Source organism: Palaemon carinicauda, unplaced genomic scaffold, assembly GCF_036898095.1.
Source record: "Palaemon carinicauda isolate YSFRI2023 unplaced genomic scaffold, ASM3689809v2 scaffold574, whole genome shotgun sequence".
NCBI classification, from domain to species: domain Eukaryota; kingdom Metazoa; phylum Arthropoda; class Malacostraca; order Decapoda; family Palaemonidae; genus Palaemon; species Palaemon carinicauda.
The window spans coordinates 36,120-108,208 of record NW_027171843.1 but is presented as its reverse complement, the minus strand read 5'-3'; the positions used below and the strand labels follow the sequence as shown (position 1 = coordinate 108,208).

The following is a 72,089-nucleotide window of genomic DNA, read 5'->3' as shown; positions in this document are numbered from 1 at the left end:
GGTCTTTCTGTCACTAGTCCTGATAGCCTTAACAGAGGTTCTTGGTTTTCTTCTGATGAATATACTGAGAACACTTTCATCCTATTCCTCCTTGAGGCTTTTTGCATATTACGTGCTCATTAGAATATTGTTTCTCAAAGGTAACAGAAATGTGTTATCTCAAAGACTTGAACCCTCTCTAACATACGTAGGCTTCTGATACATTTCCGTCAATGAAGATGTCATATTTTTTTGAACTTTGACATCGCTTCTGACCCTATCTGTTAAACAGTATACTATACATAGTTCAGAGTTCATCCATACTGCTTTCCCACAGTAGACATATATAGTCAATTTCCACACTGTACTTGTCTTTACTTCCTCTCCTAGGCACTAACAGGTTTTAATTAGTTGCTAGTTTTCAGTCTTCTCTCTAATATAGGGTTCCAGTTTTAAAACCTTTTCTATAAGATGCTGCTGCCAACCTGGCAACACTAAGTAGTTTATACAGTATATAGTAGCTCCAAGGTATCCTTATTTTTTGTACTCTTATGTAGCTTAGTTTATCTCATTGATTAGCAGCTCAGGGGTGAACTTATACAGACTTGAACACTTATTCCAAATTCTTCTGATACTTATTTTTTTCACTACCTCTTGTGTTTTGATGCAGTAACTTCACTAGCTCAAAACAAATGTTTCACAGTTCTTACAAGTTATTGTAGTTTTGCGGTAGAGTACTGTAGTTACTTCATCAAGACTGTTTTTGATATCTCTGGGAAGCAGTGAAATAGATAGATGGCAGTTTTTCAAAATATCCTCGACCATTTCTCAAACTGCTGCTGCTGCTAATATAATCACAGTTAACTCGAGAATTCTTATTTCCTTAATTCTTTCATAATTTACTGTATATCCCCTTCTTTTATGCCATCTACAAATTGCTTGTTCTGGTTTTAATCCGCTTTTTATTACCTACTTTTAATAAATAATTTTTTTTTCGGCAGCCCCTATAGCCTCCTGAAATGTAGTTTTATTTTCTGCCAGTTTCTTTATCATACAGTATCAAGGTAGTTTCCTTATTCAGATGGTTTAAAAACAACTCCCCTTATTGTTCCAATGTCTTTCTTTTTCTTCATCCTTTATATACTTTTTTATCTTCAACTTTTAGATCTCTTTAACCGCATTGCTTTTTTGAATACTGTAATTACACTTTTCTTTTTTGTGTTGAGATTCCTCCTAAATTGTCTTCTTTTCTTTTCTAAGTTCTTGATTTAGTAAACTATTTCACAAAATGAGGCATTTTGTGAAATAGTTTACTAAAAAAAAATTTTCAGTCAGTAAATAGCAAAGAGAAAGTGTCTTATAAGTGCATGCACAGGTCAAAAGTATTTCAGACCGTCAAGCTGTATCATATAAGATGAGTGTTGCATCTCTATTCCAATTATGAAAATGAGCAATATCTTGGGCTTAAACATTCCTCATGCATGAAATTCTTGGGGAGTTTGGCACCCCTTTGCAGCAGTGCCACCCAACAGACACCCTTTGCTACAGATGTTAGATGACCCCACATATATTTCCATTTCCAGACAGTACTTGTTCATGTAACCAAACTGATCTGGGCTGCCAGCCTATTACTCTTTTGTTACTGGTTTCACTTTTCTCTACTCAAATGTCTCACTTGGTTATCTTTTTTTTTTTTTTTTTTTTTTTTTCTTTTTCCTTAGAATAGATACTCCTGACTTCTTTGAAATTATGGCAAAGGTGAACTCTCATTTGTCTCCGTTTTATCCAACATGATGACCTCATTACAAGATCAAAGCTGTAGGAAATAACAGCTAATCCTTATTGTAGACAAACTCTTTCCTTAAACTTTTTTATGTTTCTGCTTGCGATTGTTATTTGTTTTGGCTGTTTCTGTATACATATCATGTACTAGTCTTTAGCATGATTTTCAGAAACGCCCTTCTCTCTTATATTTCATTATAGTTCTTGCCTTGGTACCAAGTTATATATGTCTTTCTGTTTTTCTCTATAATTTTTCATTTTTAAATCACGAATAGTCCATAGTCATTTCTGCTTTTCTCTGTATTCCATTTCTGTCTTAATGCATACAGGTCTCTCCCCAGAAATAGATTTTTCCTTCGTCAAAATCCCTTAAATCTTCATTGCGTAGGATATCAATTCTACCTCACTAATTAGAGCACTCATGTGAATCGCATTTTTGGGGGGATCAGTCTTCTATTCCTCCAGTGGTACTCTCTCTTGGTGATAGATGCTACACATCAATCCCTTCACTCTCCAAATATTCCCCACACCTCAATTGCTGTACGTTCAGTTCGTGCTCCCTTTTTCTCCTTTATACTTTATCCTACTCTCTCTAAATCTCATCTCTATTTATATCTGTAACCCGTCCTACTTGTATGTCAATTTTTAAGTTTCTTTATGCGAGTGTTTACTCTTGTGTATAATCTTTTTATCTTTCTAGCTTTAAACTCGATCATTCTTATTTCTATTATTCTTTTATAATTTACCGTATCTCCCCTTCTTTTATGCCATCTACAAATTTCTTGTTCTGGTTTTAATCAGCTTTTTTATGACCTATTTTTAATAAATATCTTTTTTTTGGCAGCCCTTTTAGCCTGCTGAAATGTAGTTTTATTTTCTGCCAGTTTTTTTATCATACAGAATCAAGTCATTTTCTTTATTCAGATGGTTTAAAAACAACTCCATTTATTGTTCCAATGTCTTTTATTTTATTCATCCTTTATATACTTTTTATTCCTCTTTAACCACATTGTTTCCATAAATAATTACACTTTTCTTTGTTGTGTTGAGATCCCTCCTAAATTGTCGTCATCTCTTTTCTAAGTTCTAGATTTCTTGATGGTCCCTCCATAGCAATAGTTCCAGGATTAACTGAATTACTAAGTGCGAAGTGTTGGAACTCTACTTTATTTTAGTTTCTACGGCAGAATATTTTTAATGTTTCCACTCAGTCATCGTATTCAAATACTGTACTCTATAGTACTGTACAAGCTTTCTCTTTCCACTATTTATTGTCATATAAAGCACACCTCATAGCTTCCTGTTTTTATTTCATATATGCCTTTTAATTTCAGTATATTTATTCCAACCTTCATCATTGTTATTATCCCAAATATTGAATTTAGTTAAATCAAGAAATCTCCCTCTCATCCCCTCCAGGGAATCATGGCATAGTCATTTTTATAATACACACATAAACCAACAGCCTCAAGAAGTTTACAGGAATGAGGTTTCAAACTCTAAAAGTATCAGATAAGATTAGCCTTACTTCAACCTTCCTTATGCATGAAATTCTTAAGGGCGTTTGACATCCCTTTACAGCAATGCCACCCTGGCAGACTCCCTTTATTAGACATTAGATAACCCCACATTTATTTCCATTTTTAGATAGTACCTAGTTCATATAACCAAACAAATCTGAGCTGCTAGTCTATTACTCTGTTACTACTTGTTTCACTTTTTTCCTACTCAAATGTCAGACTTGTATTTTCTTGTTTCTTAGAATAGATACTCCTGACTTCTTTGGAATTGTGGCAAAGGTGGACTCTCCTTTGTCTCCCTTTTATCTATCATGACAACCTTACAAGATCAAAGCTTTAGGGAATAACAGCTAATCCCTAGTAATCCCTAGTGTAGACACACTTTCCTTGAAATTTTTTATCCTTTTGCCAGAGGTTCTTATTCGAGTGGCTGCGTCTGCATACATATCCTTACCAATCTTTAGCATCATTTTCAGAAACTTCCCTCCTCTCGCATATATCATCATAGTTCTTTCCTTGGTACCAAGTTATATAGCCCTTTCTGTTTTTCTCTATATTTTTCCATTTTTAAATCACGAATAGTCCTTAGTCATTTCTGCTTTCATCTTTATTCCATTTACTGTCTTAATGCATAAATTGTATCTTCTCTACCCTTATAGCAGTTTCCTTATTCTGTCTTTGATAATTTTTTCATAAATCTTTGTTGTGTATGATATCCATTTTACCTCGCTAATTAGAGCAGACATGTGAATCTCACTTTTTTGGGAACCAGTCGTCGTTTCTTCCTGTGGTATTCGCTCTTGGTAATAAAGGTTACACATCAATCCCTTCACTCTCTAAATATTCTCACACCTCAACTGCTGTACCATCAGTTCGTGCTACCTTTCTCTCCTTTACATTTGATCTTATTAATCTCCAAATCTCATTTTTGTTTATATATCTAACTTGTCCTACTTATCTGTTATTCTTTTAGGGTTCTCTTCATTGAATAACTTCCAACAATTATCCCTTTCATGTCATTCTTATATTCTGTTCATTTTGACAAGCTCTTCTGTTCTTTATCTGTTTGGTGTTCGTCCAATTTTAAGTTTCTTTATGATTGTGTTTATACTATTGTGTATAATCTATTGATCTTTTCATCTTTTTATACAACTCGTATACCAATTACCTTTGCTCTTACCACAACCTTTTTTTTTCCTTTTGCACTTTTCTAAGCCAATAAATTTTTCTTTTGATTTATTATTATCATAATAATCACTCCTACTTTTTTCCTATCTATCTTTTCCTGTATATTATGCTCTACTTATCATTTGGTGGTCCTCTACCAAATGACTCGCCCAAAAATTACTTTTTGGTTCTAAGGATCGTCATCATATTTTCTATAGCGTGCATCTATGTCGTCTGCTAATTTAATGTTATAACAAACCCATTCTTTCAATCTCTTATCTCTTGATCTCATAACCTCTCCCTCTTTATCTTTGGCTGTCCTATCTTTTCTACTTTATCAACTAGTCTTAACAAAACATTTGACACCATTAAGCTGTGTTACATAACTCTTACGCCTGTTTTGTTTTGCAATCTTTCACTAGTTGATTCTCTTTCACCACAGAAATTACTATTGTTTGTTTTATCAAAGGCCACTGCAAATATACCAAGAATTCTCCTCCTTCATTCATTTCTGTCTTGTCTCCTTGGTGAAGCATGGAAATGTTGGAGGTTCAGGAAACATGAATGGAGTTGGGTTGATTCAGGTAAACGAGAGTACAAATTCTCTTGCTTGAGGGTACACTCGGGTACACTATTCTATCTATTTTCTCTTTTTCTTGTTTTGTTAAAGTTTTTATAGTTTATACAGGAAATATTTATTTTAATTTAGTTACTGTTCTTAAAATATTGTTTCCTTGTTTCCTTTCCTCACTGGGCTATTTTCTGTTGGGGATCCTGGGCTTATAGCATCCTCATTTTCCAACTAGGGTTGTAGGTTAGCAAGTAATGATAATAATAATAATTGGTTAAACCCACAAGATTGGGAGAAAAACGTGTAATGAATAAATGAAAATTATTTCTGAGAAGAAATGGGTGTTCAGGTAGATATGATGATGTACTTGAGTCAAAAGTAAAATTAAATAAGGTAAAAATACATTTATGGATAATGGATGCAGTGTAGATATAACATACAATAATTCTCATAATTCTACATCTCATCTGTATTCTTAAATTTCATTATTTTGTTTCCTTGTATTTGTCAGGTTGGATGTTTTGCATTTGAAATATTCCCAAGTGTTCCTTTTAAGCTTTTTGGGATAAATATAGTATTGTTTAGTAGTCTCTTGGTCCCTCTGATTTCCAATTAGAGTATTTTACTTGTTCAGGTCGTTGTCAAATGTTAGGTTTTCTTAGATTAGAGGGGTTAGGTTAGGTTAGGTTAGGCTAGCATTTCTTTAGTTTTTTCAATGTCTTATTCTGTTAATATTTCTTTTTCATTTTCTTCTTTCAAATACTTGGCCATTTCATAAGCCTTTTATCCTATTTCTGATTTGGTTAGGTTAGGTTAGGTTAGGGTAGCATTTCTTTAGTTTTTTTCAATGTCTTATTCTGTTAATATTTCTTTTTCATTTTTTTCTTTCAAATACTTGGCCATTTCATAGGCCTTTTATGCTATTTCAGGCAGTGAAATCCTGAATATTCTGATTCCATTTTTCTCGGATCATCCTTTTCCTCTTCCTGATTTTGTAAGTCGACTTCCATTTATATTAATCAAACTTAGGTTCAACATTTGAATAGGTACAAAGCATTGGTACCCAGTGACAACTTGTCTTAGTTAGCTATTATGTAGTCTATTCCTACACCTGGTTGGTTGCAATGTTGCTGTGTAAGCTTATATTAACTTTCCTGGTAGTTTTAGAAAACTGTTCAACTTTTGTCACCGGCGGCAAGTTAGGATTCCGTAGTAATAGGCATACTCTTTTGTTTAAAAAAATGTCTCACTTAAGGGTTTATTTTCAAGCATTATTAGTCTTATTAACTAAACTTTGCTATATGGTATAGGCCTATATACTCTATAGGCAAACTGTTTTTCTTCATTTCTGATTATACTTTGTTTTCATTTTCTCTCCAAAAAAATTTTGGTTGACATTCCTCTTCCTTAGCAGGTGATGGGTGATGTTTAGTAATGGCTATTATTTCTATTTTTTTCCTAAAATTTCTCCTGTCTGTTCTCTGGCCCCCTTCCAGAAGTGCCTCCCACTTACCTCTTACTTCTTCTAATAACCCCTTTTTACTCTTATCTATTCTTTCTTGTGGGTTTTCTGTTAAGTTTATTTACACTAAAACAAATTTGGTCTTCAATATTTTATCTTCAATTCATTTCTTTTTCTGTATGTCTACTCTCTCTAGGGACTTCATATTCTTGTTTTTGTATCCTCATAATCCACAGTTGTTGCATAGCATTTTTGCTTGTGTAGACTTCTTTACTTCCAGTTGGCCAAAGTTCGCTTTACCTCTCTATAACACTTGTACTTGCACCTTCATACTCTTCTTCTAAAAGGTCATCTATTTCTTTCTTAATAGTACCAGTATATATGAACATATCTACCATTTGCATATCACTCCTCGAGATATACTTTTAACGTTCAATTTCATATCTTATGGGTTTGTTTAAACCATCAAAAATCAACTACACTTATTATAAAAGCTTAGGTTTGGCATCCAGAATACAGTTTTTTCTCATGTGCAAGATTACCCTTTGTCCCTCCTTTGTAATTACCTGTGCAATGTAAGCTATTCTTACACAATTGTGGTTTTATTTGTTCTTCCTTTAAAATAATTTCCCACCCGTTTTCATTCATTTTGGCCTTTGCAAACTAACGTCCTTATGTTTCCCTCTCTCGTTGTTTTCCATATTTTTTCATCTGCTGCTATTGCGGTTATCTTTTCAACAGTTAATTCTCCCCCATTCTTGTGCCTGATGAATTTCTTTTTTCTGCCTTCTGGCTAAACATGAATGTTTAGAAGTTATTCAGGTCCTCAGTTGGGCAGTCTTGGTTTCCTGTTGTTTTATCAGTTTTAATTCCTTCCAATTATGTTTTCAGCATTTGCAATAATTTAAATCTTTCAACCCACTTTTTTCAATATCCCAGTAGCTGACTGCTTATGTTTCAGGTCTCTCTCCTAGTCTGCTCTAGCTTCAACACCTATTCCTATAATTTTGCCCATTTTTCCACATTCATCTTTCAAATCTTAAAATCTCTATAGCATAGCATCACTCAATTCCAAATACCCTTGTGTAGAATTGATATGGTCTGAAAATGTCAACTGTTTAGTGATTTACTAATCCTCAGTCCTTTTTGGCAGAAAAATTAATATAAACTTTACTACTCTTCTGTTCTAGTTTCCAGCAGCCTCCTTTTTTTGTGGGTTTGTTTTTTCCTTCTCCATTATCATGCTAAATACTCCGTTGCCATTATTGGTAGTGCAAAATTTTTCTCATGTTTCTTCTACACCTGCTATTGTGTTCAGTCTTTGTGATGTCCAGCCATCACTTCCTGTGGTACCTGTAACTTACCTTCTGAAATTCTACAAATATGTTGTATAATCTCTTTGTCTTAACTAGATAAGTTTCCTTTGATTTGTTCCTTACAAAGTTGCTTGTCAGTTGTAAGGATCAGAATCAACCATATATATACACTATGGTCCCTAGCCGTTAATTGAGCCACGCACGTCCACACGTGCTCATTTTCCATGCCAGTACAAATTAGCATAATACAGACATTGGAAAACAAACCACATTTCATATATAGTCCCTATAAGGTATTGCAGAAGACCTTCCATTCAGTTTAATTTCACCTTTCTAAACTTTACATGACATTTATCCAGAATTTTTTGTTCACACACTTCCGTCTTCTCACTTGAATTTCTGATTCAATAGTATTTCATTTCCTATATTTCTTTGATCATCGCTCACGCATTTTGCTTATTTCTTCTGCATGCATATCCTGTTACACTTAAAACATATTTTTCAGAAAGAACCCTTTCTCTCATACATCTCCATACTTTTTACCTTGATACACAGTCATATGCTTTTTCCTAGTCATTGAATATTCTCTTTGTTGGAGGATATTGATGACTCTAGACATTATTTTAGTGTCTTTTCAACCTCCCTTTCTCCTCTAACTGCATCTAAAGTTCTCTCTAATACTCTATTTTTTTTCTCAAATACACTCTTCATTCTAAATATTATGTTAGATTAAAGTAACGGTTATATCTAAACAAGACTTTGTGGTAACTTCTGCCTTCTTAATTTCCATCTGTTTCTTGCTTTGGTACTTTGTGTATTTCCTTCTCAATTCTACAAATATGTTGTATCATCTTCTCCTCTTATTTATGTACTTTTTCTTCTTAGTTCATTTTAAAGAAAGCTTTTTTGTTGCTTTTTGTATGAAGTACAGGGACCAAAATCAAACAAACATGTAGACTACAGTACTATTTTTATCAATTGAAGTGTGCATATGCACTTGCCTAGTAGTCTTTTTTTAAATCAGTATTCAACAGACACTACACTAAATCACATATTTAGCAAGTGTAGCCCCTATTTGATACAATATAAAGCCATTTTATCCAGTCTTGTTTCTTCTTTTATTCTGAACTGTACATGACATTCTTTCAGAATTTATTTTCCCACTTCTGTAGTTTCGCCCAATTATGTTCAGTTTACGGTTTGCTACCATTCCCTACTCTCTTAAGTACCTCCTGTAATATTCTAAGTTAATGATGACATTCACTTCGTGATTATACTGTTGGAGTCATCCGTACATCCTTATAGGCCTTGAAAATTGAGACTTGTTCTTTCTACTTACTCCCTTCATTCTTTGCATTCACATTCACTTGAAATTCATAATCCTACACAATCTCTGACACATTGTCCTTTTTGAGGCAATAATTTGCAAATCTTGATTTCCTGGAATGGCTGCTAGAAACTTCTTAAGTAGGTTTCATATATATCTTCATCCAGTAAAGGCTTCCTGTCTAATCTCCATTCCATAAGCATTTGTTTTTACAGTTACATTATCTTTCTTTCTTGCTTTTTCAAATCCATTCGTTCTTGTGCTATCTATCACTTTACTTTGCTCAGTCGCTCACAATAATTCATCTGTGTCTTTATGATGCAATAATACACAACTTCCTCTTCTTGATGCACCATCTCATGATTTTTCATCTTCCATGCACATTTCTTCATAGCTTCTTCAGATTGTAGTCCATTTAATAGCAATATCTAATAATTCACCCTCAAGTCAATCCATTATTAGTTTGGGAAATACTTTTTCCCCATTGATCATATGCAATCAGGATTTTTAAAGTCTTAACACGCAAGAACTTATATCCTTAACAGAGAGAAAGGAAACAATTTTTATTCTATACAGTATTTCTTTTTGCAAGACTGTACTATTAGCTTTTTTTTAAACCATTCTCTATTTACATTTCTTGACATCCTCTCTACAATACTGTATATGCATAATCAGCATACCCCAATGTCTTTGCTTTTTTTTCATTCTATCATTTTCTATCTTTCTTTTCCTTCTTTGCCAGTGGCAATTTATCTAAACCAATAATACGTTTTATTCACTCACCCTTTCTGTTTCTCCATTTTTGTTTTTCTTAGTTTTTGTCATACATTATTTCACCCTTTTTCTATACATGTATTCCTATGATCTTCCATTATTTTGACCACATTCTCACCTAGTGTTATGTTAATTCCAAACAGAGCAATGTCGTCAGCAAACAGCACACTCAGAGAGACCACCTTCCTTATATCTGATGTGACGACGGTAATCACGAGGTCAAAGATTTAGGGACTTGAAGATAATCCATAGTGTAGACCAACTCTCACCTTAAACTTTCCTGCACTTCTGCCAGAGTTGCTTGTTTGTTTGGCTGCCTCTGCATACATATTCTGTACCAGTTTTTAACAATATTCAGAAACTCCAATGTGTCCCAGATTTCTTCATACTTCTTGCCTTGGTACTCATACGCTTTATAGCAGGTGTAGTCCTTTCTGTTTTTCTCTATATTCTGTTTTCTCTCTTAATGCATAAATTACATGCAGTATATCTACCAGGCATAAGCCTAATTGAATCCATTCTTATTGCAGTTTTCTGTCTTAGACATCTGGCCTCACTTCACAAATATTTCTCTACCCAAACTGGTATACCATCAGTTCCTGCTGCCTTTCTCTCCTTTGCATTGTATCTCATGCTCTTTTCATCTCATCTCTACCTATATCTGAAACTTGTCTTGCTTGCGGGTTGCCATATTCTGTTATTCTTTTAGGGTTCTCTTCATTCAGTAATTTCTCGACAGGTATTCTTAGCCTTTTGTTCTTTTACATTACTCGCCCTTGGTATGTTTGAAGTATGGATCTTGTGTTAAAATCTTAGATGTTTCTCATTTTTCTTGACAAATAGGTAATAGATTGGCCAAGGCACCATCCACCCATTAAGATAATACCACTTGAGAGTTATTGGGTCCTTTGACTAGCCAGACAGTACAACATTGGATCTCTCGCTCTGGTTACGGCTCATTTCTCCTTTGCCTATACATACACAGAATAGACTGGCCTAATCTTTACACATTCTTCTCTTTCCTTATACACTTGACAACCCTGAAATTACCAAACAATTATTCTTCACTGAAGAGGCTAACTACTGCATTGTAATTGTTCAGTGGCTACATCCCTCTTGGTAATGGTAGAAGAGACACTCTAACTATGGTAAGCAGTTTTTTAGGAGAAAGACACTCTAAAATAAAAGCTTTGTTATCTAGTCTTGGGTAGTGCCATAGACTCTGTACCATGGTTTTCCACTGTCTTGGGTTAGAGTTCTCTTGTTTGAGGGTACATTTGGGCACACTATTCTATTTTATTTTCCCTCCCTATTGTTATTTTGAATTTTGAAGTTTTTACAGTTAATATGTGAACATTTGTTTTACTGTTATTGTTCCTAAACTTCTCTTGTGGTTCATTTTCTTATTTCCTTTCCTCAATAGGCTATTTTTACCTGTTGGAGCCCTTGGGTTTATAGCATCCTGCTTTTCCAACTTGGGTTGTAGCTTAGCAAGTAATAGTAATTATGGTAAAATATTTTCCTCACTTTTGTGCTGGTATGGTACTTTCCAAGTAAAGTACTGTAGTTACTCCATTATTTAGACTTACCATGCAAGCTCTTGCAAGTAGCTGATTTGATACATTCTAGTTTTTCAAGGTGTCCTCAGCCATTTCTACAGCTGTTTCTAATACTTTATATAACTCGGGTAGTCTTATATCTCTTATTTTTTTACGCTACCGTATCTCTTTCTCTTTTATATTGTTGTTACAGTATCGTTTTCCCGCTGTGCTGGAATCAACACATTTCTTCTTCTTTTGTCAGCTTTGTGATGACCTACTTTAAGTAAAGCGCTTGTTTTGGAAGCTCAACCAGACCCTTTATCTTACAATATCATGTTATTTTCTTCATTCAGATAATTTAAAAACAACTTTAATTGTTCCGATGTCTCATTTTTTCTACTTTAATTCTTCATATACTTTATATCCCTCACAGCTGTTAGGTCTCCCTAGCCACATTGCATTTCCTGAATATCTATGCTTCTCCTCCCCTTGTTGAGATCCCTCCCAAATTGATTTCTTTTCTTTTCTAAGTTCTTGATTTTCCTATGGCCCTCAATAGCGGTAGACCCTGGGGTAACTCCTGGAGTAAGAGTTAGTTCAGTACAGTACTTTACTGTAATCTTGTTCCTACACCAAGATATTTTTTTGTGTTTACCCCTTGACATTGTCGTCTTTTCCACCCATTACCCCTACATTAAGGGTTCAGTTTTCTGATGCGCCTTCATCAATTCCTTCTATTGTCTACCCTTTGTAATACATATACTCTTTCATTTTATTATTTCCTTCATTTCCTTGATTTGACACCTCTGACAACTGTGTTTGCAGCGAATGTGAACTTTCCTTTCAGCTTCCCTTATAGCTGACGTGATGACGTTAATCACAGGGTCAAAGGTGTAGGGACTAGATGCTAATCCTTAAAGTGCTGTCACACTAGCTAATTGTCCGTGAACTTTTTCAGAGTATTTTTATCAAATTATAAAATAAGGTAATGTTCCTACCTTATATGTTGTTGTCATAACTTATAAACAAACTGCCTCATTGTTGAAACAAGTATATATACCTTTTAACAGTTAATATTAAAGGTTTCCTTCTAAGTTAGCATGTCCTGTTTTAATTCAGGGGTTGAAGACGTGCTCACACATTTGAAATTTTGTATACAAAGTCTATAACAGTTCAAACTAGGGTTGGAATAGCTTACTTCTAGTCTATTCATAATCTTATTTACACAACCACAGTCTCCTTTATTTCTTCAACCAAAAACTGTTCCAATCTCTCTCTATTCCTTTTGATTATTTGAAATGCATAAACAATAAAGTCTGCTAGTGGTGGGTGGAATTTGATCACTGTCATTTTCAGAGTATGAGACGAAGACACCAGAAAGTGATCGTCAAAGAAATTAGATGAAAGTTTTGCTAGTGTGACTGCCTTTAGTGTAGACCAACTCTCACCTTAGACACTTTTCTACTTCTATCAAAGATTCTTATTTATGTTGCTGCCTCTGCATACATATCCTGTACCACTCTTTAGTATAGTTTTCAGAAACTCCCTTCTCACGTATACCTCTCATATCTTCATACTTCTTGCCTTGGTACCCAATCATACATTTTATAGCAAGTGTATTCATTTCTCTTTATATTTATTTTTCAATTTTATACCATGCATATTCCGTAGTTCTTTTTGTTTTTTCTGTATTCCATTTTCTGTTTTAATATAAAAATTTCATCATCTGTACTCTTAAAGGTTTAAAGGCTACTCCTTGTTAACTTTCTTCACTGGGCTATTCTCCTTGTTGGGGCCCCTGGGCTTATAGCATCTTGCTTTTTTAACTAAGGTTGTAGCTTAGGAAGTAGTAGTAGTAATAATAATAATTTCTTCAATAATGTTATACAGTATACAGTACTGTTGTCTATGATTGTATATTATTTGTTTATTGGAAAATATGATACATTTACTTTAGATTTGTGTTTTATTATGCATACCAATGTTTTTTTATTAAACATGTTAGAAGAAAACTTGTGGAAAGAAAAAGAATCATATCCTTGGAAATGACTTCCGTGAAACTTAATGCAAGTACTTTTACTCAATCTGTTAAGCAAGAAATAATAGATATGTTAAATGAAAGGCATGAGAAATACTCATTGGGGTGAAAAATTTAAAGTTTGAAAATATGTTTTCTAAATGGAAGAAAAATCAGATTTTGTCGATATAAGATGACTTTTGATGGAATTAGTTAACCCTTTTACCCCCAGGCTCTTTGGAAATTTCCAACCCTTAACCCCCAAGGGGTTATTTTTTTCCCAGCACATTTTGCAGTATATTTTTTTTCAAATTGCTCTAAAAGCCTTAATTTTTGTCCTAGAGAGGTCAGGTTGGTCTCATTCTCCTGGAAAATGCCCAAATTTTCCCCAAAAATTATCAAAAATATGAAAATAAAAAATTTTATAGCATTTTTTTGCAAGGACGTACCGGTATGTCCATGGGGGTAAAGGGATGAGTTTTGTGAAACGTACCAGTACGTCCTTTGGGGGTAAAAGGGTTAATACAGTACTTGGACGTAATGGTACACATAATCTTATCCAGAATATAAAATATTACATCAAAGTCAAGAAAATAATTCTATTGGGGTCCTTTTTTTTATCTAAAGCAAATGCTTCTTCAAGATTGCCATATGTGAATTGATATTTCTATTCATGCTATTCACCGATAAGAATGCAATAAGAATTTGGCTTCCCTTTCATGAAGAAATGTTCAAAACGCCTTGTCATATAATAGAAAATTTACAAATGAAATCGTAATGATTACAGGACACTAAATCTAAGACTTGTTGCAACCTTTGTCATTATCCAACTAGAAAGTTACCATCAATTTGTTTTTCCTTATAACAATTTTAATAAAGTTTTATCATTGGAAAAGCAGCTGAACTCTTATTCAAATTAAGAGTATGATTGTAAAGAAAAAATCTTATGTTTTGTTTTCAGTTTTGCTAAAAACTACTGTATAGGGTAAAAGAAGGATAAATTTTTGGTGCTACTATAGCGTGATTCCTACCATCAGGATTCTACTATAATGTGATTCCTACCCTATTTTTTGGGTGTGAGGCGATTCCTACCAAAGGAGGCTAGATAAAACATGCTTCTTGACACTATTCTAATATATTCTATTCTATAAAAGAGATTTTGACGTAGGAAAAATCTATTTTTGGGCTCAAGCCATGTCGTCCTGATGGAAGCTCCTTCTGGCAACTTTCTACAGTATAATATTTCTGCGATTGATATTACAAGAGAATTACCGTCAGGTATCATGGGGTTCCAACCCCCGGAAACGACTATCAGAAGATATCGTGTTTAATCAGGGACGTATCCTAAGGTAACCATAGGTATCTTCACCCCAAACAGGTCTGACCCAGTCTAATCCACTAAGGGGAAGGATAAATAGGGACCCGTTACACATCCTATCACCTTCCGGTGCTCCTATACAATCCCGCTTCACTATCCCTTTGTACGCAGCTGGTGGCTACAGTGCGGTTGATTTTTGTGGGCGCTTTTTTCACTGTTTTTGAAGAATTGTTTTGTGTTATGGTTTCTTCTTCTTCGTCAAAGTTGAGTATCTACCTCTCTCTGTCTTTTGTTTTAGCTTCCTTCGGGGACTTATATTTTAGCATTTGGTTAGAGAAAGCTGGAAAATCCAAAAAAAAATGCACTTTAGGTTTGGTAAAATGGTCATTTTCTTTATACTATTTACTCGTTTAGTTGGTTTGGTTATGCTTAATTGAGGTGTTACTCTTGTAATAACACCTTGGAAGGGGAATATTTCATTATTTCGTTGTTTGCTTAGTAGGAATCGCCCTATAGTAGAGGGGGCCAGCTGGTGGGGGACCCCTACCTGTGCCAGCAATGGTTGCATTCGGATGATCTGCCTCGGGTGTCTCGCTGCCGGCCGCGCAAACAGTTTCCCTCCAATTGCATTAGCACGCAGTGGCGTCGACGCGGGCCACCTCCTAAGCACAGCAACCGGCCCTAAGGGGACTAACACTATTGATGTCGTTGCTACATTGGTACACATGGCAACGCATAGCCTCATCACTTAGGCCCACCATTAACTTAGGTAATAACATATATTCGTCTAGATTACACTGACACTGAGGGCACTGGAAATTGCAATCGGTAGCCTTTTGAGAACACTTTAGAAAATAATCACTAACACTTTCTCCTGGGCCTTGTATCGCATTGAAAAACTCTGACCATAACACAGCACGGTTTGTAGAGCGTAACACAATATCACGAATAAAATCCATGGCTTCCTTAGCGGTGAGGTTAGTTCATTCCTGTGAAGTGAATCTGGCGTCCAGCGCTCGTTGCAGAGGGGGCGTGCAGTATAGTCTGATGTGGTGGACGACCTCGTGGGGTGGTAATCTGCACAATTCGATCCAGCATTCCATCGACCTCCTCCAGTACCTGAATGCGGCGGGCTTCAGCTCAATTTCACACTTCTCCTGGGCTGCGGACGCAGGGACACGAGGTGCAGGGGTAGCATGTGTCGTAAGCCGGTCGCGGAGGACGTGGATCATTTGTTGCTGTGCCGCCATGGCCTGCCTGGCTTCTTGCAGGGCAGGGACGAGCCCACGGGGAATGACGAGGCATGCGGCCTTTGGGGTGGACTGCGCTGAGCGGTGCTGGAAGGGCATGGTGAGGGTCACGGAGGTCCTTGAAAATTACTACGCCATATTGGATGTCGAGGTGGGACAAGAGATACACGGTGGTGGAGGCATGTGATTTATTGCGTCCTGAGGTACAGACTAATCACAGTTGCTCTCTGCAACTGGCATACTCACTTGGCGCCTGCCCGCCATGGGAAAATATATCGTACTTGCAGGTACTCCATCACTCTTGGTTCAAGTTAATGAGTTTTGTGAAGAGGAAAAGATATATTTAAATATAGAATCCAAGATAGCAGAATCTTTGATACATGTAGACATTGAAAACAGATTTTCATTTTATTGCAAAACTATTACTAGTTCCTTCTCTTAGTCCTGATATCTTAGGAATGTATCATATTCCAGAATGCAGAAAGAAAAACACCTACATTCTTCCACTTTTAACGTCAATTGAGACATTCGTTGGATGCAGTATGGGAATAAAACAATTTGTTTTGAATGCCTTTTATTTATCTAGGGAGGAAATTAGAGTATGAATTATACTTATAAACATTATCAAGACTTGACTCTCTGGAACAGATAAGGCTGAAAAATCCTCACAAAATCATTTAGTGAGTTGGTAAATCGGATAATAACTACAGTATTGAACATAGTGATTAATCTTGGAGTTTCTACAGCCTCTTGAGGAAAGGGAAAATCACATATGATTAATGTAGAATTTCTTGATCACTTTCATAACACAGATGGAGATCTCATTTGGTTAAGAATGTTCAATGAGATATGATAACAGAAGATGCACAGACCTGTGACCAAACAAAATTGACTATTTTTAAAGGAAAGAAGTGTAACCAAAATAAAATATTTGATAATGGTTGCAATTATTGGCCAAAAATTAAGTTTATCTAAGTTTATTATATTCAGGAAGTAAATGATAAGGACAATTATTTGTTGAAAGATACTGAGAAATTTTGCATTCAATTGTTTTCATGATTAAGGTATTATGGTGGTAAGAGAATCTCTCTCTCTCTCTCTCTCTCTCTCTCTCTCTCTCTCTCTCGTGATTCTCAAAATATTTGATGTATGCTGAGGTATAGGACTCTCTCTCTCTCTCTCTCTCTCTCTCTCTCTCTCTCTCTCTCTCTCTCTCTCTCTCGTGATTCTCAAAATATTTGATGTATGCTGAGATATAGGAATCTCTCTCTCTCTCTCTCTCTCTCTCTCTCTCTCTCTCTCTCTCTCTCTCTCTTGATTCTCAAAATATTTGATGTATGCTGAGGTATAGGACACTCTCTCTCTCTCTCTCTCTCTCTCTCTCTCTCTCTCTCTCTCTCTCTCTCTCTCTCGTGATTCTTAAAATATGGGGTATACTATGGTGTAGGAATTCTCTCTCTCTCTCTCTCTCTCTCTCTCTCTCTCTCTCTCTCTCTCTCTCTCTCTCTCTCTGTTATTCTAAGGAAGTGAACGTGTTGGGTTGCTTCTCATCATACCATAAAGGCCACCAGTTCTTAGACTTGCACATATCACATTGTGTCTAATGTGGCTTAAGGCTAGGCTCCACTTTGTAGAGCTGATTTTTGCCAATTTTTTATTTTTTTTTCTTTGCTAAAAGTCTTCGGAGCCTTTGTACATCAGTGGCCAGTTCCTCACATTTTCATTAAAAATGGACATCAACTAACCTAAACTTTCCCCCTAACCTAACCTACAAGCCCTGTCCTTACCTAACGGGGCAATGCCCCCTGCGACCCTCCTTACACTGCTGTATTCTAAGTTAGACATAATAATACACACAGGTGGCCGCTATCATACATACACCCCAAGTCTTCCTCTGGCCTACCCTAACAGAATGCCGTGATACGTGTAGAATTCATCTCCAGCCTCCATAACGCCCCCATGGTCGTCAATGCAACCCTACCTGTATAACATATATCATTGCATGTTGGGCGAAGTGCCAAATGTTCATAGTAAAAATAAGAAATTTCATTAGTAATTGTGTAATATTTTTAGTCTACCTCTCGAAAATTGGTCGAAGTCGTTTTCTATTGTTAGTTTCATCAAAGAAAACCAGTTTAGGGGTGACTATGAGATTATTTCTCATTTTCTTATGTCCAGAAAAAATCGGTTTTTCGGGAGAGGGGTGTTATTATTATTATTACTTGCCAAGCAAGCTACAGTCTTAGTTGGAAAAGCAAGAAGTTATAAGGCCAAGGGCTCCAACAGGGGAAAATAACCCAGTGAGGAAAGGAAACAGGGAAATGAATAAACGATATAAGAAGTAATGAAAAATTAAAAGTAAATATTTTAAAACAAACACTAACAATATTAAAACAAACAATTCATGTAGGCCTATAGCTATAAAGAGACTTGATGTCAGCCTGTTCAACCTAAAAACATTTTCTGCAACTTTGAACTTTGAAATAAGGCTTTATATTCATGTGGTTGGTAATTTATATAAAATTAATCTTATTGCAATCATACGACCGTATATCGAATAGCTGATTCAAATATGACGGTTTGAGAGAGAGAGAGAGAGAGAGAGAGAGAGAGTCTCCAGTCTTCTGGGTTGGTTCAAGTACTCAACTTTTACGAAATGTTTTACAGTAATCGTCATGTATTATAACTAATGTATTTGTCGTTGTTTATTTGTAATTAGTCTCGGATATATTGAAGACCATATTTCGTTTAAGAACATTTTTCCTTAAACTTAAAAAAAAAAATTAGAAAAAAAACACCCGTGGCTTAGAAGGCAAGAAGGTGCTAAAATTGTTATGGTGGCTATGAGCTCATACGGTCGAAACTCAACTGAACTCGGTGGAATAACCGTCCTTGTCTCACGGAATGGTAGCTTGGGAAAGGCTTGTAGCCTTAAAATAATTATTCGGTTGAAAATCTCCACAAAAAGATATGAGATTCGACCATCTGAGTCGTGGTTTTTACCCTGGTACGAGCTAAAGAGGCTCTCTTCCCTGCCTAGAAGTTGAATAGACCCACAATCGAAGTAATATTCATATGTATTTAATTTTAGAAGCACTAAATTGTATTTAATATATCGGTTGAAATGTTTTATGTAATCTCATTTTGTATTTGAATATCTTGAAATATATTTCAATGGTACAGAGGCTTCCCTTTGTAACATATATACCAATGATTTTTTTTCTTGCTTTGGATGTGCTATGCATCTGCTTTGTACAGTTAAACACACAACCTTGACTCTAATGTATATAATTAACAACCACAAAGGCAATTGATATCGAATTCTACCTTTGTAAATGTAAAACCTCTGGAAATTCATTTATGATCAATGCATCTGGATGGAAAAGACTCGAACCCATGACTTTAGAGGCGTATTGTAGGTTCAAGTCCATACCAGCCAGAAGCATTTTATTATTATTATTATTATTATTATTATTATTATTATTATTAAAAGGACTCGAACTCTTAGAGGCGTATTGTAGGTTCAAGTCCATACCAGCCAGAAGCATTTTATTATTATTATTATTATTATTATTATTATTATTATTATTATTATTATTATTATTATTATTATTAAAAGGACTCGAACTCTTAGAGGCGTATTGTAGGTTCAAGTCCATCCCAGCCAGAAGCATTTTATTATTATTATTATTATTATTATTATTATTATTATTAAAAGGACTCGAACTCTTAGAGGCGTATTGTAGGTTCAAGTCCATACCAGCCAGAAGCATTTTATTATTATTATTATTATTATTATTATTATTATTATTATTATTATTATTATTATTACCTGCTAAGCTACAACCCTAATTGGAAAACCAAGATGCTATAAGCCCAGTGGCCCCAACTGAGAAAATAGCCCAGTGAGGAAAGGAAACAGGGAAAATAAAATATTTTAAGAACTGTTGGCCTAACATGTGAATAAACATTTCCTAGATAAACTATGAAAACTTTAACAAAACAAGACGAAGAGAAATGAGATAGAACAGTGTGCCCGAGTGTACCCTCAAGCAAGAGAACTCAAACCCAAGACAGTGGAAGACCATGGTACAAAGGCTATGGCATTACCTAAGACTAGAGAACAATGGTTTAATTTTGGAGTGTTGACTTACCTTGGTTGCTGATGCAAAGGTATTATAGTTACTTGCAAGTAAATTTTGAAAGGCCTTTTATTATATTTTGACAGATGGTCCCACCAGAAATGAGAGAGAGAGAGAGAGAGAGAGAGAGAGAGAGAGAGAGAGAGAGAGAGAGAGAGAGAGAGAGAGAGAGAGATTCATTATTTAGTTCAATTTGGTGCAAATCACAGCGTTCTAACAATTGGTTTTGTTACTGGTAAAGTTGAATAAGAAGCCTTGAGTGACGATATTAAACTGCAAATTCGCAAGTAACGTGAAATAAGTAAAATATCTTTACTAAAATAGTTTTATTACGGGAAGTGCTGTTTCCCCATTCATTGGCCTACTTAGATAGTATATATATATATATATAATGCGTCTCTGCTAACGGATAGGCCTATATGCCCTGATCCAAGGTTTATGAAAATGTGAAGTTGTAGGCCTATGTAATATGTGTGGTGCCTAGTTTTACAATGCTTATTTAGTTATATAGTTAGAAACTGGTTTACATGAGAGAGAGAGAGAGAGAGAGAGAGAGAGAGAGAGAGAGAGAGAGAGAGAGAGAGAGAGAGAAGGATATTGTGGTCTGGAATACATTGCCTAGAAGAAGAAACCATGTGACGTTTACTCTGTATATATAAAAAAAAAAGAATATATGAAGTCCAAACTGACCACAATAGGTTGCCAAAACTAATAATAGCAAGGTGTTATCCTATCTAATTTCAAGGTAGAAGGGAATAAAAGTAAAGATTATGAATCTCATTACTATATTAATTTATTTAAGGCACACGTAATATAAACTTAATAACAATGATAAGAATAAGCTTAGAAGCTTTGCAACTATCTGTAATATCTGTAATTATATGTTTCTGATCTTGGGTTCCTGAGTGTTAAAATATTGTCTCCTCAGAGGGCTAGAATTGGCCAATGGCTAACTTTTGAATTTCGTTCATTTCTCTTAAGCATCCCCATTGAGAAGTACGATATTGTAAGTATTATTTAAGACTCCAAACATACATAATTATGTGTAGTTTGTATGAAAAAAATATGGTTTCTGATACATAAAATGAATGTCTCCAACCAGCATAATGATACGACCCAATTATCATGTGACCAGTTGAAAGCTGGATCTTATAGTTAATATAACCATTTTATCTGTTAATGGTCGAAAATGGCTCTTGCTTGAATGCAAGATGATTGTTTTGTGGTCTGACTTGATGCTTGCTTTCCCAATAACACACATATATACATACACATCATATTTAGTATATGATAATACCTAATATTTTATTTCTTACAAAATTTCGTACATAGAAATACAGACAGGTTATTGGAATAGTCAAGCTTTTTTAAAAGTGCTTTTCTTAAAGTGATTTTTTTCCTTGTAGGTAATTATATATCAGAATTGGAATTGATAAGATGGAAGCAAAGTAAATTGTGGTGTATTCGAAAGTATGTAAGCTGTGAAGCTGTCTGTGAAGGAGGTAATTAATGATAATTAATTTTTTTTTTTTTACAGATTGCAAATAATACGCTTCTAGTAGTGTGCCCACAATCAGTGTTGTTGTGGAGAGAGCAACGAGGAAGTTGTTTTGGAGTTACTCTTTGTTTGGTTGTGTTTGTGTGTTTCGCGGTTTGGCAAATTGGCCTTCTTTTGGTGTTCTTTAGGACCATTTGCTTAAATAAGGTATGTATAGCAGGACAATAGGTTACCGCCTTGTTTTTAACTATAATAAAAACCCTATAATCGATTAGAGGCTCCAGGAAATATCTGATGATGGAGTTGGGTCATTTCTAGTTTCCACATTTTCTCCTGCGTCTTTTGTCGTATTCTTTGGATAATTGTAATGTCTAGAGGAATTATATCATATAGACTAAACTGGGTTCATTACATAAGATAAATTGGGTTCGTAAATTGAAATATTTGATTTTGATTATTCATTACTTTCCTAGTATATTAACTTGTTTTCTTTCCTCACTGGGCTATTATTCCTCTTGGAGCCCCTTGGGCTTGTAGCATCCTGCCTTTCCAACAAGGGTAGTAGCTTAGCAAGTAATAATAATAATAATAATGATAACCGTAATAATAGTAATGATAATAATAATGTTAGGAGTGGATACCAGGGTATATGTATCATAGCGGCCACCTGTATGTATTATTATGATTAACTTAGAATACGGCAGTGTAAGGGGTGCTCGCAGGGGGCGTTAGCCCACCTTTTAGGTAAGGTCACGGCATGTAGGTTAGGTTAAAAAGTTTAGGTTAGTTGATGTCTATTTTTAATCCACACGGGAGGAACTGGCCGCTGATATGCAAAGGCTCCGATTTTGTGATCGAGGTTGAGGTTGGTATGTGGGTGTGGTCGGGAACAAGGTCTCTGACTAAGTAAAGTTCGGTTAATAGGTTGTGTTGCTTTCAATTGAGACTGTGTTTTATAAGACTGCCATCATGTAAATTGATTTCTATTACTGTATTTTAGTCTTGTTGCTCTTCCTAAAATATTTTATATTTCTTTTTCTATCCTCACTGAGCTATTTTCCTTATTGGAGCCCTAGGCTTAGAGCATCCTGCTTTTGCAAAAAGGGTTGTAGCTTAGCAAGTAATAATAATAATAATAATAATAAAGAAGGACATGTATTTGAAAAGCTAGGATGAAGGTGTATGATTTGAGTTTCTCTGTCTAAATTGGTTTATTTTTTCTTTAATCAGATACTTGAATGTAAGATAAATGTTAATAATCATTATTTATCTATAGTGTAGATAATCTTTCTTGATATCCTGTACAGCATTTAGAAAATAGACGCAATTTGAATTTAATTGTAACCCATGGGAGATTCCCTGAAATATTCAGCATAACGTAAATTTCAATAATCGAATCGTAGAAAATTAATTCACTTACAGTCTACTATAAGCTCAAATCTTTGTGGCAGCACAAAGAATACTACTCTACTATACATCCTGATCATCGAACTTTTTATTGCCACCCGAAATTCCCATTAACGACGAATCCTGTTACTATGTCTCGTACAGTATGTTACTGTAAATGAATAAGTCAAGACCACATGATATGCCCAGATACTGGTAGAATGCAATTTTGTACAATACTGCTGAATGGAAGATAATACCAAACTTTGACAGATTTTAAAGGTTATTGTTTTCTAAACTTTATCAGCATCTCAGGGGGTTAACCTATGAATTTTTTACAAGTCGATTATTGAAATTTACTTTGTGCTTAATATTTCAAGGAATCTCCCATGGGTTACAATTAAATTCAAATTGTGTGTAGTTTCTAAATGCTGTACAGTATATCAAGAAAGATTATCTACACTATAAATAATCATTATTCACATTCATCTTACATTCAAGTATCTGAAGGAAAGTAAAAATAAACCAATTTAGACAGAGAAACTCAAATCATACAACTTCATCCTAGCTTTTCTTATATTTCTTTTTCATGATACATTAATAGAAAACATTTAACATAATAGCAGTCTTATAAAACACAGTCTCAATTGAAAGCAACACAACCTATTAACCCAACTTTATTTAGTCGGAGACCTTGTTCCCGACCACCCCCACATAACAACCTTAACCTCGATCCCAAACTCGGAGCCTTTGCATATCAGCGGCCAGTTCCTCCCGCGTGGATTAAAAATGGACATCAACTATCCTAAACTTTTTAACCTAACCTACATGCCGTGTCCTTACCTATTTACCTAACAGGGGGGCTGACGCCCCCCTGCGACCACCCCTTACACTGCCGTATTCTAAGTTAACCATAATAATACATACAGGTGGCCGCTATGATACATACACCCTGGTATCCACTCCTAACATTATTATTATTATTATTATTATTATCGTTATTATTATTATTATTTTTATTATTATTATTATCATTACTTGCTAAGCTACTACCCTTGTTGGAAAGGCAGAATGCTATAAGTCCAAGTGCTTCAGCAGGAAAAAATAGTCCAGTGAGAAAGGAAATAAGGAAATACACTACGAGAGAAGTAATGAATAACCAAAATAAAATATTTTAATTTTTCTAATGCAATTAACCAGTCTAGTCTAGCCTATATGATAAAATTCCTCTAATAGACATGGCAATTATCCAAAGGAAAATACGACACAAGATTCAGGAAAGTGGAGAAATTATCAAAGTATATAAGATCATAGGGTTTTATTATAGTTATTATATGTTATTATATATTATATGCAATGTTTGTACTGAGAAGATGCTGTTTTGTACAATGTTCTTAATGGTGCTCTCGTATTATTAGTAATGACAGTACTGTACAATATTCCTGTGTTGTTAATGATTACTTTTTTGTTCCGTAACTGGAATACAAACCACGCTATTTAAAGTGGGTGTTACTTTCGGCGTAGCTGAGAGGACGAGCCATTAGAATTTTAACGAGGGTTTTCTACCCCACCGCTAGGTGGGGGGGGGGGGGTAGGGAGGGTAGTTAGCTACCCTCCCCCCTCACACACACCTGTGTGGTAAGCCCACTTTTACTTTGGCTCAGGTGGTGATCGGACGTGTCCGCTTTCACCCTCGCCTCTTTGACAGCCATTAATGCTTTTTGTCTTTTTACTTACTTTTTCTTATACTTGCGATATATATATAAACATTCTTTTTGTTTATGTATATATTTCTGTATAGAAATGTAGTAAGTTTTCGTTTCAGTGTTTGTGCTGTGTGTGCAGTGTACGACAACGTCACCGGCTTAGTGCTAGGCCACCTCGGTTCCGTTGTGGGGTACGGCCTCTCCCTCTTGGTCCATCGGTTTTTCCTTCGGCTTTTCCATTAACTCGGCCGCCGTGGGGATCGTCATCGCTGGACTTTATTCATTCATCTATTGTCTTCGCTGTTCCTCCTTTCCTACGGGGAACTTGGATTCTCAGCGAAGGGAATGTGGGGTTTTTATTGCCTACGGTCTCTCTCTCTCTACTCGAGGTCGTTCACCCCTTACTACTACTACTACTACTACGTACTATTACGGAAGCTCCTTTCCCATTGCGAGTTGGGTTGCTATTCCGTTTATTTGTCTAAATTATTTTTAATGAAATCTAATGGTATTTTTTTTTTTTTTTTTGTAAACTTTTCAGCTTCTCTGTGGAGAACACTTCCCTTTGGGGGTCAGTGGTTCATACTATTTGTGATCATTCTTAGATGAATTACATAATTAATATTCAGTTATAATTCTGTTTTTGTTACAGTTCTCCTCCTCCCCCTTCTCCCGTGAATGTCATTGGGGGAGGAGGGCGCATACTTAATTTTTAATTCTTTTGTTTTGCTTTTCCCTCGGGTTACTCTTCGGAGTTCCTCCCGGGGGAATTTCTGTTAAATAATTATTTAACTTTATTTTCCCAGTTAACTATGCAGTTTTTTTTTCTTGGTTTGACTAAAGTGTGCCAACGAAGTAGAGCTGTTCTGTTTGTGCCTGGGGAGTCTGCTGTCGCTGCCGTCTCTTTAGGACATCGTCATGGGCGTTATCCCTTCTCTTAGAAGTCCTCCCGTGACAACTGTCAGCTCTTCAGTTCATCTTAGAACGCTAAGGAGGTTTGCCTCCAGGGGTAGGTAACTTTCCTTCCGAGGGAGGTTCCCTTCCCGGGTGTGAGAGCTTCCCTCTGCAGAGGGGGAACTTCTCATACCTTAATATTCCTGGATGGGTTTTCCTGGTCCTCAGCCAGTTATGCTCTTGGTGCTGAGCGACCGCACTTGTAACCATGCTCAAGGAGCTGAGTGGTTGCAAGGCTGGGGGCATGAACCTTCAGGTGGCTATGCTCTTGGGGCTGCGCGGTCGCACCTGCAGCTTTGCTCAAAGGGCTGAGCAGCTGCAGGATCAGTCTGGTGATCTCTCTCGTTCATGAGGGAGGCCACCCTTAAGGACTCCTCTTCGGAGGATTGCTCCTTATAGGTCAGCTTGCTGATCCAACGGCCCTAAGGGGTGCCATCACCAGTGTCTTCAAGTCTCTTCTACGAAGTGTTCACCTATCGTTCGCGAGAGAGGCCACTCATAGAGACCCCTCTTCGGAGGATTGTTCCTGATTAGACCAGTCATCTCCAAGACCTGCCGTCTCCGTTCCTGGCTGCTGACTCTCTGGGCTCCCTCGCACCCTGTTATCCAACGGGCACCGGTCCCTTCGGGAGGAAAGGGGCTTTCTCACATTGTGAGTAAGTCCCTTAAGCGCCAGGTATCCCCTGCGTGCTAATGTTCTCCTGCGCGCTTGCGCTCGCCTGCTGTTCCTGAGACTGCCATCCAGAGACATCCTGTTCCAGGAACTGCGCATCAGCGTTCACCTGCGCATCAGCGCACATCGTTGGAGTTTCCTGAGATAGCGCACAGGCGCTCACCAGTGATTCAGCCTGCGAGCGTCTCCTAGTCTCTTCTACAAAGGGCACCTCTCCCGTTCTCGGGAAAGGTCTCTCATAGAGACCCTTCCTCGGAGTATCAAGCAGATCTTCCAGTGTTGAGCCAGCTGACCTACCAATCTTCCAGCTCTACCTTGCACTTCAACGAAGGACTTCAGCTCTGGACTCTGAAGCAGTCTGCCTACGGTCCTCATCGAAGGATGACCGCCCCTTTTTAAGGACACATCCCTGTTCCTGATCGTCCTGTCAGCTGACCCTGCATCCTAGCGCACTAGCAATGCGCGCGCGCCGATGATCTTACGCCTACGATCTTCGTACGTGTGTAAGCGCCGACGATCTTCTTTCGCGCGCAAGCGCTGACGATCTTCCTACGTGCATAAGCGCCGACGATCTTCTTTCATGCGCAAGCGCTGACGATCATCCTACGCGCGTAAGCGCCGACGATCTTCTAGCGCCAATGATCATCTTATGCGCGCAAGCGCCGACGATCTTCTTCGCGCCCGGGTACCGATGGTCTCCCGTGCGCGCGCCAACAAACTCCTACGCGATGCAGCACGCTCCAACATTCTGGTCCACACGGGCTCTTCATTCTGATCCTGCACATCAATATGATTCCTGGTTTGTATAGTTAGGAAAAATACAAATTATCTCCGAATTTGTCATGTTGGTGCACTGACCAGAACTTATATTTTTATGAAGGCTTAAATCAAAGGCTGATAATCCATTTGCTCCATAAATTGCTATTCCCTAAATGCTGGATTGTCATTAGTTCTTTGTTTAAACGTGGAGTTTTCCTGTTTGCTGGAGATAGCTTCTTGCAGAAAAATGCTAACAGTCTGCGGCTGTAGCCTGCTCGGTTCCTGTCCCCACCGCTGTGTATCTGTGGTCAGCGTAAGTGACCTAGTGGAGTGCGGAATCACTCAAGCAGCAGAATTAGGGACATTTTTTGTTTCTTGAAGTAAATTCAGCGAAAGGCAGACTTGTTTCCTATATGAGAAGAGCAGTCTGACTGTTGCTGACAATTTTTTGGTTGGGCTGCTGTAGCATGCTTTTTGATAGCATTCAATTGGGTTTGATTACATTTTTGAGCCTCCGTCCCAAACCTTCAATGAAAAATAGCACAGGCTGTTTGGTTGCTCGTGTTCTTTCTTGATTCCAATCTTATGTCGTATTCTCTGGCAACCATAGTTGCTTGGTAACACAGTGTTGTTTATGTGGTAGTTACTGCTCATGGGTGGTCGACTGAGTTCTGCCAATGTCGGGACTAAGAGATTATCATCGGTCATTTTTAGGAAATCCTTGAGGGACATAGAGATGTATAATCTTTTGTTGGCAGGATGTGTTACTAGTTGTCGGAGTTCTTTGTATATGTGTTGGGGCCATTGATTTCTTGAATGATGACCTTTTTTCTGCCTGTGATCTACCAGATCTTGTTTACTCTTAAGAATGAAGCATTGTAATTGACGGGGAACTAGATACCGGTCTTTGGTGTGTGTGCATAGTTCCTCAGACACCATTGCGGACAGACACGGCTAACAGAGTACGGCCCATCATAGGAATAAAGACCACTCCATTACCATACACCTGAAGGATATGTAACCTTGGATCGTTTCTCTGTTCTACGGGAGCCTTTCTCCATAGAATGTTTTTGGAGAAGTAGTTACCAATTGAAATCCTGGTACCTGGTCTGGGTACCACTCCCCTAGTGTTCATGCAAGTTTTTACGCTAGTCTCTTTTGAGCACTTTCTATCGGGACTCGTCTACAGAAGCGACAGGTCTCGGTGAGCTCTCCTTTCTACCCTCCTACAGGGGGGACTCGTCAGCATCAAGACAGACTTCTTTCTTGTCTCGATCTGCAACAGAGTTAATGTTCTGTTCCTACACTGCCTTCCAGATTGATAAAGACAAATCCTTCTAAGAATCCCTTTGTCGACGAGAAGGTTAGTCCTGCACGGCCACCTCCAAGCATTGACACCGATAATTTCCGAAGCTTTACTGGTTAACAACCAGCATTCTTCATACCTTCGGGTTAGGTGGCATCACGAACATGGGACGATCTACCTGGTAGTGGCACGATGAGTTATATTATGCTAAGAAATTTCCTCTCCTCCAAGAATCTAATGTATCGGAGGAGGGATGACATGGCTACATGAGTTTTTTTCCATCTAAGGGAAGTGATTTACAAAAGGAGCGCACCTGCTTCTCAACCTACTTGGTGAAGAATCCATTGTGATCCTTATATCATTGCTTGGCAGAAAGGCTTCTTAATCCAGGTCTTCACCATTTCTCGACCGGCTCGTTATTCAGCTAAACAAAATACTTCTTCTGTTCCCCAGTTCCAGTCTTTTGTCAGTGTTCGAGGACACCTTCATGGAAATTCTAAATGCTTTCTCCTTACTGCCCATTTTCCTTTTTCGCTTATTACTCCGCAGTCTGTAGATGATATTTGGGAAAGCATGACCCTGATCTCTCCCAAATAGCTACACACTAATGGCAATTGAGTCTGCTGTTTTCTTTTTCTCCTTTGTCGAGAAAGTTCCTCAATCTTTGTAGTGATGGATGTCGCTCAGGCCTTGATGCAGGTTTGCAATTAGGACTTGCGTCTTTACTTGTTTCAAGAATCGTTTGGACTCGTGACTTTGTGGGAACCTCAAGCCGCTGGCAACCTTTCACAATGTCGAAGGTTTCAAGTGATACTGCTCAAACCCGGGTGGCTGGCAGCAGATACGACTTTGACACTCTAGACTGTCCTTTACTAGTCTAGCCTTGACGAAGCAAGTAGGAACCGGCATATCTTTGCCAGTGTCACAAGTCATTCTGGAGGTTGAAAAATCTCCATTACCTTGGTTCAGGATTTTGTGGTCAGGACTTATAACTTGGCCGTTCATCACTTGAAGTCCTCCTCCATCTCATCCCTCCCTGCCTTCCCATTGAGAAGACACAACATCTCTTTCTAGAGCAACATTAAAAATAGGAGAAAAGATCCCAGAACTCTGATTCTGTCTGGCTTCATGGAACATTCAGATGTGCTTCTCTGGCTAGCTAGGAGACAAAGTAAAATGAATGCTGTCTGGCAAGGAAGCAAAGGGGTCATCCCGGGTTCGATCTCACGAAGTCTGATAATTTGGATCTATACCAGCTCTTGGGAAGAACCTGTCAGGAGCACAATTCTTGAAGGCTAGAGTTGGATAAGGACAGAACTGTTTCTCCTCATAATCTATGAGATAGACCTACAGGTCCCAGGATGCTAGTACTGTATTCTTTGCCTAGTGGCAATTCATAAACATATCCTGTAGCAAACCTAGCTCCTTCCCGTAAAAAGAAACATGTCGTATAACATAGCGATGGGAATTTAAGTTTAGACTGAGAGGTAATCGACTGGTTCTTCTACATGTTCTTAATTCCTCTTTCTCGGGGTTCAGCACATGCTTGAGTATGTACTGGATCTTACGCTAGATGTATGGAAGCCACACAATCAAGCAAATTTTCTACATATAAGTTTTATTTAGAAGTTTCTCTTCCATCCTCCTAGACGAGGGGAAGGATGGCTAAATGTATACAACCCATTATTCATAATGACCATACATCCTGACAACATATTCGTCGTGCGGATATAAGTTTTCCGTGACCGTCTACTAGCGCCTGATAGTGACCTAGCCTAATATCTGTTGCGTCTTCAGTTTATTAATATTTACCCCAAGGTTTTAAAATGATTCCATTTTCTTTCCTTTCAATAGACATGTGTCTAGTAAAGTAATGAGAGATTAACCGCTAATGGCAGGAAGCGAAGCATTATGGGCTCTTTGTCTTTCAATTTCTTTGTTGACTCGGCAATTGTAAGACTGATCCCCTTCCAGATTATAAGGTTTTTGCATTTAATGTGGTGTTCCTTTGGGTTTGTTAGAGTTATGCATGGAGATAGTACAGTACTGTACTCATTCATTTATATCTTATCGCGCCACTCGTGTATTTTACGTATGGCTCTGACATTTACTTCCTGTAGATCCACATCAGAACATGCAGGTCCCAGTGGGCAGTAGCGGATGTAGTAGATGGTCTGGGGTGATTCACCTCGGGCATTCAGCATTGGTGACATAGCCCTATTTCTGAAGTCCATCTCCTGTTTCCCTAATCATGGGTCTTGCTCTATTTAAGGTGGACCACTCCTTTCTGTTAAGGGACACTTCAGAAGGTGGGTGTTCACTAGGGTCAGGTAGTGCTCCATGGGTTGAATTACTGTCCCTCTCCCTCCATATCATCAATCTGTAGGCAGTTGGGTTTAGGTGTTCAGGATTCTCCACGGACATTCAAGTATTTTCTCGATTTTAGTCGCCACCTAGTACTGTGTTTTTAATAACCATGGTGAGGAGTGCATTTGCAACCGCTAGCTTTCACAGTGATCTTCGGGAGCAAAGGATGATTTTTTCTTATTCATTTCTTCAGAGCAAAATTATATTAAGACAAAGTCTGAAATGGTTGATGGTATTTAATTAGAAATTGACTTATTTGTCCAACAAGAGCCGTTCAATAGTTTTTGGACAAACTATAGTATAAACATTACAATTAGTGTTTGTGGTTTGAATTAGAATTAAAATTTTTCCTGTCTTTAAATGCAATGTTACAAGTTTAGCTACAGAAACTCACCAAGAATTGGATCTAAATATTATAAAAGCTTTGACGATTAAGGTTCAGGATATTAGGAGTATACTTACATACAGTATCTTGGTTTTAGCGGAAATGATTCTATGGAAAGAATTTTATTGGCAGTCTAATTGCTAGCATTTTGGTGTTTGCTGAAGATTGTCTTGAAGGATCCTGGCTTTCTTATCGTATTGCGGGGCTCTTGATCCTGTATTAGCTGCTGGTAATGCTGTCTTTTAATTTTTTCTATTTCGATTGATTTATAATTTTCCTATTTTTGAATTACTTCAAGTACTGTACCCCTAGATGAACAATCTGGAGTACTGTTTTTAAAGCTGTATTTTGAAATTGTTCGTTTCCCTCAATCTAGACCAGTTAAGTCTAGAATTTCATTTGTGTTATACAACATTTTATTTTAATTTTTTACCTATTTCTTTCCTTCACTAGTATCCTGCCTGCATCACTGTGTGGGAGTCAGCAGCAATATGAACATCAGGGGAGGTTCATAGAAATAAACATAGTTTTGATGGTAAAATGTGTTATTTCTTTACTGTACAGTACTTGCCTGATGTTCATATACATGCCCACCTTCCTCCCCACTGACTTGTGATGTCACGGCATAAGGAATACAGTACTTTCGCATTTCTCCTAGAAGGCAGGTAGGCTTTTCAATCATGTCAGTCGAAATTGATTTAACAAAAGTTTTGTGCCTTCTCCCGGTAAACGAGTTTCACATACAGTATTCCCAAAATATCTATTTTCCTCTCCTGCATCATCATCACTATTTCTTCCTCCTTTTCTCGTAAGGTACTGAGATTAATTGTCGCTATTCTAAGGGATTTACGTTTGTTGTTTTCTTGACCATGTGCGTTTTCGTTCCGAGTCCGGATGTGCCCGGGCATCCGTTGATCAATGGGTCTGTCCTGAAGCAAGTCGTGCGTTTGATTAGTGCCATCCATAAGCCTATAGCTCCAAAAGGTTACTGTATAGAGATTCCAACACCAACCCCGTACAGTCTTATGATAGGTTTAGGCCATTGCACCTTTACAAGGTTACACAGCTCCTTGCCCTAATGTATGTTGACCTTAGGGCCGCAGTACTTTCAACTTAAAAACTGAATAACAAGAGCACTTAGGGGTTTGTGTCTTGCCATTAATTGTTAGTGTGGTTCATTACTTTACTAGATGCATGTTTTATGGAAAATTGCAATTTTTTCACATCGCCCCCTTGCAAATAATTACCGTACATCTCTTCAGACAGGCTGCCAATGCAAGAGCCTCTGCTCCTCCGTCATATAAACAAGTTACTGGTGCGGAGTTTTCTTACGGTTTGTTTTATTTTCAGTTTATGGGATTTGGTACATCATAAGTGTAAAACACCTTTTTTTTATTTCTCCTGCCTGAACAATTTTCTTTTCCTTCCCTGCACAAATATTCAGTTGAGGTGATCCTGTCACTTTACTCATAACTGGAAGTCCCTTTATCCCCTTTACTAAAATTGTCAAATGGTCTTGTTTGCCAAGACTTTGATGCTGATGTTCTAATCACTTTGTATCATTGGTGTAACTGTTGTGACTAATATTGTCTTTATGTAGTACAGTAATCATAATTATTTTATAGTTGACGTATGGATATTGGTTGCGCTTTTGATTTCCCTCCACAAATTTATGGACATTGCCCTATGGGAACTTGCTTTGAATGTTAACCTTTTGTGGCAACCAGCCCATTTGGTTGCCTTTGATCATAGCAGTGGTGCTCTTTTGTACTCGGTGTACGTTTATTTTTATAGTTTTGTATAAGCAGATTATTCCTTCTTTACTGCTGTACAGTACTGCATGTTAACCCTTTTACCCCCAGGCTATTTGGAAATTTCCAACCCTTATCCCCCAGGGGTTAATTTTTTTCAAGTACATTTTGCAGTATATATTTTTTAAATTGCTCTAACAGCCTTAATTTTTGTCATAGAGAAGTCAGGTTGGTCTCATTCTCTTGGAAAATGCCCGAAGTTTTTCAAAAAATTATCAAAAATATGCAAATAAAATTTAAATAGCAGTTTTTTACAAGAACGTACCGGTACGTCCATGGGGGTAAAGGGATAAGTTTTGTGAAACGTACCAGTACGTCCTTTGGGGGTAAAAAGGTTAAGATTTGGGGAACTATGAAAAATATAAAGCCAAATGTGAATAGTTCAAATTGAGACAACAGGATGCCAATGTTTCATGTTTCTAATTCCATTGAATGTACTTAACATGGCCATCTTACCTTTGTTGAAGCTTTGCTTATTGGCAGAATATTTCTGGCATATGTACTTCAGCCTTATTGTATTTTCTTTACTGGTGATGGTGCAAATAATATGAGCACCTTAGTTTGAAGCCCTGGTAGGTAAGATCTATTGTCTCCCTCTAACATTTCTAAACAATTTTATAGAAATTTCCCTTTTGATATAGCTATCTTATTAGTAGTTTTTTTTTCAATCATCTTCTTTTGGCTCTAACATAGTATGTAAGGAATGCAGTCTTCCAACTACACGGTAATTAGGACCGTTATTTTGGTGTTCTCTTACTGCATATCAAACTAGCAATGCCACTAATGAAATTGTGAATAGGTTCTGTATACACAAAGACCTATAATAGGCAGGAATTCTAACAAAAAATTGCTTTAAAGTGATGATCCCCAATTATACATGAAAACTCATTTACACTCATTGTCAGGAAGGGAAAGTGACATAAAACTGATGATGATGATCCTAACTCTTGCTCACAGCAAAATGAAAATGTTAAATACAATTTCCTTGGTCCTTATAAGGCACACATCTATTGTATACACTGTACAGGAATGAGAGAGTGTATCTGAAACGTCGTAAGGTACTGTACGTACAAAACAGCAAGGCCACAAAGACTTAAAAACAGTCCCAACTATTTTACTAATGTAGTCAAGTGAGCAACAACATTAAATATGACTGATTTGAATTTTATTAGGAAAAATTAAACAACTCTTAACTGCAAAACCTTCAGTGAAATCTAGAACCTCTTGATTGGAATTTGATTCAGGGTTGCATTGTCTACCAGTTCATCCAGTTTTTGTTCATCGCTTTGATTATTTTTAGTCATTTTCCTCTGAATCAAATTCCAATCAAGAGGTGCTAGATTTCACTGGAGGATTTGCTGTTAGTGTTGCTTATAATAAAATTCAAAGCCGTTACATTTAATGCTGTAGCCCACTTGACTGCATAAGCGAGATAGTTGCGACTGTTTTTGAATCTTTGCTGCCTTGCGGGTTTTGTATGTACAGTACCTTATGTTTCAGATATAGACTCCCATTTCTGTACAGTGTATATACTATGTGTGCGCCTTATAAGAACCAAGGAAACTTTTTTGACGTGTTTTATTTTGCAGTGATTCTATTGCCTGTGATAATTCTCTTGCTATCCTTGGAAACACCCTAAAAACTACATGCCTATGTTTTGACTGTAGACAGGATGGTACAGCACTTGTGACCTACCTTTGCCATGGATTAGAGACCTCATTTTGAAGGCGCTGTGTCTGGCCTTACTTGTTAAGCTAATTGACCTTGATTTATGATAATTGGCAACAGCATTGGGATAGTATATAAGATAAATAACGAATGTTATATATCCCAATAGTGGGAGACTACTCTTTGTTGTCTCCGCATTGGTCACACTTTTTTGACGCATGAATTCCTGCTAACTGATCAACACCAGCCTTATTGCGACAACTGTTTGGTACCCTTGACAGCGAGGCATTTGTTGACGGAATGCCCCATTTGTAGTACTGAAAGAACTAGAAAAATGGTATGTTTGAGAAGGTGAGGATGGCAGGTTCATCCTTGCCAAGATTCTTGGACGTGATGTATCGTAGTTTGCTAGCAGTATTTTTAGATTTATTTCAGAAGCAGGTCTTCTGAAAAATATTTAACTTTTATAATGACATCTTCGCTTTTATGGTTTTAATTGAATATCCTTTTATTCTTTATTTATGACAAATGATATTGGCATCAGTGACCTTAGATGTCAGGAGGCCAGAAAATTTCAAACCTATCAATTAATCAATTGACCTTGTGTACAAAACTTGTTTGTACAGTTTCATGTTTTTTTTTTTACCAACTGAGACATTTAGCCTTGTCACTTTCTGCTTTTCCATCTAGAATGACATAACATATTCTAAAGTAACCATGATATACAGCATTTTGACATTGTTACATGAGACTTCTGCACTCTGAAAATGATTATATTTTCTTTAACTTTTGTCAAGTTTCATTCAGGATGTAAAAAAGGGACCAGTCAATGTTCTACTGAGTATGAGAGTGAATGGCCCAGATGTATAGGAGTTTGTTTACTATTCTCGCATATTATCCTGAGCTAAGAAATAATAGAATATTAAAGACTTACCTCCATAAACACATCTGCCTTGCCTTACCATCCCCGTACAGTGCCAGGGTGTGTGCATCCTAGAGAAATTGTCTCTCACTAAATGAATAACCAAAAGATATACAGTACTGTAACAGCCATGCAAGATAGAATTTATATCGTATTATACATCCTGCCATGTCTTTTAATCAGTCTACGTCAATATCTTCTTGAAAAGGTTTTACGTCAACTCTTCCCTCTATGGTTGTCAGTTTTGTAATTGTTCTCCTTAACTCCTATCAGTTCTAGGTCTTCATCTATCCCCATTTCCATGAGCATACCCTTATGTGCTACAGCTCAGAGTAAAGCTAAATGCGCTTCAGTATATGCCAATAAAAGGCGTTTGCAAATCCATGGATTTTAGGTATAGGACCTTTGGGTCAAGATGGCCTATTAAGAAGGACTTTTATGTTGCTTATGACCTGAGATCTATTGATAGCTTAATTATTAGATTAACTGTGACTCTTATACGTAAACTACCTGAGATCTTGTGTAATGGGAAACTCGGAGGTACAGCAGATGTCACCATGATGCCTGTGGTTACCGGTACGAGGATGACCTCGGTTGTTGATAGATTGACTGGAAACACGATCACGTGGCATCAGTGCCTCATATTCATGGCAAAGACCTAATCCAGGAGGAGAATTAAATACAACTAAGTAGCGTTTACACTCATGGTAGCATAAAACTACAAGGGATGTCTTCTGTGAATTTCAGAGTTCTGTAGTCACTGTTCTGTGTCCTGCGAGACCCTCTATAGCTTCATGTCCACTTTGCTTTCTTGTCTCATTGGATGGAGATGGTTTCATGAAAATGAAAATTAATTGGAGTTTAGTTTAAGGTCACTATTATTAATCAGGTGTTATTAGATTGTAACTTCGGTAACCACAGCTTCCTTCATTAATCTAGAGAAGGAGACTTTCCTGTTCTAGGCTGTATGACATAGATAGCAGTTCAGATCCACCAGGTGATGGTTCCCTTAAATGCTAATATCTTTACCTCTTGATTAACTTTGCAATTGTGTCCTTGATGTATTGAAGATTCTGAGCTCTGAAAAGGACATGGATACCCTTCTTTATTTCTTCTTGTGCTTTGTTTTCTGCCTTCAACATTAACACCAGAATACTGTGGTTGGGAAGTAGCTGGTTTTGTCCGCAGATGGTCTGTGGGTCGACATGGGATGATGTTGGGGAAACAGTGTGGGATATTATTGATGTGGGTATGAGGGCGGGTATGGTGTGGGTGCAACGTGTAATGAAATTAATAATTAAAACCGTTGTTTAAAAGAATGCTCTCTCTCTCTCTCTCTCTCTCTCTCTCTCTCTCTCTCTCTCTCTCTCTCTCTCTCTCTCTCTCTTTCTTTTGTGAGTGTTGGGAAAGACATAAGTATTCTGGGAGGGTCTGATGTGCACCCAGTGAGCCTTTCTGTCTTGATGAAGTGGCCATGACTGTGGAAGTTTACTGCACATGGCTTTCATCCACACAGCAGTTGCGTTTGAATATGGGAGGGATAGATTTTTAATTTACCTAGGAGCCACCCACTGTTACTAGAAATTGTTTTTTTAATGAAAAATGCATACACACAACAACACACACACATATACTGTATTGGCTGTTTGAGATGTTCAAGAAGTTTTCATATTGAAAATTAGGTTTAAGAAGAAAAAGGTTTATTGCTATTTAACCAACTGCTTTTATCGTTTCAGGTTTTAAATTCTGCTCGTGATAGGCCGTAACAAGGGACAGTAACAAGGCCCCACCAGTGAAAAATAGCTCAGTGTGGAAAAGAAATAAGAAAATAATAAACTATGAGAAATAGACTCTAGAAGGAACTGTCGAGCTCTAGCGGAACTAGAGCTCCAGTCCAGCGATTGCCTTCAAGAGTCCAAGTAAGTATTTTTGTATTTGTAGGTCCTGTTCATTTTTTTTAATTTTTGTATTTATGAACAGATGGATCCGTTTATCAGGTGTAATTATTATTATTGTTATTATTGTTATTAATATTATTACTATGATTATTATTACTTGCTAAGCTACAACCCTAGTTGGAAAAGCAGGATGCTTTAAGCCCAGTGGCCCCAACAGTGAAAATAGCCCAGTGAGGAAAGGAAACAAGGAAAAATAAAATATTTTAAGAACAGTAACAACATTGAAATAAGTATTTCCTATATAAACTATAAAAAAACTTTAAAATTACAAATGGAAGAGAAATTACATAGAATACTTGTACCTTGCCACTGAATTGTAGACAATGCTCTTTTACATGGGTCTCTTGCTTCTTGTACAGTATTATTATTATTATTATTATTATTATTATTATTATTATTATTATTATTAGGTACAGACAACCCCAGTTGGTACGTGTATAAATTACAGGACCAACACATATTTGGAATGCTGAAATCCATTATGTCCAGTGCTTGTATAATATTTTACCAAAATCCATAGTAAGCTAAACTGCTGGTTTTGATGTTATTAAATAGAGATATCACGAAATCTGAAGTTAGTGATATCATTTCAAGAAGTCTTTTGGTGCCTTGCTCCTCTGGCTAAAAGATTGATTTTGAAATTACTGGTGAGTGATGAGTTTGTGAAGTATTGCTTCATAAAATTGTAGGAACAGTTAGAAAACGTTTAGCCAGTCATCTATCAAGGGGGAGTTTTCATTCTTCCTCACTTCATTCATTCATTCTACTAGGTTTGTTTGTATAAGGCAGCTCCCAAGGACCTCTATATCTTTATTCGTTATGGTTTCTTCCATTAATCTTATATAAAGAAATTGGTAAACTGTATTTCAACATCTGATGTTCCTACAACTGAATCTTCTTTTAAGATTGTTACCATACTGTAGTAACATTAGGTTACATAATGAATGTTTCTGAATGCCAGGATCTACAGATGGTATGGTACAATTTCTTTAGATTTACATGATACGGTGTTACTTCTGCTGTCACCTCATGAAGACAGCAACATCTTTGGACTTCTTGAGCATAAATTCCAACCAGTCCTTGCTTGTTTTATCGATTTATCTCTTGTCATTCATTTTGCTGCAAGTTTGAGCTTCTGAAGGTCCAATGATTCAACTGTCTGATTAGCTTTTCATTCCAGAGGGTTTCGCAGCTTTGCCATTGTGCAGCTTGTCAGATGTTTACTTGTAATTCACTGACGAATCATTCAGAATGGAATTATGATATTCTCGTGCATTATTTTGTCAGTTATTTCAAATACCACCGAAAAAAGTGCAAGTATTCCCCTTTCTAATGTTATCTCTTCAATAGTATTTTCATACAATCAACAAAGTTACCTATTGCCTATCACAGATGCCTCTTATACAAACACAGATCTCAAAGTCCTATTGGCTGAAAGGTGGAAAGGTTGTTCTTGGACAATATGGCAAAGACTATAGAATATACTGCTTTTCCAATTGCTAGGGAGGATATAGGAATGTGAGTCTTGGGTATGAAGACGATGATATCTTCTCCACACTAGAGTGGTGCAGAATTGACCAGAGCCTTTAAGAAGAGGGAGTAGGTTTTTCCCATGCAGAGCCATCAAGTACTTACTGATTTTGATTGAAGTAGAGTAAACACCATTGTTGCCTTATCACAAATGTGCTATCATTCCTCTTTTGATATGGATGCCATTTTCTGGCAGGAGTATGCAGTTTTAATTAGTCATGTTCATCTTTTTTTCATTGAGATAATAGTTCATCCAGTTGTTTTGTATAGTTTCAATGATTATTCTTGTGGTGTTGCAGTGGAATAACTATTTCATTATACTGGGTCTCTTTCCATGCATAGGTTTATGGAAATTTAAAAGTGCATTTGATAGCCAAGTTAGTAGCAATGAAGCTGATTACCAGACGGTGTGCTGTTCCATATCCTGCAGTACCTACTTGTACAATTCAAAAGACTTTGGTCATTAGAAATAGCTAGAAGTAGGTCCCAACTAAGTAAATGTTATTATTGTACAGTACCTGTACTTCAAACTTTTACCCTCGCCTATACTGTACAGTATAGTGCCAATGCAGTGGAAGGTTGTAATATTCTGTCTGAAAATATTGATGATTACCTGATGCTGGAGAATATTCATTTGCAATTGCATGTTCCAATCTCCAAGTATTTAAAAGTCAATTTCTTATAGACAATAGTGAAACGGATATAAATTACAGTTTGTTAGAAATTATTAATTGAGAATATATCTCACAGTATGGCTTTAAGGAGATTGTCTTATTACAGCAGCTAGTCTTATAAAGTCAGTATGTCTCATCTCTTTGGTTTATTTAGGATGATCTGACCATTCATCCAATGTTAACATTATAATGCTCTGGTTCCCACTTTTTGACTCTATTTTAACCTCTTCTTTTTTTTTTTAATACTACAATCAAGTAAAAGTATCTTCTTCTTTCCCACTGTTATCCCTACATTGAGGGGATCAGTTGCCCTGATGTGCCCTCTCCTATGCCTTAGATATTACTAATAGCATAAGGCTTGGTTAAAAATTTGGCAGATGGTTCTATGATCGTATGCCCTTTCAGTCATCAACCACTTATTGATGGTGGGCCTAACCATTGACTAAATAGTCCAACTGCAAGGCAGCTTTTTCCACAGTTATTGGCAGTAGGCCATCTAGCCTTTTGCTAAAAAGCAAGATTGCAAGGGAGCAGCTGTCCTTTCAGTCCTTTCTATGATATGGACATACGGTGGTAGAATTCTTGGTAGCATTCTTGCACCCCTACCACAGATTGAACAACATACCAAAAGTATGTCTATTTAAAATGACTGACAGACAAATTAGCAACTTCCCAAATGGTCAGTGAAGTTATATGTTACTTTATCGCAATTTTTCTTATACACAGAATTTGCCAATGCCTGGGATTTAAAAGGATTAATATTAAACTTCAGATTTATCATAATGTTAAAACTATGCTCTACCACATCAGTTTTTTTATATTTATTTATCCATAATTCAGTGCTTTTTTTTTTTCATTTTTACTTTCACACTTCCCCAAGAAAGGTTAGTTCACCAAACTTTCAACTGGGCTCCACAGGGCACTAGAAGAGTTGGAAAACCCAGACCTATGTGGCTGAGGACTATGCAGTGTGAAGTATGAGATGACGAATGTAGAAGTATTGATTTAAAAGCTTAAGATAAAGACGACTGGCGAAATCTAACCGAGGCCCTTTGTGTCAATAGGTGTAGAAGGAAATGATGATGATGAAGTTATCCTTCATCACAATTTAACTGTTGTCATTATTCATGTGGGTAACTGTGATTACAGATTAGGTACAATTGTACAATACTGTACTCATTTAGGCAACAAATGATTTCGTGTACATAAGATTTGTCTTATGTCATCATCAACATTTTCCAAATTCTGCATGAAAGAGTTCAGGATCCAGTTGTCACAGGTTTGCAGCTCTCCACACAAGAGGTAACCCTCAAATGAAGTACTCAGCATCTGCATATGTCCAAAACATTTTGCAACAAAGACTGAACGCAGGGTAGCATTTTCCATGACTCCCATACGGGAGAAATTGACCAAAATCTCCATCTTCACACACTTAATCCTCATGACAAGTTTTTCTTTGAAAGCAGTTAATTTCTAGCTTGCAGTCACAATGTTAAGTACCCTTCCCTGCAGAGAGATATTGAGTTCATTGAGTGCTAAATGCACATCAGCCAAAAAGGCAAACATCTGTTGCATCCTTGCCACTTCATTAGGATATTTGGTTTGGAACTTTAGGGGGTTTTTTTTTCTCTCTCTCTCTCTCTCTCTCTCTCTCTCTCTCAGAACACTCCTGAAGCAAAATTAATTTTCAGGAAAAGTATGAGCATATAAGTATATATTTTGCTTTAATTATTCAGAGGCATCCTTGCACCCTTTAGGAACTGTGTGCAAGCACCACTGGTTAAGAATCACTGCTCTAGTGCATTGTCAAATTTTTGTCACCATATCATAAGAATTGAATAAATTGCAGAGTATATGTTGTTCAATATAATTAGTTTTAATTAACACATAGAATTATTTTCTTTGTAAGTGGAGTTTCTTAATTGGCTGTAAAGTACAGTACTGTGCTTGAGCTTTTATATTTGAACAATGTTTATAAGCCCATCTGAGGCGAATTAATTTTTGTCAAGACTATTGATGTTAGTCTCCTTTCACACACTTTTATTTATTTTATTTGCCCTTGCCTTCTACCATTGTGATTTTATAACTGGGGTTGCAGGGTTACTTATAATGATATGAAATATGATTGTAATAGTAATATTTAAAGAAAATTATACTTGTAACTTACTTTAGCACCCCTCATGACGAGATGAAGACCTCGGCTCTGTTCTGAGCAGTAGGTGATATGGTGTACAGGATACATTGGTCCTGGTCTCTATGATTTTCCTGAAAAAGAAAATACTTACTTTACAGAGAAAGGATTAATGAGAAAGAAAGAAACTTATCCCAAAGATAAATCTCTTTTGTAAAAACTGTATTACTTTCTCCTTTTTTTTTTGTGGGGCTTGGATAACTAATGAGTGATTCCTAATCACTCTTACTGTTAATAGGCTTTTAAATTTTGCTGTATACTTATACGGTATTTACAGCGCTCATTCTGTCTCCTTTTTTTTTTACTCACTTACAAACATTCTTTTTGCTGTAACTTTTCCGTGCAAGTTCATGGACTTTTAGTCTACTGATGTTTGAATAAATGTTCCCACTTCAGTCCAAGACCTGAGATTGGAAACTGCGCTTGAAGTGTGCCAGTAATCAGCAACTTCTTAGGGAAAGGTTTATTTTGGTCTTCTATTTACAAAGAAAACATTCATAGTATAGATTTAGAGTTGAACATTACCTTAAACAAAATCAGCAATGCCTCATGAAGTTTGAGTCCTGCAGTCACTGTGCTCTGGTTTCTATGACTGAGTACTATAACTCAGCAGTGTCTGAGATTCCTTTAGGGAGAATTGCTATCCGTCAAAGATATACTGTACTTTAATAATAGAAGTATATCAACTTTGCTATGGTCTGTCAACAGTGGTTGGTCTTATCAGGTTGTATATTCCTGAAACAAACCTTCCTTCACAAAGCAAGAGAAGATTTTTTTTTTTGTTTTAGAATGTACAGTCTGTCATAGAAAGCAGTTTGGATCCACTGAACCACTAATTTCTCCCTTCTCCACGGACTTTACGATCTTGGCCTTGTTCTGTCGAATCTTATGATCTCGGAAAGTGATGTGACCTACGAAGAACAATACTCTTTCATATTCCTTGTCTACCCTTCTTAGTGTTCTGTATGCTTTACTATGATTCTTATGTCTGCAGTGCTCTTTTGTGTGTGATTGCAGATGGAACCTATACCTGCTAAGTTGCGGAAAAATGTGTTGCTTTGATAATGAAACTTTAGATTCTAGACTGCTTTAATTTAGGCTGGGCTTATGATTCACTGTTCTGTACTGTATGAATGTATTAAAGAGAAAAAAATTAAATATGCAAACATTTAATGGGGCAGTTTAATATACTTGTGGTGCAGTAGCATCAGTTTTTTATCCCCCATGTTCCATTTTTGGGAGTTATTCTGGTCATTGTTTATGCACACTCATTTTCATGCATTACATACAATATGAAATGCATGTGTGTGTGTGATGGTACACTTATAACACTTGATTATCAAGATAGTATTTAAGGAGGCTAGAATTTTGGTAATTTAGCTCCTGAATGAATTAGTGTTGCATTTATAGATTAAATTATTTTTTTTGTTATTATTATTATTTGCTAAGCTACAACCCTAGTTGGAAAAACAAGATGCCATAAGCTCAGTGGCCCCAACAGGGAAAATAACCCAGTAAGGAAATGAAACAAGGAAAAATTAAATATTTAAAGAATAGTAACATTAAAATAAAAATTTCCTATACGAACTATAAATACTTTAACAAAACAAGAGGAAGGGACATTGGATAGAATAGTGTGCCCGAGTGTACCCTCAAGCAAGAGAACCCTAACCCAAGACAGTGGAAGACCATGGTACAGAGGCTATGGCACTACCCAAGACTAGAGAACAATGGTTTGATTTGGAGTGTCCTCCTAGAAAAGCTGCTTACCATAGCTGAAGAGTTTCTTCTACCCTAACCAAGAGAAAAGTAGCCACTGAACAATTGCAGTGCATTAGGTAACCCCTTGGGTAAAGAAGAATTGTTTGGTAATCTCAGTGTTGTCAGTTGTATGAGGATAGAGTAGAATCTAAAAAGAATAGGCCAGACTATTCGGTGTATGTGTAGGCAAAGGGAAAGAACTGTAACCAGAGAGAAGGATCCAATGTAGTACTGTCTGGCCAGTCAAAGGACCCCATAACTCTCTAGTGGTAGTATCTCATCGCAGTGATATAAAGTATTCGCCTTATTTGATATACCGTAGGCTATACTTCTTATTTGCATTTGATAAATTATATTAAACTTTGTGTATGGTTGCATAGACTAGTCAGCGTAAGACAAAGATATGGAATTAGTACAGTAAAGCCTTGGCTAGGTATATATTAATTAATTTGACCACAGTTTTGACATATTTGCACTTGCTTGGTAATGATGTTAAACAATGGTTTATATAGTTGTATTCAATTTATTGCTATTTAATGTACTTCGGCGTCAGCCTCGCTTTGGGTTTATTTGTTGTTTGACTAGGCTTATTATGCGATTAAAATCAGGATTTGTCGTTTTGAGATTTTCTCAGGAGTTATATTGCTTGTAAAATCTTTATAGCATTGAGTAATAATATTAAGCTAAAGCTTACTCCTCTTGGTTATCTACACACACACACACTGAACAGTCTTTTTCTTCCCCACCTTTGTTTTCCCTACATTAAGAGGTTGGTTTCCTGATGCGTCCTCTCCAATGCCTTCTATCAAAGGCATCCTCTTCCACCAAACCTCTTCTCTCCATATCATCCTTCATCTTATCTCACCATCTAATTCTCTGCCATCCTCCTGATCTTCTCCCCCTAACAGGTTCCTCCTAAGTCCTCCTCACTCCCTCCCCACCATCCATCCTTAACACGTGCCCACACCATCTCAGTCTTAACACTCTTATCATCTCAGTAATCTTCGCTACAGTCAGTAAGTTTAGCTTGGTAATTATTCAAGTACTTCCCTTCCTGAAATTACTCAAAGGAATTGTCGAGTAAGTGTTATATCTATAGTAATTAAATCTACTGTATAGATCTTGTTCAGTTAAGCGAGTTTTAACTGTTCTTGCGAGTGGAATTCCATGAATGGGTATGGGTAGAGTTCTCTTGCTTGAGGGTACACCCGGGCACACCAGTCTATTTCATTTCTCTTCCTTTTTTTTTCTTTGAAGTTATATAGTTTATATATGAAAGATCTAATATAATGTTGTTACTGTTCTTAAAATATTTTATTTTAATTGTTCATTACTTCTCTTGTAATTTATTTTCTTATTTCATTTCCTCACTGACCTATTTTTTTCCTGTTGGAACCTTTGAGCTTATAGCATCTTGCTTTTCTAACTAGGGTTGTAGCTTAGCTTGTAATAATAATAATAATAATACAAATACTTATCCTTGATAACCTCCTAGTGATCAGTTAACTGTAGTGGGTTGCAGAGGGTGTTATAACTACAGTATTAGTATTCTCTAAAGGGAAAGGCATGTGAAAGGGTTTGATGTGCTCTTGGTGAGCTTTCTATGTTTATTAAGTGGCTAGGCTTATGGAAGTTTTCTGTACAAGGATTTCATCTACGTTTAGCATTTGTGTGAATTTGATCGTGATTATTTACTTTTCTTTTTCTAGGAGCCACCCACTGGTACTAGCAATTGCATATGAGGAAACACACATTATATGTATATATATATATTTATATATATATATATATATATATATATATATATATATATATATACATACATACATACATACATACATACACACACCCAGTCTTGTTTAAGGGTTTAGTCTGGCACACTGTTCTATCTTATTTCTCTTCCTCTTGTTTTGTTTTCCTTGTTTCCTTTCCTCACTGGGCTATTCTCCCTGTTGTAGCCCCTGGGCTTATAGCATCCTGCTTTTCCAACTAGAGTTGTAGCTTAGCATTTAATAATAATAATTGTATGAATACCCATTTAATAACTTTTTTTTTTCTACTTTCAATGTCTAATACTAAAGGATCCAGTATCGAAAAGTTTGTTTAAAACTATGAAAAGGTTCACTTTTTTCCAATATGGTTATTTTGGGTCAAATACTGTTAGTTCAAATGAATTATTGTCACTTCAGTTTGAAAGTCCAAATGAAAATATGGTTTTCATGGTATGGAAATTAAGATAAAATTTAGATATCACTGCTGATGATAAATTAAATATTTTTATTACAAATACTGTCCAGTGCTCTTCTTTGTTAAATCTTTCTTGCCTTCTTTTGTGATCTGGCTGTTAAAGGATTTTCTTGTATGAACAAGAGCTTATATTGTCAATGTGATACCTTGATCTACCAAAAGTAACAAGGTTTTTCTTCCTAGGAAATATTAGCATCAGTATTTCAGGCATTGTTTCAGATACTCTTGGCTAATTTTGAGTTATTCAGTAATTGCTGTACTTTCTAACAATGAATTTGGAAGCTCCCTTACATGGAATCAAAACTAAGCAGGAGTTCTCCTACAGAAGGGCACTCCAAAATCAAAACATTGTTCTCTAGTTTTGGGTAGAACCATAGCCTCTGTACCATGGTCTTCCACTGTCTTGGTTTAGAGTTCTCTTGCTTGAGTGTACACTTGTGCACCCCTATTTTGTTTCTCTTCCTCGTGTTTTGTTAAAGTTTTTTTATAGTTTAAATAGGATATATTTATTTTAATGTTACTGTTCTTGAAATATTTTATTTTTCCTTGTTTCCTTTCCTCACTTGGCTATTTTCCCTGTTGGAGCCCCTGAGCTTATAGCATTCTACTTTTCCAACCAGGGTTATAGCTTAGCAAATAACAATTTTAGTAATAGTAATAATACAGTAATAATGGTGATAATAATAATAATAATAATATATTCACCGTACCATTTGCTAAATCAGAAGAATGCTTTCTACATCTGAAGATTTGGTGAGATTTCTTACCTGCAAATTGTTGTTCTCCAATGATTTATTGTAGTTATAAATGGTAATTTGTATATCGTAATTTAGATATGTTACTTCACCTTAATTTTTCCCCAATCTCCATGAAACTGATTTGGCCAAAGGGACTTTTGTGTGTTCTAACCCAGTCTGGTTTTTACCAAGAAAAGAGAGGAAATTTTACCTAACCTACCAAAGGGCTCTCTTTGCTGAGCAGGTTGTCGGCTATTAATGCCAGCTTCTATTATTCCTATACTGTACTGAAGTAGGGTCGTATATTAATTCCAATGAATCATGTGGTATGGTACCATAAATTGCTAGCAATGGGGTCTATAAAGAATACATTTTAAAGGCCAAATAATTCATGTCATTTAGGAAAGGAAGGGGATCTAAAGTCATGCTTTTGTAACTTGATTAAGCTTATTGAAGCCACAGTATTAGGAGTGTTCTGTATGTCAGTCAATATTGGCTCTGAAGTACAGTATACTTTCTCTAAAGTAAGTGTCAACAAGGATAGAGTACTTCAAATTTAATTTTAATTCCCACTTCACAAAAGACTTTTGAACATCTATTGTTATATGAAAGAAGTCTATTATTGTTATTACTAGTCTACGTTTACCTTTCATAACCTTAGAGACATTTTTGTTAGACACTATGATGGCTATGGAATATGGGTTGTGCTAGTTCGACTTTTATTTCTTGATCATAGAGACCATATTGTATGACTAGGATATTCCTTGTGAACTAGTTATAGTCTGCTTAAACCATTTAGTGGCTGGAAATTAGTGGTCACTCTGTGCTTATGACTTTCAGATGTGTGATATGGACAGGAATATTGATTAACAGTAATGCTTTAGGTCAGTCTCAATCACTATCATCCTCATCATAATCTCCTCCTACGCCTATTGACGCAAAGGTCTCAACTTAAAGTAACAAGAACATTGGGTGTGTAGGAAATGCCCCCCTAAATCTCGATGAAGTCACTAGCAGCAGGGTGATGGATTGGATTTAAGGTGAGAGACGAGATGTCTTTTCAGCTTTTACTCCTGATGCCTGGCATATGATCATACTGGAATTAGTATGGACTGCCAGGGGTCATTCGCCTTAAATAGATATGCACTGCATATCACAAGGAACTGGCTATCCTTTGATAAATCTAGCCAGTGAATCCTCTACGGATTTAGTGTGTCAATAGCGTTTTCTTTTTTTTTTTAAACCTATAGAATTCTACAGAAGTCTTTATCTCCATCATCCAAAAATTTTGTTTTTAATATATGCAATAAATAAGATTTTTATTCATATAATTATAGGGTTACTGATATGCAGTGGTATAATGCTGAGCTATTATTTAAGAATTTTTTTGTATTCGTACTTTTGGCTCACACAATCCTCCCAGCTTTGAATGACTACTGTACCTTGGTCTTCCACTCTCTTGGGTTAGAGTTCTCTTGCTTGAGGGTACACTCAGGCATACAATTCTGTCTAATTTCTCTTCCTCTTGTTTTGTTAAAGTTTATATAGTTTATATAGGAGATATTTATTTTAATGATGTTACTCTTCTTAGAATATTTTATTTTTCCCTTTTCCCTTTCCTCACTGGGCTATTTTCCCTATTGGAGCCCCTGGGCTTGTAGCATCCTGCTTTTCCAACTAGGGTTGTAGCTTTGTAAGTAATAATAATAATAGCACAAAGGCAAGAGAATAAGGAGCAAAGTAAAGTAGACTACTGTACCAAATCTGCGGCCCAGTATGTGCGTTTGTCTACAATTCATGTCCCCAACACCATTTGATGGTATAGCACTGACAATGACATGATATACCAATATAATTTTGTATCAGATATTTAAAACTATTTTGGTGCTACATTAGCTAATCTGCAGTCCTGTTAACTTTATATCATCTACCTGTCAATCTACACTCCATGTAGTTTACGTGCTTATTTACATCTAAGATACAGTTTGTATCAACTACAAAACTGGTACAGGTTGATGAAAGCAAATACTGTACTATACAAGAACTATTTTTTCAACTATCTTATGCTTTATGCATTTCTGATTGGCGCAAACCATTTTTTCAAGCCCTTTGTGTATAAGTTACTACTGTGACCCTAAGAAAAACTGCATTGTACACTTAAAAAGGGAACATATGCTGTAATGAAATTGTCATGCTGAACAAGAATGCCTATTAATATACAAACACAAAATTTAAAAAGGTCCTATAATAGGACATGATGCAACCTAAGCTAACCTAACCTAGTACTCTAGGTCCTGGTTTACATTCTCTTCCAATTTTTCTCTTTTCTTCTGTCTAATTTTTTGCTTTTTCTTTGCGCAACTTTTATAATAATTTCATCAGATTGTTTTTTATAAGAATATTAGTAAATGTTTATGATCAGTACAGTATTTGGAATAAGATGCTGACACTGCATTATAATATTAAGTCGTTGTTCCCATTTGAATATTATAATGGAAGATAACTTTTGATTATTAATATGTAAACCATATATAATGGTTTAATCTGAATTTGCAAATGTACTCTTCAGAAGTTCAAACTTGCCGTGAATATTTAAACGTTTAACAGGCTAACATAAGTCATTCTTCATAGTTTATATATGACAGATCTATTTCAATGTTGTTACTGATCTTAAGACATTTCATATTCATGATTCATTACTTATATAGTTAATTATTTCCTTTCCTCATTGCACAATTTTGTCCTGTTGGAGCCCTGGGGCTTATAGCTCCTTGCTTTTCCAACCAGGGTTATAACTTTTCTAATTATAATTGTAATAATAATTATAACAATAACAATATTACTAAAGATTTTAGGTCTTTTGCTTTGTGAAATGCATTATTAACTATGAGATTTGTTAGGTTTTGTTCATATATATGAGTTAAAACTTTATATTGATCATTTTGTAATTGTTGAAATGGTTTGTATGTAAAGATGCTAGTGCTGTACTGAAAAATTATTTGATCTTTTCAGGTGTTTTAAGGCCTGGGAGAGCATCATGGCTATAAAATGTAAGTACCATAAATGTAATAGTTTTTGACTAGGATAAGGTCATGTAGACTACACTCTTATCATTCTATCCCCATTATTATTAGCCATTAATAGTCCACTACAGAACAAAAGCCTCAGAAATGTCCTTCCACTCAAGTCTGTTTGTGGTCTTTCTGTGCCAGTCCACACCCACAAACTTTCTTAGTTTGTCGATCATTCATCTTTTCATCATTCCCCTTCTTCTTTTGCAATCTCTAGGGATCTATTCTGTTATTCTTAATGCTCATCTATTATCTATCTTTCTCATTATATGCCCAGCCCATGTCCATTTCTTTTTCTTACATGTTAGAATATACTTTACTTTGCTCTCGTATCCACGTTGCTCTTTTTCTTTCTCTTAGAACTATTCCCATCATTCAGCAAAAAGTTTATATCCACGTTGTTTACTGGCCTTGAGTCCACAAGGTTTTTCACCATAGTCCTTAGTGACATGAGATGTCTTGTAGAAGAAAACAGATAATTGCAGGGATGGAGAAATAAGATTCTGAGTCATAAAGTTTTCATATTCCATACAGCAACAGGGTATAAACAATGGTGCTCTGCAAGGCAAGCAGCTTGTGCGAGGATGTGTATGCACAGAGTGCTGACAGTGCAACTTGTGTACATGCGTTTGTAATGGACAACATTTATAGAATTAACCCTTTTACCCCCAAAGGACGTACTGGTACGTTTCACAAAAGCCATCCCTTTACCCCCATGGACGTACCGGTATGTCTTTGCAAAAAAAATTCTTTAAAAATTTTTTTTTTCATATTTTTGATAATTTTTTGAGAATATTCAGGCATTTTGCAAGAGAATGAGACCAACCTGACCTCTCTATGACAAAAAGTAAGGCTGTTAGAGCAATTTAAAAAATATATACTGCAAAATGTGCTGGGGAAAAAATAACCCCTTGGGGGTTAAGGGTTGGAAATTTCCAAAGAGCCTGGGGGTAAAAGGGTTAAAGGATGCATTCAAAGAGTTATCTTGAACATACTAAGTAAGTTACTGTACTATTATGTAATAGTGTGCAAAGCAAATAACATACAGTGAATTTATGAAGTACGGAAGTACAAAGCAAGTTGCATAAGTGGCATGTGAGCTTTGTACACTATCTAGGTTTGTTTAAGCTTTGAGATCTGCAGGGAGTTTTAGAGGACATTGACGACTTACCATGTCAAGACTAGGGACCACACGGGATCATATTTGGGAACTTAATTGGGACTGGGCACCGGATATAAGAATTGATGTTTCTGACGTAGCGCTCAGCTGCTTGAGAGCAAATCTCTTACTCACATGATTGCTCTTCAGTAGTGACTTTTCTGATCGTGGCCCATCTGTGTGATGCTCGGTCCTGTCGGCAGCCGTGTTTGCCCACATTCAGCTTGGACAGGGGACAGGTGGGGCATCATAGTAGCATTGCACCTGGGCATCTCTGGCAGCAGCTCAGCAGTCACAGTCATGTGTCTTTTCGTGCTAACTTTCCAGGGACGACTGAGGATGAGCGGACACACATTACACAGAGAAGATGACCATATAGTACCTGAGCAGGAGAACGACCAGAATGGTTAGGCATGTTTCATAACTCGAGTAGGCCACATTCAAAGGCCCTCCAGTTGTATCCTTAAGGGGCCATTTTGAGGATCTAAGTGTTTAACAGCATTGACGGTGCAGTGGTTTGCGGACTGTGGCCAGAGGTAGCACCCAAACTGCCTAGTGTCCAAATGCCGACCACAACCCAACGTTCACTACACAAAAAATATACTACGGTGGAATAACCAAAAAATCTAGGTAACAGGTCAAGAGAACGGAGCACTGGGCACCACCCCTTGATTTATACTGGGCAAGGGGACCCAGCTAGAATCTTACTTCCTTTCTAAATTCCCTTTCCTTGGGCTAGCTGGATTAACATGTAAGATGACCGTTGATTCATTTCTGAGAAGTTAGCAGCATTTATAGATATAGCTCTATATTCTTTAGGTAAGATGGTTTTAAACTTGGGAAAAAAAATATCAGAACATTAGGTGAAAGGGAAAAAATTCTTTTATACTGACAATGGGACACAGTGTGAAAGGAAAAAAATTATGATAAATGACTTATTAGAAAGATTAAAATAAACAGTAGTTGAGAAAATGGACAGCAATGGGGTACTATGAACATCGTGAACACCCTTCAGTATGTTCTCAGCTGGAGTACAGCCAATCTCAATGTGGTGGGAATGGTTGCAGCTGAGAACTGCTCGGGATAAGTACTGGTCCCATTTCCGAGATTCCCCAGAAATCACCCTCAGTAACTCACCAATGGTACGATTCACCTGTTCCACTGCACTGTTACTAGAGGGTTTATACAGAGTTGTTTTCACATGTACAACATTGTACTGCTCCAACAACTCAGTAAATTCCTGGGAAATAAACTCAGGGCTGTTATCAGTCAATATCTGGACTGGAACACGAGGAATAACAGGAAAAACTCGGTCTTCAAGCGCCTGGCATATCGTACTGCTCCTCATTCCTTATGGGTACTGTTGTCTCCCACTTGGAATAATGCTCAACTACCATCAGACACCCAGTAAAACCAGTACTGGTTGTTGGGAGACTCACAAGATCCATAGCAACCAATTCAAAGGGAGAAGAGGTCACTATTTTCAAGGTCAGCGGGGCAACCACCTCCCTTGAGACCTTACAAGTCTGACATTCCCAACACGTCCGGCACATATCTCTGATCACATTAATCAAAGATCTGTGCCAGATGAGTCGACGGAGCATTGCAATCATTTTTCCAATCCCCCAGTGATCATTCTGGAGGTGTGTCTCGGCAACTAGGTCAATCAGGACATTGAAGGTGACTACTGGGACTACTGAGCCATCTGGATTCCGCTTCACTAGCAAACCCTGGTGTACTTCCAGGTCCGACAAACATCTCCTTTAGGGTAGTTAGGAGCGTGGAACTCGAGATGCAGGAACCCCAGAGTAGATCATCTCAATGACAGATTGAATCTGTCAGTGATCTCCTTGGATCTTGGACACCTGACTAAAAGACAGAAGAACATTTCCGGAGAACACTCCCCGATCAGGTTCAGGATCAGTTACCTTCATAACAGTGGTCTCGGTATGCAGGGAGGAGACTGAGAGTACCTTGAGAGACAACTTAGGAGCAGCAGTATGGTCATACACCAACTGTTCTCGGGGTGAATCCAGTGTTAGGTAGGCTGCGTCCAGTAGATTTCTACCAAGAACAAAACAAAAGTTAATGTCTTTGGCAGCTACCATCGCATAGTTAAACAACGGTAGCCTCCACCCGGTAGACACTTCACCTCTAACTGGACATAGCCTAGAATGCTGATGCAGGAAACAGTCAACCCCTCTAACTGTTCTCCTGACAGTACCTTGTACTTTATGCCAAGTTGGCTCAGTACAGACTCACTTACACGACAAACCTGTGCTCCTGTATCAACAAGAGCACAAAATAAGGTCTCCTGCATCATTACTATACCTACTGCCGAGTGTTGAGACACATGGGTACAACTGGACTGACGAGGTGCCTTTTTGTCACATACCGGATTACAGGACAATCCTCCGGCGCTTCCTGATCATCAGTGTCCAAGCCTTCAGCATCAGGCACACGAGATTTTACCTCTGCTTATGGCCCAGAATCACGTCAGATGGAGGGACGTAATTGCGGAGCTCAATCAGAGGGTTAAGATGCACTCCAGACAGACACTGAAGATGCACACACTGAGGCTCAGTCACGGATGGTTCTCGATAGACTACGGGACAAGTGGGACCCCAATGGACCCAGATTTCCAGGTTCCATACCTTAGATGCTGCCAAGAGCAACTCCAGAGCTGGGACTGTACCTGGGAAACGCATTGCTTTGATCCTGTTCCTGCTAGTCTTTTCCAGTTTGAAGCCTATTCGACCGGCGTCTTTCAGAAACTGCTGAACTAAAGCATCCCGGAGCTTGGCTCCCTTCAGCTGAGAGTTGGGTGCGATACCTGACCCTTCCGTCCAGCAGTTCACGACTAGCTCCAAGGATTCTATGAGAGAATCTGGACCACCACGAAACTCCTTATACAAGGCCAGTCCAGTAGGCAACTTGGGAGTGCTGGGTTCAGTATCAAACAGACAGTCAGTTAATGCGGGCCAGTGGGATAACCAGTCAGCTGCGGCATTTTGATCACCTGGACAGTAATTAACAATAAAGTTAAATTTGGACAGGTCCTCCAGTGTCCGTGCTAGACGACTGTCCACCACCTTGATATCATGAAGGTACATCAGGGGACGGTGATCAGAATGGATCACGAAGAACTGACCAGAGAGGAAGGCCCTGAAGGTTTTCACCCCCATCGCAGAGCAGCCAACTCACTCTCAATGGTAAAGTAACGGGCCTCACAGTCAAGGAAAGTCATGGAGTCGTACGCTATCACCTGACGCTCCCTTGGATACTCCAAGGACTCCTGGCACAGACAAGCACCAGCACCCTCACCCGAAGTGTCAACAAACAACTCCAAGGGCTTAGCATTAGCGGAGTAGTCAGGGTATGACAACATAATGTCCTCCTTGAGTAGTTCCTTCAAGCGCACAAAGGCACCGTCCATTTCAGCAGTCCACTTCAGTTTCCTAGTCCCATGGGATTTTCGTCCTCCAGCCTTTGCAGATAATGGTTTGGCTATCTGTGAGCACATGGGGAATCCCTGTAGCTCACGCACAGTGGTCGGTCTAGGGAAGTCCTGCACTTTCTGAATGTATTCTGGTAGCTTACGCATACCAGAACGTCCAACCAGATGACCAAGATACTGGACCTCGGCTTGAGCCCAAGAACACTTCCCGAGTTTTATCTTGAGTCCGTGCTTCTGGAGAGTAGCCAAAACTCTATCCACGAACTAGGTCAAGGGTTGTAAAGTATTTGACTCCTTTAAGTCCAAATACGGAATCCGCCATGTTAGGCATCAGGAACTTATCAGAGACAGTCATCTTATTCAGTCTACGGTAGTCCACACACAACCGTATACTATTGTCCTTTTTTCGGACTGGAACAACGGGTGAAGACCAAGGAGAGATGCTGGGTTCAATAATACCCAGTTCATGCAACTCCTTGTACTGTTCCTCGATGGCGTCAGCGACGGGCTTGGCAAACCGTCGAACTCTGATAAATGGGCGTCTCGTCATACAGGTGGATGCGTATTGGTGTGCTTGAGCACTCACCCACGTCCTTATCACCAGTACTGATGACTGGAAGATGACGTCGAAGCATTTGACAAAACTGGTCCTTCTGAGAAGAGTCCAGTTCGTCGGAGATAGACAGATTGTCTATCTCTTCCAATACGCTCGGTTCAGGAGTCAGGTCACACTCCTGTGCTATCAGGCAGGATAGAGGAGCATCCACCATTACCATGGTGAACACCTTCCCCAAGAGATCACCCTTCTTGATCTTGGCAGTTTCTTCAGATGAACCCTTGATTAAAACCGAGGCTTTTCCCTCCTTCAGTTAGAGGATGCCAGGGATTGCTGTAACTTTCCTTGACAGACCGGGGGTTATGATGTCGCCATCATAATACATTTCCGGTCAACAGTTGGTCAGACAAGCAGGGCACCTAAAAGAGGGGTCAAGTCCCTTAGGAAAGTTTACAGTAACTGGAACAAGTACTGGCTCAATACTGGCAATCCTCATTGAATCAGCTGCGTGGACCTCAAGTGCGTAAAGCACTTGGTGACAACAGGCTCCACGTATCGGGACATAATACTCCCAAAAAGGCTCTTGGAGAGTACTGCCAACGCTCAGCCAATTTCGGGCTCCGTCAACTGTCACCCCCATTTGCTCTCAAGAACTGGTAACCAAGCACTCAGCCATAGTCCCTGAAAGCACTACATGGAACACTCTCGGGGTGAATGTCATTCCATGCAGTATAGGGGTGAACAGTACAGTACCTAAGGTCTTAGGTCCTGTTGTGAGAGCATCCAACGCTCCCGATGGAAAATCAGACATTGTCACTGGGGTTTAGGGCAAACAGGACCTAAGACCTTAGGTACTGTACCCTTGACCCCTATACTGCATGGAATGACATTCACCCCGAGTGTGTTCCATGTAGTGCCTTCAGGGACTATGGCTGAGTGCTTGGTTACCAGTTCTTGAGAGCAAATGGGGTGATAGTTGACGGAGCCCGAAATCGGCTGAGCGTTAGCAGTACTCTCCAAGAGCCTCTTTGGGAGTATTATGTCCCGATACGTGGAACCTGTTGTCAGCAAGTGCTTTACACACTTGAGGTCCACGCAGCCGATTCAATGAGGATTGCCAGTATTGAGCCAGTACTTGTTCCAGTTACTGTAAACTTTCTTAAGGGACTTGACACCTCTTTTAGGTGCCCTGCTTGTCCGACCAACTGTTGGCCGGATATGTATTATGATGGCGACATCACCGGATATAAGAATTGAAGTTTCTGACGTAGCACTCAACTACTCGAGAGCAAATCTCGTACTCACGTGATCGCTCTTCAGCAGTGACGTTCCTAATCTTGTCTCATCTGTGGGATTTTGGGCCCTGTAGGCAGCCGTGTTTCCCCACATTCAGCCTGGACTGGGGACAGGTGTGGGAATCACAGTTGCATTGCACCTGAGCATCTCTGGTAGCAGCTCAGCAGTCACTGGCATGTGCCTTTTCTTGCCCAAATTTCCATGGACGACTGAGGATGAGCGGACACACATTACAGAGAAGAAGATCGTATAGTACCTGAGCAGGAGAACAACCAGAAAGGTTAGGCATGTTTCGTAACTCGAGTAGGCCACATTCAAAGGCCCTGCAGTTGTATCCTTGTGGGGCCATTTTGAGGATCTAAGTGTTAAGCAGCATTGACGGCACCCTCAAAGTGTCCATTTGACTGCAGGTAGTGTGGCGATATAGTTACGTATTTGGTGTACACTCCAACGCTCTATAAAGTCAGCAAACTCTATGCTGGTAAACTGGCATCTTCCATTGGTGAGTAGACACAGGGGAACATCAACCTCTCTGAAGTAGTGGCAGAAGTGCAGTATGGTTCAGGAGGCAATCGTGTCATCTTTGTAAAGAATTACTTTGGACCAGCCAGGGAGGTGGCCAGCGACAACGAGGGATTTTCCGGCTACCTGGAAGAAGTCCAAATGGCTTTGGTGGGTGATAGTCATTGTGAAGAAGCTCCTGTTGCTGTCTGAAATGTAGGACTTGGCATGGATTGCAGGCAATGACCATGTTGGCAATATCAGTGTATATTCCAGAAGACAATTTGTCATGCTTAGTGTTTGGTAGACTCTGCACCTCGTTGTCTGTCATGGAATTTGGCGAGTGTGTGGTAACATAAAGCTGCAGGAACTAGTATGTTTGCGCTCCATTGAGCATGAGGTCGCCATCAGTAGAGAGGGCTTCTCACAACCTCCAATACGGTAATAAAAAAGCATACAGTTTGTACCGATTTGTGGGGAACCCAGACATGATGCAATCTCGAAGGTGAACATAGTGAGGATCGGCCTGTGCTGCTGTCAACATATCTTGCAGGGTCTGGTCAGCATTGATAGTTGGGGTATCCACTTCTTAAGAAGCTATTACTGTGCAGTGCAATGTTGATGACAAACCTGACGCGTGATGTTACCTCAGTACAGCAAATCGTATCTTCGGATGTGGGGTAACTGACTGGTGCTAGAGAGACTGCATCTCGAATCCATATTTTCCGACGTGCTACACAGTAGTACAGTGAATAACTACTGTGTTATGTGCTCCTTCACTCTCTGCAGCTGCGGATTTTCAACAATGTTGATGGTGTAACTGTTGATTGTGGACACTAGTGGAAAATGATCAGTTTGCAGTGTGAAGGTTGGCAGTCTTAGGAGATACAGGGGCATTTTGTGAGGACCCAAGTGTGTCTAGCTCTATTGATGGATACCTCGTCTTGTCATCTGTGAAAAAGCAGGATCCAATCCAGACTTCTCAGAGGCATCCGTTATCATGAACCAGTAAGAGGACATAACCTATCACGTAGAGATGAGATGCATCGGTCTGCAAAATCATTGGCAGGGTTGGGTTAAAAGAGATCTGAACAAGTGGGCTTGAGAGTTCATGCTTCACAGGGTTGAAGTCCTGGTTGTGAAGGCTTGGGCGAAGGAGCTGTGTTGTCATGGCAATATCTGGGGATATCTCTGCCATTTGGTTTACTAACCACATGAAGGAAGGTACAACCGTCAGGTTGGACGCTGGGTGGAAGTCTTGCAGAGCTGTATCTCATCCTGGATTTGCAGTTATTCTTTCTTCAGGAAGGGTGAAGCCGCAAAAATTCACTTGTGGCTTATGCCACTGTGAACTTGTCTCTGTTGAAAGTGATGCCATTTTTTTTGGCAGTGACTGTGTAGTTCATGGATCATGTGGTAGTATGTTGGTAGGCCATATTCAAAATGAGAATGTCAGTTACAAGCTTGACATACTGTACTTCTTCATGTCTTGGAGAGCTGGGTTACTGTGGTAACGATAAGCATCGCTGGTGGCAGTGAAGCCCATGGGTTCATGGCAATTCTGGAAGGATCCGTAAGGTGTAATAGAAGTCGTCAGGTGTCGGTCACTCTCTGCTAGCTCCATCTGCCGGTAGCCATGTAGAGCGTCCTTGGTGGTGAAGAATTTGGCATAGTCAACAGGGTGAACAACTGCTATGGGCGCATGTGAAGTGCAAGCTGGTCGGGAGGCTTATGCGTTCAGCGTGGTGAGATCCACTGTGATGCTAACTTCTTTGGTTTTCATGATGACTGGAGAGAGGCACCATTCCAATGGTTTGCTTCCTCAATCTTAATGAGTGGTTGATGGCCCATGGAGTCTAGTTCATTCTTGACAGGTTTTCAGAAAGTGTGGGTGATTTGCTGTGAAGCATTTATGGCAAATAGGGCTGCATCTTCTACGAGGAGAATTTTCATGGGAGCACCTGCTATCAGCCTTATTGAAGCTGCTTTAAGGTCCTCCTTAGATATGAATTTGAAAATTTGGAGGAAATATTTTCGGGCCTTGGCAGGGGTCATGTTGGCATGGAAGGGTAGCTCCTTACATCGCTTAACAAAGACGACCTATATGATGGTCCGTGGAAAGCCTTGCGGGATGATGGCCAACTATTTGCAGTTTTCATATGACATGAGTGGTATCAGAATACCTTTGTGGACTATATTTTGGTGAGACAGGAAGGAGAAGGACAGGGTGGCCTTAATGGTACCTGAAGCCGTTGTTATTTTTATTCATCTGCCGTAGGTATCGTCGAGATGGCAAGAAGCTCTAGTTCATTCCAATTGCTGGGGGCCCATCACTTGTATATTGGCTCATGTGTCTGGAAGCATTTATAATCTTGGATGTCTGTGTGATGCTGAGGGGCAAGTAGTTGTGGAAAGGGTATCTACCTTGTGACAATTGGAGGGCTTTCTAGAAGGGGGTGTGACAATTTATGGCGCACATGTGTTGTCGGCAACATCTGTTATAGTGATTCACTTAGACGTAGTGTCTGTTTGTGACCTTGTTGGCAGGGCACTTAAGAGTCCCTACCAGTGTTCCTTACAGGTAGTTTCGTCATACACTGTTGGCGGCTGGACACTTTTCTACAGAGCCATGCTTCTTTGTGCAGGAGGGGCAATAAGTGTGCCTGTTAGGGGTGGGTTGTGAAGTAGCACCTCTGCTACCATGACCTTTGGTTTTCTTTGTAGGTAGAGATGGTACTCAATTTAGGAGGGACATGTATTGCAGTGGTGGCTGTCAATGTCACCTCATAAGAGCGACATTCGTTCACTGTGGTATCAATGAAGCTGAAGCATTCAGGCCAATGAGCTCTTTGTCCATGATTTGGATCATTTTACCTTGAGACTCTTTGCAAGCAGCAGAATGTCCAGGACAGATGTCCATATCCTTTGTTACGTTCTTCAGTCAGATGCAGAAATAGCTGAAACTTTCCTTTTCCTTCTGTTTTGCGGGCAAGCAGGTTTCTATGTCGTAAAGCTTCATTCCGCAAATTCGTAATGTGTTCCTAGAGAACATCGAGGACTTCTATCCTTTGATACGTGTCTGGTGGTATGTTGAATATGTATTCGAGTATTCTTTGGTTCTCAGGCTGAGGCACATACAAAGTTGTATTAATTGCTTCCTGTAATAATTATTAGGTCCGCCATCATGCTGTAGTTATCATAGTGTCTACGCTATTCCCTAAATCTGATATGTGGCGTTGGGACATAAGGGCGGTGGTGTTTGACAATGGACTTCTGTGAGGGTGGTGGCTGGGTGGGCAGTGGCTGTGAGGATTTTGGGGGAAGATTTTGTTAGTCCACTAGTGTTGCTTGCTGGTGGGAAGGGCTGACCATGAGTAGCTGCAACATGGGGAAATGCTGTTATTCCTAATTTCTTCTTAAGTTGTCTTCTTGGCAGTTGTCTTCTCTTCAACGTTGATCCTCCTCTCACCGACATGCAGCCAACTCAGACTGTTGAGATTCCTCCGTATATTTGAGCTTTAAATCCCCACCTGAAGCTTTGAAAGGCAGTATATTCAGGTGTGGTAAGAACAAAGGTGTGGGTTACACCATTGGAAAATCTGGTAGGATTCCAGTGTTTTGGTGAGACTGAGTGTGAAGGCAACTGGCAGTCATCAGTGTCCATGTTGCGTTGCTTATCCTTAGAATCATCTTGATGTGTGGTAGAAGCCATTATGGATCATTTTAAGCGGTATCACTCACATTTTAAAAGAAGAGAAGAAAAGATTAGAGAGAATTTGTATAGTTTGAATCTTAAAATCAACTGTAGCAAAGATTGGCAGCCACAGGAGGGCTCTCGGAGGGGGTGGGCACAGACAACTGACCATTGAGACGCAATGGGTAATGTGTGTTCAGTGATGAGAGAGAATGAACACACATTGGGGTCCAGAGCTTGGTGGAAGTGGAGGGATCTCCAGAATGTTTGGAGAGGGACATAAGAAAAATACTACCCACTAAAATCAAAACACTAACACCACACTGCACTGGCACTGCATCATGTCACAAACACCACACCAACACTGTAAGATCCATATGCTATCATAAGCTGTGTACTGGGGAGGATACTACAGTGTATGGGCTTGTCTGACTAATGTTCTGGTGTGCATCTCTTCGGATGATACTGGAACTGAAACCAGACACTTTTTCTTTTACATTCATGATGTGCTAGCTACTCAGTTGTTTGTTTTTATGCTATTTTTCACCCAGAGAACTATTTTTTCTTCTAAGATGATATTGCAAGATCCTTTGGAACTTAAAGGGTTATACTTGCAATGAATGTTTTCATTTAGTCTTTTTATAGTTTATTTATGAAAGATCTCTTTTAATGGTTTTACTACTCTTAAAATATGTTATTTTAAGTGTTCATTACTTCTCTTGTAGGTTTTTTATTTCCTTTTCTCATTGGGCTATTTTTCCCTGTTGGAGGGAGCCCTTGGGCTTATAGCATCTTAATTTCCAACTAGGGATGTAGCCTAGTTATAATACTGTAATAGCAATAAAAATAATAATAATAATAATAATAATAATAATAATAATAATAGTTATATAATAGGTTATTGCTAGAAGAGATCTTGTTTAGTAGCTTTAGTAAGATGCAATTTTTAAGACTTGATTTTCATTTTGATAAATTTTTCTGCCTGTTTAGTGTCCAGTAGTCAGGTTAGGTTAGGACTTAGGTCCATGAACTAAGGTTGTATGCAGGTAAAATAAGCTGGCCTTATGTCAGCCTCTTTTCTTGCTCCAGGAGCATCCCATAACTCTACAGGGTGTCTTGAGAATAGGCTTTCATATTCCCTAAATGGAATTTTGACATTTAACCAGATTATGAAATTTGACCAGATTTTGATGTTTTACCAGATTTTGACATTTAGCCAGATTTTGATATTGGATAGATATGTGCAAATCTGCATATAGCAAATATTGCTTTTTCCAAATTACCAAAAATTGCAGAGTTTATTCACTTCTATTGCATTTTAGTCTGAAATACTACCACTAGAGAGTTATGGGGTCCTTTAACTGGCCAGAGAGTACTACATTGGAGCCATTTCTCTGGTTACGGCTCATTTTTCACTTGCCTACACTTACACTGAATAGTCTGGCATATTCTTTCTACATTCTCCTCTCACCTGACAACATTGAGATTACCAAATTATTCTTCTTTAGCTATGGTAAGCATCTCTTCTAGGAGGAGGACACTCCAAAATCAAACCATTGTTCTCTTTTCTTGGGTAGTGCCATAGCCTTTGTACCAGGGTCTTCCACTGTCTTGAGTTAGAGTTCTCTTGCTTGAGGGTACACTCAGGCACACTATTCTATCTTATTTCTCTTCCTCTTGTTTTGTTAAAGTTTTTATAGTATATATAGGAAATATTTATTTTAATGTTGTTACTGTTCTTAGAAGATTTTATTTTTCCTCGTTTCCTTTCCTCACTGGGCTATTTTCCCTGTTGGAGCCCTTGGGCTTTTAGCATCCTGTTTTTCTAACTAGGGTTGTAGCTTAGCAAGTAATGATTATAATAATAATAATAATAACAATAATAATGATAATCATTGGTTGAACTTCTGAAGTTCAAACTTGCAGTGAATGTTTTTAGATTGAACAGGCTGACATAAGTCTCTCTTAATAATTAATATGTGAAAGTTCTATTTTAATGGTATTACTGTTCTTAAAATATGTTGTTTTAATTGTTCATTACTACTCTTTTAGTTTATTTCCTTTCCTCACTTGGCTGTTTTTCCCTGTAGGAGCCCTTGGGCTTACAGGAGCTTGCTTTTCCAACTAGGGTTGTAGCTTAGCTAGAAATTATAATAATAATAATAATTTAGTAGTTGTGTGAATAGGATCATGATTAGTTTATTATCTTTATTAGGAGCCACCCACTAGTACTAGCCATTGCAGTTGGGAATACATACACATAGATATACAGTATACTGTATTGTGCATATAGTCATGCTTGTGTCTGCATGAATACATACACAGATAAATGTGTATATACAGTATGCATATATATGAATGTGTTTATGCATTTATATGTACACATACATACACACACTATATATATATATATATATATATATATATATATATATATATATATATATATATATTTATATATATATACACATACATACATACATACATACATACATACATACATGCATACATGCATACTGATTTAAATTAAATAAGACATTTTTAACTCATGTAGCCCAACAGAAATATCCTTGTAATCTCCAAAACACACACGAAACATACAAAGCAATACAAACAAAATTTTGTTGTCTTTCTTCTCCAGCGATCGTCATGCCTTTGCGTCACACACACACACACACACACACACACACACACACACACACACCTCCATTTACCCAAGGCCTTCCTCGATAGCTGATAGACACACACGCTCTTATATGTTCATGGCTTTGTCGACTACAATAATAATGATCAGAAGAGGTTCCTTGTCTCTCTCTCTCTCTCTCTCTCTCTCTCTCTCTCTCTCTCTCTCTCTCTCTCTCTGTGGTAGCCTTGTCGGGTTCTTTGTCTCTATGATCTGATGGTTAGCAGAGATCGAGAATTCGATTCAGTATTTAAAATCGGCCATAATTCTTATATGCAAGCTTTTTAATATACTTTATTCATAGCATTAATGTATATAAATATTGTGTATGCTCATTCTATAAAGAACATGCCGGTATAATAGAAATTAAATTGATAAATGAGTAAAATTAGCGGACATTTCGTCCGAAGCTGGTTCGATATCGGACATTCCCGATCGTCAAACCAAAGGCTATTTGGCTTCTATTATACCGGCTTTATACCTTTACTATTGTGAATAAGGCTTATATATATGGATTCCTGCCATAGAAAAACCTATTTTGAGATGGAGAAATATGAAAATTAATGCCGATTTTATTTAAAAGGATGACTCAAAGTTTCGAGGCGAAGTGATGTGGCATATTCCTATAAAACAGTATAGGAAAATACTCCTTAATTAAAATTCCTGTTTCATAATCAAATATTTTTTATCATATTGAATTAGTTATGCTAAACATTCGATGAAAATACATTAACCTTTTTTATCAACAAGGTAATATGATAAAATTATTATTACTCACAGAATAATAGCATTGGTTCCAGTTTTAATTACTATTATATGTATTATTATTATTATTATTATTATTATTATTATTGTTATTACTGTATTATTATTATTATTATTATTATTATTATTATTATTTTTACTAGCCAGGCTAGAGCCCTTTATATATGTGTATATATATATATATAAATATATATATATATATATATATATATATATATATATATATATATATATATATATATATATATATATTATTATTATTATTATTATTACTATCCAAGCTACAACCCTAATTGGAAAAGCAAGATGCTATAAGCCCAGGGGCTCCAATAGGGAAAAATAGCCCAGTGAGGAAAGGAAATAAGGAAATGAATAACTGAAGAGAACAAATTAACAATAAATCATTCTAAAAAAAGTAACAACGTCATAACAGATATGTCATATACAAACTACTAACAACGTCAAAAACAAATATGTCATATATAAACTATAAAAAGACTCATGTCCGCCTGGTCAACAAAAAAGCATTTGCTCCCACTTTGAACTTTTGAAGTTCTACTGATTCAACAACCCGATTAGGAAGATCATTCCACAATTTGGTCACAGCTGGAATAAAACTTCTAGAATACTGTGTAGTATTATGCCTCATGATGGAGAAGGCCTGGCTATTAGAATTAACTGCCTGCCTAGTATTACGAACAGGATAGAATTGTCCAGGGAGATCTGAATGTAAAGGATGGTCAGAGTTATGAAAAATCTTATGCAACATGCATAATGAACTAATTGAACGACGGTGCCAGAGATTAATATCTAGATCAGGAATAAGAAATTTAATAGACCGTAAGTTTCTGTCCAACAAATTAAGATGAGAATCAGCAGCTGAAGACCAGACAGGAGAACAATACTCAAAACAAGGTAGAATAAAAGAATTAAAACACTTCTTCAGAATAGATTGATCACCAAATATCTTAAAAGACTTTCTCAATAAGCCAATTTTTTGTGCAATTGAAGAAGACACAGACCTTATATGTTTCTCAAAAGTAAATTTGCTATCGAGAAACACACCTAAAATTTTGAAAGAGTCATACAAATTTAAAGAAACATTATCAATACTGAGATCCGGATGTTGAGGAGCCACTGTCCTTGACCTACTTACAATCATACTTTGAGTTTTGTTAGGATTCAACTTCATACCCCATAACTTGCACCATGCACTAATTTTAGCTAAATCTCTATTAAGGGATTCACCAACCCCAGATCTACATTCAGGGGATGGAATTGATGCAAAGAGAGTAGCATCATCTGCATATGCAACAAGCTTATTTTCTAGGCCAAACCACATGTCATGTGTATATAGAATGAAAAGTAATGGGCCAAGAACACTACCCTGTGGAACACCGGATATCACATTCCTACACTCACTATGGTGCCCATCAACAACTACTCTTTGAGATCTACTACTTAAAAAATCAATAATAATGCTAAGAAACGACCCACCCACTCCCAACTGTTTCAGTTTGAAAACAAGGGCCTCATGATTAACACGGTCAAAGGCAGCACTAAAATCAAGGCCAATCATACGAACTTCCCGACCACAATCAAGGGATTTCTGTACTGCATTGGAGATTGTAAGAAGGGCATCACATGCTCCAAGGCCTTTACGAAAACCAAATTGCAAACTAGGGAATAGATGATTACCTTCAGCAAACCTATTAAGACGTTTTGCCAGAAGACGTTCAAAAACTTTAGATAATATGGGAGTTTGGAAATTGGGCGGTAATCAGAGGGACTTGAGCTACCACAAACACATTTACATAGAGGAGTAACATTACCAATTCTCCAACTAGTGCTAAAAGCTCCTCTTCTTGCTAACTTGCGCAAAATAACAGATAACTTTGGAGCTAAGAAATCTGCTGTCTTTATAAAAAACAAAGGAAAAATACCATTTGGGTCTACACCTCCATAAGCATCAAGGTCCATCAACAGAGCTTTAATCTCACGAGATCGAAAAGCTAAACTAGTTAGTTTAGCCTCAGGAAAACAGGAATGAGGAAGTTCAAGTTTTTCATTACTCTGTTTACTGTCAAAAACATCAGCCAAAAGGGTTGCCTTTTCCTTTGGACAGTGAGTGACTGAGCCATCTGGTTTAAGTAAAGGAGGAACTGTTGCATCTACACCAAAGAGTGCAGATTTAAGGGTAGACCACCATTTATATATATATATATATATATATATATATATATATATATATATATATATATCTATATATATATATATATATATATATATATATATATATATCTATATATATATATATATATATATATATATATATATATATATATATATATATATATATCTATAACCTTGTTTCTCAAATCTTGATTATTCCTCTAAAACTCATTTCCATTTAAAAACTTTTCATTAATGGTCTTTTCATATGACAATCAGTTTTTTAGATGCATTTTCTTCCCACTTAGTGATTTGCCATCACTTTCAATCAAATGATATTTCTCATTACTCATGTAATATATTTATTTTTATATTTCATTTCCTTTCCTTACTGGGATATTTTCCCTCTTGGAGTCCTTGGGCTTATAGTATCCTGCTTTTCCAACTAGAGTTATAGCTTAGCTAATAATAATAATAATAAACTTCACAATTTTACCATTTTAATAAGCTTTCATACCAAACATATACACTGTATATATATATATATATATATATATATATATATACACTGTATATATATATATATATATATATATATATATATATATATATATATATATATACACTAAATATATATATATATATATGTGTATATATATATATATATATATATATATATATATATATATATATATATATATATATTAAAAGTACTGTACATTAATTAAATCATCAGGATTCCTTTCATAGTACCAACTATTTTGAAAATCCTCTACTTTTTTTCATTTTCTCACAATTTTTAATTATATTCTGTGAGTTAATTAATAGATGCCATGAATGACTTTGTATGAATTTGTTTCCCTAGATTGATTGCATTCCTGCTGTTTCAAATTGCAACATAGGTGTTTCTCCTACTCTCTGTACCTCTGGTTATCAATGCTTTGCAGTTTTGATTACATAATTAGTAATGTCATTACAATAGGTATAACTTTGATTGATTTGGCTTTTATTGAAATAAGTATTTTGAGTATTGTCTATAGGGATGAATTACAATTTAATAGTATTTCATGTCATTCCACATGAACGTGATATCTGTTATACAAGTGTTAATGATGTTTGATTTGAGGGTGAAATACATTATTATTATTAATTGCTAAGCTACAACCCTAGTTGGAAAAGCAGAATGCTATAAGCCTAGAGGTTCCAACAGGGAAAATAGCCCAGTGAGGAAAGGAAACAAGGAGAAATTAAGTATTTTGAGAACAGTAACAACATTGGAATAAATATTTCCTATATAAACTATAAAAACTTTAACAAAACAAGAGGAAGAGAAATAACCTAGAATAGTGTGCCTGAGTGTACTCTCAAGCAAGAGAACTCTAACCCAAGACGGTGGAAGACCATGGTACAGAGGCTATGGCACCCAAGAGTAGAGAACAATGGTTTGATTTTGGAGTTTCCTTCTCCTAGAAGAGCTGCTTACCATAGCTAAAGAGTCTTTTCTACCCTTACCAAGGGGAACGTGGCTACTGAATGATTACAATACAGTAGTTAACCCCTTGGGTGAGGAAGAATTGTTAATGATGTTTAATTTGAGGATGCAATACATCAATGTAGCATTGTTGGCCCTTCCTTACTGTCACTCCAAATCAGTTACTCAACTGTTCAAAGATGGGCTAGTGAGTTAGGACAGACTGAATTTCAGTATGCCATCAGTAGGTTTCTTTTCCTTCACTGGACTTTGTGTCAAATCAATTATGTATGCTGTCATATGATAGGGCTTGTATTGCATTATTGTTGCTTAACAAATATTCTTGTTCTTCTCTGACCCAAGTTGTAAACAACACAGTAACATCAGGTTACCATTTTGTACTAGGTCACGGTCAATCTGGTCTTACGGTCACAGTCATTCTGGTCTCTCAGCCTTGCTTGTGCTGCTATTTTTATTACTATTGTTTATATGATAATTAAAGAGACATCTAGCTGTACTGTACAATGTATAGAATTGATTCCAGTATTATATCCTTTGTCCTACAACCTAGAGACAAAGACATGGAAACCATTCTTGTTGTCACTTTCTATAGGTTCCCAGGGTTCATTCTGTTGCTGTTATTATTATTATTATTATTATTATTATTATTATTATTATTATTAGCTAAGCTACAACTCTGGTTGTAAAAGCAGGTTGTTATAAGCCCAAGGGCTCCATCAGGGAAAATAGCCCAGTGATGAGCAGAAATAAGGAAACAGATAGAATAATGTGCCTAGGTGTATCCTCAAGCAAGAGAACTCTATACTTCTTTTATTTTCTAGTGTATCTGAAACAATTGGAAGAATATATGTGTTGGAAGTAACTTTAAGAGTAGTTCTGAAGAATGGTGCTTTCATTCATGTCACCTTCAGTTTTTTTTAGATGTACTTTCTTCCCATTTAGTAATTTGCCATCACTTTAAGTCAAATGATATTTCTCATTACTCATGTAGTCTATTTATTTCCATATTTTATTTCCTTTCCCTACTGGGCTATTTTCCCTCTTGGAGTCCTTGGGCTTATAGCATCTTACTTTTCAAAGTAGGGTTGTTGCCTTGCTAATAATAATAATAACAACAACAGTAATAAATAGTGATAATAAACTTCTCCACAATTTTATCATTTTAATTAGCTTTCATACCAAACACACTTATGTATATATATATATATATATATATATATATATATATATATATATATATATATATATATATATATGTATACTGTACAGTATCTAAATCATCCACATTCCTTTCATAGTACCAACTACTTTAAAAATCCTCTACTTTTTCTCATTTTCTCACAATTTTCTCATGATATTCTGCGAGTTAATTAATAGATGCCATGAATGGCTTTGTATGAATTTGTGGTCCCATACTGATTGCATTCCTGCTGTTTCAAATTACAGCTTAGGTGTTTCTCTTACTCTCAGTACCTCTGGTTATCAATGCTTTGCAGTTTTGATTAAAAAAATTACTAATGCCATTTCAATAGGTATAACTTTGTGTAATTGACTTGGCTCAGTATTGAGGGAATAATTTCTAGTCTCTTTTGGATGGTAAGTGGTAAGGTTTATTGTTTTGATAGTATTTCCTGTCATTATTCAGGGATGAGATATCTTCTATAAACATATTAATAATGTTTAATTGGGTGATTTTATTTTTAGTATCATTGGTTCTTCCTAAGTGTTTCCAAAGGAATTACTATACAAAGATGGGATAGTGAGTTAAGTCAAGACTGAATTTCAGTGTACCATCAGTAGGTTTTCATTTCCTTCACTGGATGTTTGTGCCAAATCAAGGGTATGTGCTGGCATATTATTATTATTATTATTATTATTATTATTATTATTAATTGCTAAGCTACAACCCTAGTTGGAAAAGCAGAATGCTATAAGCCCAGAGGCTCCAACAGGGAAAATAGCCCTGTGAGGAAAGGAAACAAGGAAGACTATTTTAAGATTAAATAAATATCTCCTATATAAACTATAAAAACTTTAACAAAACAAGAGGAAGAGAAAGAATAGTGTGCCCAAGTGTGCCCTCAAGCAAGAGAACTCTAACCCAATACAGTAGACCATGGTACAGAGGCTATGGCCCTACCTAAGACTAGAGAACAATGGTTTGATTTTGGAGTGTCCTTCAACTAGAAGAGCTGCTTACCATAGCTAAAGAGTCCCTTCTACCCTTATAAAGGTTAAAGGTGTCAGGTTTCAGTTCCAGTTTTATCAGATTAGGTGCTCACCAGAACGTCAGCCAGGCAAGCCCAACCCCCTGCTGTGGTGCCCGTAAACAGCTCAAACTCACGGTCCTTGGCGGGGATTGAACTGCTGCCATGCGAATGGAAGGCAAACACATTACCAATGTACTATAGTCAATTTTTTTTAGTGAAAAGATTTGCACCGACTCGCATGGGTGCCCTTTTAGCTCGGGAAAGTTTCCTGATCACTGATTGGTTGGACAAGATAATCCTAACCAATCAGAATGCAGGAAACTTTTCCGAGCCTAAAGGTTGCCCCTGCCAGTCCGTGCAAATGCGCCTCATTAGAAAAATTTGGGTATAGTCAGGAGCCTTGTATTGTATTAATGTTGTTTAACAAATATTCTGGCGTTGTACTGTCCCAAGTTATGAAAACATCAGGTCATACTGATTACTAGGTCACTGCCATTCTGGTCTCACAGTCTTGCTTAGGCTACTATTTTCTATTGAAATTGTCTATATATAAGTCCAGATGCACAGGTAGCTGTACTGTACATTTACAGATAGAGTTGATTCCATGGTTGTATTGGTTGCCCTACACATCTGTTTTGACGTTGTTACTGTTTTTAGAATGATTTATTGTTAATTTGTTCTCATCATTTATTTGTTTCCTTATTTCCTTTCCTCACTGGGCTATTTTTCCCTATTGGAGCCCTTGGGCTTATAGCATCTTGCTTTTCCAACTAGGGTTGTAGCTTGGCTAGTAATAATAATAATAATACTTTGGGACAGATATATTCATTGTGGTTATGTATCCATTCTGGTCCCTTTTTCTCTGATCCCCATAGTTCATTCTGATGTTAAGGAAAAGGATATTTAATGAATAAGAAGAATGATTAGGATATACTGTATAGTAGATTGCTTCAAGGATCCGTAACAGTTGGAAGAGTGTATTAGATCAATTCTACTTGGTTTTTCATATAAATTTCTAGTGTTTTGTAACATTTTGTGGGGTGTTCTCTTCCTTGCTTTTCATATGTACTGTATTATACAGTATATTGTATATGTTACGCTGCTTTCTGCCTTTATTTGGATAATTAGGAGATTAGTTCATGTGACGTGAATTTGTAAACTTAGTTTGCTGTATTAAAGGGATCAGTTTGTCTCCATAAGATTCATCATATACATGATACTGTATTTGTTATGTCTATGTATTATGATACAGTATAATTGGTGACTTTGCTAAGGTGCGCTTATCAAAGTAAAGTGCATACTGGGCACTTTACTCTTGCTAAGGATAGAAGAGAGACTTTAGCTATGGTAAGCAGCTCTTCTAGAAGAAGGACACTCCAAAATCAAACCCTTGTTCTCTAGTCTTGGGTAGTGCCATAGCCTCTGTACCATGGTCTTCCACTGTCTTGGGTTAGAGTTCTCTTGCTTGAGGGTACACTCGTGTATACTATTCTATCTAATTTCTCTTCCTCTGGTTTTGTTAAATTTTATATAGTTTATATAGGAGATATTTATTTTAATGATGTTACTCTTTTTTTAAATATTCTATTTTTAACTTTTTCCTTTCATCACTGGGCTATTTTCCCTGTTGGAGCCCTTGGGCTTATAGCATCCTGCTTTTCCAACTAGGGTTGTAGCTTAGCCAGTGATAATAATAATAATAATAATAATAATAACAACACTGGGTTCTCCTTTACAGCTTAGTCTTGTAAGAAATTTTCTCCACTCTCTCCTACCTTGTGATCTGTATAAAGATTCTTGTATATGTTTAAAGACAGATGGGAGTCCAGGGTCACTTGAGTTCCACGACCATTGGATGAAATCAGTCTTTGTGCATATACATGATACAATCTTGTCATTTTCTCCTGGCTTAAAAGCTTCATTCTTTTGTTATGGTAGTGGAAATAGCACTGGAAAATTGGTCCTTGATTATAGTGTACAGAAGTTTGTTATAAATTTTTCTATCTTCTATGTATCTTCAATAGTTGGAAGAACACATGAAAAATAACCTTTGGAGTAATATTGAAGAGCTTTGCATTTCATTCTGTTATTTTCTTTACATTTTTCTGGGTCTCAAGGTTATAGTATACATTTTTTTTGGTTTATTTATGTATATAAATGTATGTAATTTGTTTATATTGAAATATTTTCTGCTATTTTGGGATGATTAGGTCAAGTATAGCAGTATAACTTTCTTATACAGTCGTAAACTTTGTATGCTGTTCTAAGCAGCTTGTTTCACTATAAAGTATCAGTACATATCTCGGTGAAAAAAAAAAGTGTTTATAACTTCTG

The 72,089-nt window shown here is 37.3% G+C and overlaps 1 long non-coding RNA gene across 1 annotated transcript; it reads left to right on the top strand.

Annotated features, from left to right (window-relative positions):
* Positions 1–21,705: 21,705 nt before the first annotated feature.
* On the top strand, positions 21,706–49,751 carry LOC137637193 (uncharacterized). Its single transcript, XR_011043443.1, has 3 exons — positions 21,706–21,871; positions 37,338–37,520; positions 49,712–49,751. It is a non-coding gene; the product is annotated as an uncharacterized lncRNA (long non-coding RNA).
* The last annotated feature ends 22,338 nt before the right edge of the window (positions 49,752–72,089 follow it).